The 72,089-nt window shown below is 37.8% G+C and overlaps 1 protein-coding gene across 2 annotated transcripts; it reads left to right on the top strand.

Annotated features, from left to right (window-relative positions):
• Positions 1 to 14,332: 14,332 nt before the first annotated feature.
• On the top strand, positions 14,333 to 56,637 carry LOC139727476 (uncharacterized). Of its 2 annotated transcripts, XM_071638450.1 has the most exons (6): positions 14,333 to 14,523; positions 16,877 to 17,158; positions 48,519 to 48,800; positions 52,277 to 52,324; positions 54,618 to 54,720; positions 55,969 to 56,637. In XM_071638450.1, exons 1-6 carry the CDS (start codon positions 14,418 to 14,420, stop codon positions 56,438 to 56,440), a joined length of 1,293 nt encoding a protein of 430 aa, XP_071494551.1. In that variant the 5' UTR covers positions 14,333 to 14,417; the 3' UTR covers positions 56,441 to 56,637. The 2 variants fall into 2 exon arrangements, with proteins under 2 accessions (XP_071494551.1, XP_071494552.1); XM_071638451.1 differs by lacking the exons at positions 14,333 to 14,523; positions 16,877 to 17,158 and adding an exon at positions 45,057 to 45,470.
• The last annotated feature ends 15,452 nt before the right edge of the window (positions 56,638 to 72,089 follow it).

The following is a 72,089-nucleotide window of genomic DNA, read 5'->3' as shown; positions in this document are numbered from 1 at the left end:
CCGTGTGCTTTGCATTCTCTAATACCGTGTATACCGTGTGCTTTGAATTCTCTAAAAGGTCTTACGTTGTTTTTGCGATTTAAACAGCGTTCGTACGAAATTCCTAATCTCTACGAATTTCTACGAACTCCAGAATTCGTACGAACAGTGACATTCGTAGAACGCATCGTTCGTATGGAACTTCGTGACCATAGCTCAAGGCTCGGTCACAAATGCCTTTATGAACTGCTACGAACGCCTTAGGAACGATTTTTAGACAATTTCGTAAGCTCTTCTTAAGAAGGCCGTACGAAACCAGCGTTCGCAGACCGTTCGTATATAGACCGTTCGTAAGTTCGTAGCCTCTTTACGTCTTTCGTAAGAGTGCCTTACGAACGGAGATTCGTACGGCGTTCTTACGAACAACTCTTCGAATTTCTAAGGCGTTCGTAAGGGACTCGTAAGGCGTAGGGGCGTAGGTACACAATTTGTGCAACTGTTGAGTTTGAGGGGGTGTAAGGCCAAACGCGCGAAGTTCAAATCCTTAGTCTGTTCTATAAGTGTTCGACCAGCATGGGCGTAAATCCCGGGGATGGGGGGATTATATCCCCCCTGAAATGGAGGAGAGGGGATGGCCTGTACAATTTCATTCCCCCCCCCCCCCTGAAATTTGAGAAAAATGGAGGAAGCAGAAATGTGGTTGTCTCAATTTTGGCATATTGCATGACGTTCGTACGCCCGCCTTCAGACAGGTAACAAAGCTGAACAGTATTCTATCTTGTAGGATAATGTATACATAATTTTCTCAAGCGCTCGCTCGCTTCGCTCGCTCGCGAAAAAAGTAATATCGACATAAGGTATGGTCCAGACGTTGACAACGTCCAATAGCATAGGCTTACATGTAAATATGCTCTGACGCGAGCAACTCGGGACCATCTGCAAATTATGTACGAAAACAAGCAAACAATAACAAATACTATACCACCAACCCCCCTCCATTTCCTGAATCATTCCTGAAACGGTAATGGGGCAAAGGGGCATTTGCCCCGCCCCTACGGAAATGTTGGGGGCAGACAAATCATTTGTCCCCCAAGCAATTCCCGAGATGAGGACAAATCTCGAACTTTCTTTATGGAAAATTGTCCAGCTACCGCCACACCCAACATGCAAAAGCTCCGCTACTGGGTACCTTTCGATAGACTTTGTAAACTTTTGAGATTGACGTATTGTTATATTTTATCACAGAGTGTGCAGCAGATCTTTCACTTTCTAAAGCTCCCTCATATGCAGAGGCGTCGATGGAGGGTGAAGGGGATGGTTCCCCCATAAAAGTATTGGGGACAAACATATCATTTTGCTCCTCCTCGTAACATCCGAGATGTGGAAATGTTTTTATTATTATTTTTTTTTTTTGGGGGGGGGGGGTAGAAAACTGTCTAAATATTTCACCCAAAGAATTTCAATTCTGAAAATACAAAATCTCCCTCGCGTAAGAGGGGGATAGGCCTAACCCCTTCCATACTTCAGTCCTTTCCACTTAATAAACTTTAGATTGACAGATTTTAAAACGTTTCATCTAAAGTGTGCAACCATGTCTGCTACTTCAGTTTTAGAAAATGCAAATGTTCCGTGGGTGAAAGGAGATATCTAGATACTTTCAATTAACGGAGGGTCCCCCCCCCCCCCAAAAAAAAAGAAGAATAGTATACACTTCTGGGATTGAAATTTTCCCAGATTACATCATAAATATGTTTACGAGATATTTTCATCTGACTTTTTCTACAAATGCAAAAGTACCCTCGAATGCAGGGGCGTCGATCCTGGAGGACGGGGAGCGCGGACGGGGATGAGGGGAGGGGCAAAGATATCATTATGAACCTCAATGATTCCCGAAATGAGGAAAATTTTCTTGCGTTTTTTGATAGAAAACCGGAAAGATGGTGTTAGCACTCGCCCACGCCTTCTCCCTGCTCGCCAGTCCCCCCCCCCCATGCATACAAGTAGACTGTGGTTACTCTTTGAACATAGACAGTTTTCCAAATATGCCACAAAACGTGTGCACCAAAACGTTGATATGCAGTCAGAAAATACAGAATCTCCCTCGTGTAGGAAGGGGGAATATAATGATATAATAGGGTTTATCCCCTCCCACCTTCTCTGATTGACAAATTTTCAAATATTCCAACAAAAGTGTGCACCAGATTGTTGAATTTCACTTCTAAAACTGAATAAAAGCTCCCTCGAATATGGGAGAAGTATCTTGCCACCCCCCCCCCCCCCCCCCATTGCTTGGTCCCCTCTATAGTCTTAGTATACTTTGGGGAATGACAATTTCCGAATTTTCCCCCAAACACGTTGCCAAAAGTGTGCTTCAGATCCCTTTATCTCAATTCTAATAACGCAAAAGCGTGTTCCCCCTCCAACACCCTCCCCCTAAGCTCTACCTCATTAGACTTTCTACATATTACACAAAGATGGTGCACACTCGGAATAAGAGCTAAATTCCATGATTCTAACACTTCCCTGAAAAGCCCCTATTTATTTCTTCAATTATTTCTTTCTTTTTTTTGGGGGGGGGGTGGGTACTGGAAAAATTCCAAGTATTCCACCAAAAGTTTGCACCAGATCGCTGAATTTCAGGTCTGAAAATGCAAAATCACCTTCGTGTGGGAGGAGAAATGCCCCGTATCTACACCCTCGTGTGCTTGCTTTTTCTGTTTGAATTGCTTAACAGACAGCGTTCGTGATACTGCTATTATTCATCATAAAAACTAAAACAATGACATTATTCAAATAATACCATTTTATAGGCAAATTGTTTATTGTAATCTACATCAAAATATTCTGCTACCTCAAACAAGTGGGACTGTTTCAAGTCGATAAAACACACAAACATTGCACCATTTACAACATCAAAATGCAAAAACTTCTCAGCGTGGGGGGGGGGGGCACCCCTTCCCACACCCTCCCCCTTCCCCCTACCCCGCCCCTCGCTCCGCTCGCTCGGGCTCGGTCGCGTTCATGACATTCTGTGGAAGAATTAATACAAGAATTTTATTTCAATGAAATCATTTAAGGCAAATTGTTCAATAATAATCGACATTGAAATATTCTGCTATTATAAACAAGTGGGACTGTTTCAAGTCGATAAAACACGTAAACACATGCATCAAATTGCACCATTTACAACATCAAAATGCAACAAGTTCTCACCTTGGGAGTGGGAACAAACCCTCCCTCGCTCCCTCCGCTCGCTCGGGTTCGGTCGCGTTCGTGATATTCAGTGTTAGAATTAATACAAGAAGTTTATTTAAATAATACCATTTCATAGCCAAATTGTTTGATAATAATTGACATCGAAATATATCGCTACCTTAAACAAGTGGGACTGTTTGAAGTCGACAAAACGCGCAAAATCATGCATCAAATTGCACCATGTACAACATCAAAATGCAAAAAGTTCTCACCGTGGGGGGGGGGGGGGGGGGGGGGGTGGAACAACCCCCTCCCACCCCCTCCCCTCGCTCACTCCGCGTGCTCGGCCTCGGTCGCGTTCATGACACTCAGTGGAATAATTAATACAAGAATCTTATTTAAATAAAATCATTTAAGGCAAATTGTTCAATAATAATCGACATCGAAATATTCTGCTATCTCAAACAAGTGGGACTGTTTGAAGTCGACAAAACGCGCAAAATCATGCATCAAATTGCACCATGTACGACATCAAAATGCAAAAAGTTCTCACCGTGGGAGGGGGGGGGGGTTGAACAACCCCCTCCCCTCGCTCACTCCGCGTGCTCGGGCTCGGTCGCGTTCATGGCACTCAGTGGAAGAATTAATACAAGAATCTTATTTAAATAAAATCATTTAAGGCAAATTGTTCAATAATAATCGATAAATAAAAACATGCATCAATTTGCACCATTTAAAACATCAAAATGCAAAAAGTTCTCACCGTGGGAGGGGGGACATCCCTCTCCCCACACCCTCCCCCTACCTCGCTTCGCTTCATCGCATCTAACCGCTCCCCCTATTAAAGATCAAATCCTGGCTACGCCGGTGATAAGCCCCGCTATTTATAGGCCTTCACAGTGATATCGCACAGGCGGAGCAAGAGCTGAAATACTACGATGTAGTCATTCAATTATCTATGAATATTTCTTTTTTTAACTTTTTTTGATAGGAAAAAATCCCAAATTTCACCAAAAGCGTGCACCAGATCGCTGAATTTCAGGTCTTAAAATGCAAAATTTTCCTCATGTGCAAGGGGGGATACCCCCCTCTCACACCTCCCCCCCCCCCCCCGGTCGCTCCGCTCCCTCGCACCGATATTCCAACTCAAAGTCCCTCCCCCACCCACCATCATTGAAACGGAACGTTGCCCCTGGGATGATTGCTTTATTGACTTAAATCGAAAAAATTGAAGAATACAGTTAGTAGCTACAGGAAAATATCTACTACGTTATTACATACAAAGAAATGGATATCCATATTACCGCTTTATTGAATTTAATTGAACAACAACAGAAAAAGTCTTCATACTTCTAAGCACTTATTTTCCGCCGAAAGTTGTCTGACAAGCAAAAAAAAAAAACAACAACAAACAAACAAACAAACAAACAAACCAAAACAAGAACTAAAAGTTTTCATTTTTTTTTGCTCCCACTTCCATCCCACTTTGCATCTCCCTCCAACGGTGAGAACTTTATGAATTCTGTTGTAAATTATTATTGAACAATTTGGCTATAAAATGGTATCATTTAAATTAACTTCTTGTATCATACACTTAATATCATGTAAGCGAGGGGTTGGGATGGGAGGTGGGAGGGGGTGTCCCCCTGGGGGAACCATCCCCCCCCCCTCCCATCGACGCCTTTGCATATGAGGGAGCTTGTGTAAGTGAAAGATCTGCTGCACACTCTTCGATGAAATATCAGGAAATACGTCGATCTAAAAAGTGTACAAAGTCTATCGAACGGGACCCAGTGGTGGATTTTTTTTTTTTTAATTAGTGAATGGCTATTCAAGGAGAGAGGGCGTCTGGTTTGGGATGGATGTGATGAAAAGATGCCTGACATCATTTACAACAAAGTAATTACCGTTCATTTATCTATTTTTTTTTTTTTAGTATAAGGACATACCCACTAATAGGTGACTTTTTTGGGGGGGGGGCGGGGGAGGGGTTATTGCTGGAAATACCCATTCAGGGAGAAAAGTTAAGTGTGTCGTACAAAACATATCCCTTAGTGCATGCAATTTTCATATACGAAATAATGTTATTCCAAGTCCGGTGTCTGAGTATTTCAAGTTTTATATGCCAGTCTTTGGGATGAAAAACGCTTTCCTTTCAAATCAGTAAAACAAGAATTATATACACTACTATCACTGTTTAGGTTACGATTTCATATACTTCATCGATAGGTGCAACTTACCTCGGCTGCTTCGAGCCGCACTGTCTGATAGCGGATTTGAATGCAAACCTATCGGAGTATAATGGGTCTATAACTCCATGGAGCTGCGTGAAGTCCTGCAAGGCACTTGACCTCGTGCGTATGCGGCCATTCGAGGGTACGAATGCAACTGTTCCAGAATATTCAACTGCTCTGAGCAGATCCATTTGGATGACGCCTTGTGTGGACAGCCATGCTCTGGAGATATTAAAACGTTTTGTGGAGGAATGCCAAGGCTCGGTGTTTACAAAGGTATTTTTTTTTTAATTAGAACAATCCTTGTCTTGCGCATTCAAAGGTCAACTATACACAACAAAGGACGCGTTGTCTTTTTTAGAGATAGGCCTACTTTGTTTGTAATCTTTTTTGATGGTTTTGTTCGAATTTTCTCTCCTACCTCCATACAAATAAGGCTATAAATCAGTTGATTAATTACAGGACGTAAAGGACTATATGGGACTGGACAGTACTTGAATTTGTAATCTCTGTGCAGTCTGCTCTGAATGACGTCACGTGTGGACGGTCATGCATCGGAAGTTTACATGTTATGTTTAATGGAGGAAAACTATTAGTGTTTACAAAGTTAACTTGAGAGAATCCGTACCTGCGTATTCAAAGTTCAACTTTACACAATTATTATCATCATCATCACTATCATTATCATCATTTATTATTAGTCTCCCTTGGTAGGAGACATGACCATATATCTCCTGTACTCCGTTCACTCCATTGGCTACCGGTCCATTCCTGTGTTACTTTCAAGATCCTACTTTTGACGTACAAAATCACACGTAATCTTGCACCCACAGAATCTTCAAAACCTAGTCTCTCTTCGGTCCTCCTCTTCTGCCAGACCCCTCCGTTCATCCTCCTCACTCCAATTACTTCATGGCCCACGTACAAAAACCCGTTGTGGTGACCGAGCCTTCTCTTCCATTGCCCTCACTCTTTGGAATAAACTCCCTCTTTATATTCAGAATGCCCCATTTGTCGAATCATTTAAAATTCTTCTCAAAACTCACCTGTTTAATAAGTTGTAATGGTTTTTTTTTTCCTGGAGGCGCACACAGTCAGTTATTTACTATTTTTTCATTGTATGATATGCATTTTTTTCTTTTTCCTTTTGTTACTGTTAATATGCTGGTTTTGTTAATGTTATTGTGTTTTCTAGTTTTCTAGTCTTCTAGTCTTTTTGTATGCGCTTAGAAACGCCAGTATGAAGCGCCATATAAATGCAATTATTACTATTATTATCAATAATACCGTTGTTGCGACAGAAATTGTCGCCCTCTGAGAAAGGCGACAATTTACGATGAGGGCTGACGGCAAAAGTTGTCGCCCGCCCTCGAAGCACATTTTGGTCGGTGATATCATTCTTGGCATAGTCATTGAAATACCAAATCGTAACTTACATTGCTACATCCGTGCAAACAAGCCATGTAAAAAGTCACGGTAAGCTTTCAAGGAAGTGTGTATGTGCGCGCGCACATGGTAATTGAGTGTCCGTTCGTGCGTGTGTCTGTGTGTGTGTGTGTATGAGCGTATGTGTGTGTTATCGTATATTATAAAATGGGTTCAAGAATGTAGCCAATAGGAAGCGCTGAAATGAGACACACCTCCTTCCTTTACTTCAGTACAATTGCACTGCCTGTAATCCTATGGTAGATTGCCGATCGTCTGTGCGCGCGGCGGCTCCTTTGATGAATTGCATGCATACGCGTACGCGCTGTCAATCCTGTAAACAACTTCTAGTTCGGGCTGCCGGCCGGCCGGCCTGTCTTCCCTTGTGCATAACATATGTGGCGTACGTACGTATACTGTATACTATACGTACACTTTGTACAGTACAGTAGACCAAGCGTTATGGGACCGGACGCGTACATGGAGTCACTTTGAAGAGCAAATCCAACGATTTAGCAGGTTAATTCTCACGCCGTTTTCAGAGTATGTTGTCTAGTAGGCCTATATGAGGAGTCTATATCAAGTCTTTAAGGTAAAGGGTGCATATTCTATGTAAAATAAGTAAGTTTTCATGCGGGTGTCCGGAAACCCAACCCCCCATTATACTTATACTGTATGTGCGGGACTTCCGCGAGTGCGACGTGCGTAAAAGTTTGGGACGAACATCTTCGGACGTCTTGACCCACAAAGGTACGTGAAAAACGCTGAAAAATGATGTTAGTTTTCGAATTTTCGACCCATTTTATAAAACAAATGATGCACAGGATTATTTCGTGGCGTTAGTGTAGGCGTAGCTCACTCTCGGGTATTTACAATGTAGTGCAACATGCACTCGGCTTCGCCTCGTGCATGTTTCACAATTGTAAATACCCTCGAGTGCACTACGCCTACACTAACGCACTCTATCCTGTGCATCATTTGTATATTATGGAAGAATTTGTTTATTATGTGTTTTGGCTGCGCGTGGGGAGGGGTAAGCTGTTAGTGGCATTCAAGTTATATTGATTATTTATCAGCAGCTTTGAGTTTGATATGTTTGTTTGACGAATTTGTATTTGTATTCGGAGTGGTGCTTGCGTGCGGGCGGATGCGTACGGTCCATTATGACCTATTGTCTTGCGTATCAACATTGGGAAGTTGTTTCATCAGGAAGGAAGGTGGTATCGGTTCGGGTGTGTGTGTGGGTGTGTGTGTGATGTGGGTTGGTGAATGTGGATGTGGGATGATTTAGGTTTTGGTTAATCGGGGGTTGGTGGGATAAATGTTATGACAGATATTGGTATAGGTTTTAATATTCATGATAGATGTATATTTGTTTCGGTTGGCAGGGGAAGGGTTGGTCGGGTTTTTTATGAATGATTTCATCTTTAGATTTGTTTAGTATATTTGTTTTGTTTTTTGTTTTTTTGGTATGTGCCCTTGTAAGTGAGAAGGAGTTACATGATCCAATATATTCAAGGGATATAGGTTTGGTACATGTCAAAACTTTCTCGTGAAGAAATTGTTAGTAGGATTGATTCATAATCGAGTTATCTATGTTGAAGTGAGATTATTTGTAGTATAAATTGACAAATGGATTTGTTTGTGTTTTGAATTGCAATTGTACCGTTTTTGTTCACGGTACACCCACAATGGGTTGATTTATGAATGATTTGAATGAAATCAGTAAATATGAAGGAAAAAAATTGAGGTGGTTTACATGCATTATGAGGATTTGTTTGAGTGTTTGATGGTGTTTGGGTATAAATACGTATGTATTTGCGGTGTGCATATGACAGTTCAATTCATTTATTTTCATTCTTTTTTTTTCTTTTTCAACAAAAACATAACACAAGATAGATCAGGTTTTACATCATAAACAAAGAACATTTGTCCTTGCAATTAATTAATGGTATCAATAAACATAGGAGCGCATACTGGCAAAAAAAAAAGTAATACAAAGTCATGCTTCAGTTGAAAAAAAAGGAAGAAAGAATAGAGAGGTCCACTAAAAAGCAAAGCTTGTAGATTGTGAACCACTCATAAAACCTATGAATTACTATATTTACAAACACTTGTGACGAATATAATATACGACAGGACGGGATAAAACAGAAGAAACACAACAACATTACACAACTTGCTAGAATAGATGAAAAGTATGGAAGGAAAGAAAGAAAAAAAAAGAGAATGAGAGAATACCTACACGCTGAACAAGGGAAATGGAACAGAGGATGGTAGAGAATGTGCTTCATAGAGTTGGTGCTGCATGCAGCTGAGCAAGGATTGTAATGGCTACTTCTTTACGTAATAATGAATTCAGTGATTGAATAATTGGTGGGTGGATGATGAACCCTGGGGTTAACAAAAACTATAGCTATTAATGAAAAAAGAAAACATATCAGAGAGGATTTAGTAAAAAAAGTTTCAACTTGCGCTTAAAAGAATACAAAGATGGGAAATTTTTTATTTCACAGCTCAGTGAGTTCCAAAATCTAGGACCGGTATATATAAATGTATTCTGAGCCAATAAAATTCTCAGGAGGGGTAAATGACACTCATTAGATTGTCTAGTGGAATAATCATGAAAAGACTGGTTCCGTGGGAACATTGAATTGAAAATACTGGGAAGTGCACTTACATTGTAATTAAACATAAACTGACCAAGTTGAAAAAAAAAATACAAATCTTTAATTTTCAAAATCTCATGTTTAGTAAATAATGGCTCTGTATGAGAACGTGGCGGGACGCCACGTTCGTGCTAAAATGTTTGTGCTAAAATCAACTAACGATTGAGAAGTTATTTACGGCGAGTCGAAATCATTCGTTCATGCATAAAGCATGCCAAACTTATTCTGTGGCAAAGAACACTGATATGGAAGTTGAAGTTACGACTTATGTAAGAATGTGACAGCAGTGAAAAAATAAACAAAGACAGATAACATTTAGGGAGGGTACCGCCCTCGTATGCCTTTTCTCTCGGTCTCTCTCTCCTAGCCCGCCTCACCGCTGAAATTGACACACCCATAATATTTTGAAATCAACGCCGCTGTGAACTCCATAAAACACGTGCTCATACACGCTGAAGACATTTTCATTGCCACAGTAGTGCCTGCTGCTCGTTCGTTCGCATAAACATCAAAACACAAACACAACCAGACACACGTGCGCATACAGGCACACGTATACACACAGACAAACAAACCACTACCACTATAGAACCAACTTACTGCAGAGTTTCCACATATCATATCATTATACTCCAAACACACACACGCGCGCACACACGCACGCACACAGCTATGCGCAAACGCATACCCAAGTCACATAATACGCACCTACAAATCATGAGCACATACCATGCAGCCCCCCCCCCCCCCCACACACACACATACGCTTAACTTAACAGTCATACCCACCCCCACCAAAGCATAACACCGGAGCAACCACTGCAACAACCCAATTCACAGTGCATTGCTGGCGACAATTTGTGCAGCTACATTTCATTTTGCAATCACAAATTGTCGCCATCGGAGGTCAAAAATTTGGAACTGCACAAGCATCACATATTGTCGTCAGACGACAAATTGTGACGGGCGACATTTTGTACCGCCAACTCCGTCACAATTTGTCGCCCTTAGCTGGGGGCGACAATTTGTGCAGCTACGTTTCATTTTGCCATCACAAATTGTCGCCATCGAGGCCAAAAATTGGGAACTGCACAAGCATCACGTATTGTCGCCAGACGACAAATTGTGACGGGGCGACAATTTGTGCCGCCAACTCTGTCACAAATTGTCGCCCCGAGCCGGGGGCGACAATTTATGTCTCAACAATTGTTTTTGCCATCACAAATTGTCACCATCGAGGTCAAAAATTGTGAACTGCACAAGCATCACGTATTGTCGCCAGACGACAGTGGGGGGGGGGGGGGGGGGGGGGGGGGGCGACAATTTATGTCGCCAACTCCGTCACAAAATACAAATTGTCGCCCCGAGCCGGGGACGACAATTTTTGACTGGGCGACAATTTATGTCGCAACAACCGTTCTTGTGTAGCGCATAATGCATTTGGAAGAACCCTAAGCATTTTAAGGGAAATTAAGAGAAAAATAGACAAAAATAATAATTACAGAGACAAGAGAGTGCTGCATAGGTCACTGTGTGGCAATCGTTATGTAACTTTTTAAGAAGGTAAGTTTTTAACATGTTTGAACTTTTTCACTGCAATTGCATGTCGTGAATAATTACCTGTGCCCAAAACTACGTAGTTGAAAATGAGGCTATCACCCATGTGACCGTGCGTCACAAAACCGACAAAAATTCGCAACCCTTGATTTTACGTGGGGACTTAAAAAATATGAAACAGATGAACCAAGTCAATTTTGAATTTTCCATATTATTATTTTCTAAAGGAATCATTCTTTTTCTTCGTTGTTCTTGACTTTGTAATTGTGAAGTGAATGAGAAAGTGTATTTTTTGCAGTTTTTCTGCAACCATTTTTTGTAAAGTAATGAGATCATGTATGTCTTAGAGGCACCTTTTCATTTCTTGGAAAAAAAAAATAAATATTTGCACACCCTTCATTTCCAAATCTTTTTGTAACTTTTGGAAGTTTAATGCGACTGCTCTGAAAGTTTACATCAATCATGGACAGAATGTGTTGAAATACCATGCCGAATTTCAGCCTAATCTGATAACCCCTTCATTGTTGCTGCTCCTGTGGTTTACCTCCTGCTTTTTGTCCCATTCATTGTACAGCTAGCATGGTTTGGTAAAAACTAAGCGCTTGAATAGACCCTGTACTTCAAAGCTTTTTTCCTCAGTTCACACTTTTTGAAGTGTGCGCTTTCTTTCCAATATTTAGGGAGGTTAAGGGATTCCATTTGTGACCCTGCACCTCAAAACAAACAAAAAGTCGCTAGATATGAATTTTTAGTTAAGACCATATTCTGAAAGAGCAGACTTTAAGCTTTGAAATGATGTATAATTCAAACCAAATGGACTCTCCTAACCTATCTAAATATTGGAAGAAAGCACAAACTCAGGAAAAGTGGGAACTGAGAAAAGAGGCTCTATAGTACAGTGTCTATTCAAGCGTTTAATCTTTAGCAATCCGTGCTGGCTGTGCGATGAATGGGACAAAAAACAGGAAGTAAACCACCAGAGTAACAACAATGAAGGGATTATCAAATTAAACGGAAATTAAACATGCCTCATTAACACATTCTGTCCATAATCAATGCCAACTTTCAATGAAGTAGCACTATCTTTTCAAAAGCTATTAGAGTTGAAAGTGAAAAGTGTGGACAAGGTTTTTCAGAAATGAAAAAGAGATTCTTAAGACACACCTAATCACACTATTCTACCAAAAATGTTCGAGATAAACTGCTGAAAAAACACACTTTCCTGCCCGTTTTATGATACCAAATTTTAGCATAATGTAAAAGAAGACCCGCTCTTTCAGAAAATATGAACAAGTCCAGTTCGGCTGGGTTGACCCATTTCACTTATTTTCAGTCCTCACGCAAAATCAGTGTGTGCGACTTTATGTTCGTTTTGAGGTGCACGGTCACCTTTGAATTGAGTTGAAGATCATTTTAAAGCTTAGAGACTGCTCTTTCAGAATCTGCCCTGAACTTAAGATCTGTGTCTTACGAGTTTCTGTTGGATTTGTGATGCAGGGTTACAAATACGATGCACTCATAATACAAAAAAAAAAAATGTTTTGATTTTTTTTTCTGCACTTTTCTCTTTCTCTCCATTATACAAATAATGGTGCCAGGAAGCAATTTGGTCAAGAAACATACAGAAAAAAAAAAATCCCCCAAAATAGGGAGTCTTCAATGTCATACATTTCTTTTTCAAAGTCGTCATGGTCAGCAGGAGCAGTTAGGAGAGGTGTTCATGACATTTGCTCCTCCGACAGTGGCCCTCATAAAACATCTGCACGCTGAGCCAAACATATATTCTTCCCACAAAGATTACCCTAAATGTGATCATGCGTTTTCATAAAAAATCGTGAAAAATTAGTCTCAATTTGAAACTACGGAGACCAATTTATCATAAGCCTATTCATTGTATAGCACCAAATTCTACAGCTTGTCCCTTCTGATTCTGGAGAAAAGAAAATAATCGTAAATATTCATATGGGATATTCCGGGGTAGGGGTGGGGGGCGCAGGGCATATTCTAGTCAACTAGGGCGTCCAATCGGGAATGGCGCCCATTTATATGGATATGAATACTATCAGGCTATCAACAGTACCCCCAGATTCGTGAAAATATTAGCATGAGTTTTGAAGAAGACAAATATCTTAACATTGGGCAAAAATGTAGATACAGAATTGATAATTTTCAAGAAGAAATTCTAGACTTTTGAACTATTGAAAACAATAGATAGGACTTATAAAGTAAACGTTTATACCTTCCTGACAAAGATGCGCTGTTATAATTGGATTCAGCAGATTTTTTTTCTTTTGCATGTAAGTCAATATGATGAAGACAATTAATAAACAGTATAGGCCTAAGCGAAAGAGAAAAATAAAAATCGGTGTTCTAATGAAACACCTTTATAATGTCCTAAAGCCAAAATCAATCGGGTCCGTCATTATGATTTCATCGGACTTTACATCAATCGTTTAAAAATACATGTGAGTTGAATGAAATGTTTACATAAAATTGAACGTGTAGAGCGCTAATCAACTTTACTTTCAATGTACTTGATGCGTGCGACTCGTTGAGACTGATGGGGTCTCCACACGTTCACTTTTGATCATATTGCACATTCCTCACTCGAGCTGGACTGCCGCCTTTAATTGATAGTGACAACTTTCGAAACTCATCATAGCATTATATTGAGGAAGAAGAATGAGACAAGCCATTTGGCTATTACGTCGTAACAACTGCTGCTTCGAAGAGCTTTGTAAGGAATAGTAAGCAAATAATCAACGTTGGTGAAGGTGATGGGACAAACTATCACGTCCGAGGCGATCTGGATGTAGCTATCTTTCCGAAGCGCAGCTGAGGAAAGATAGCGTACACATTCAGATCGCCGAGGAAGTGATAGTTTGTCTCATTGCCTGAAACTAAAAGTTGATTATTTGCTTTATATTCCACGTCTAGGGTCCTTGAAATTCCCATTTTATTCCACATCTGAAACCATTTTAGCTGTCTTTAGGTATCCTTAGGGCTTAGGCTACGTGTGCGCGTAGATGACAAAACAATGACTTTGCTGCGCGCACCGCGCGGCACCGAAGTGAAAGTGCGTTGCACTGTGTACTATCAAATGACCTAGGTCACAATCAGCGTGTTCGTTTGCGTGTGTTCAAGGAAAGCAGGCCTAACGGGTTCCGCGTCGAATGTGGATTGTCGCCGCGAAAGGAGGGCTAGCTACTTACAGACGGTGTGCACAATGCTGACCTAGGGTATGCCATGTTGCTGGATGTATCAGTTCAAAAAAGTTGTTTTCATCCTGGAAGGTGTGGACTCAGTTATGGGCACTGCTCAAATTTGATAGTGGCAACCACAGCAAACGGTCTACAGTATGATATATTTGTCGATGCTCATCGGAATCGCCCTCTCCTCTGTGGAAACACAGGTCTTTGCGAATGGGAGTTCCCTGTACATCCCAAGAGAAAACTATGTAGAAGGTGAGCAAGTGAACTTGACTCCAGGAATAATTATCTACCAACCATATCCTACGGGCATTTCGAATCTTTGGAAAAATTTCCTTAAACGGAGCAATTCGTGTTATTCTTTGAAGTCAGCCTTTGCTGAAGAAAAATGATTTTGGGAAGGGGATTGCAATTCCCAAATATTGCCGGTCTTTTAAGAAATTAAACTAATGGGCGCGTATTGTTTCTCGGGGAGGCCATAATTTTTTCGGGATGGAATTAACGAGATGATTATTGATGTCATTCTCAAGAACTAATTGTCATTGAAAATGTGCATATTTTGTTACCAACTTCCCAGCATGATTCCCGACGTAGGAGTGAATGCAATAATATTAGTAGAACACATCAGTGAAAGTTTGAGGAAAATCCGGCAATCCGTTAAAAAAATTATAAATTTTTTAAGTATCTGCGCAATTACTGCTGGATGAGAAGACTACTACCGTGTGTGATGTCACATGCGTACAACGATATAATAAAAATAAAAAGAGAATTTCACAAAATTTTACTTTTTGAACAAAGTGCATATTTCTTGGACTTGTTACTGATGTATGTTGAGGATATTATTCCCCTTGCCTTCTGAAAGAGAGAAGTTGAGTGTCCCTTTGTTATGCGAGAAAAGTGAAAATAAGGTGAATTTTCTTTATACTTTCTTTATACCGTTGTACTCGTGTGACATCACAAGCTATGGTAGTTTTCTCATCCAGCCATGACTGAGAAAAAACTTTAAAAATTCATAACTTTTGAACGGATTGTCGGATTTTCCTCAAACTCTCACTGATGTGTTCTATTAATATTCCTGCATTCACTCAACCCACATGTCTATGAAGGTGAACTTGTCCTTTAAAATTCATGAAATTCTTCCGTCGAGATGTTTTTCATTGCAACTGATTGACAAATTGCCCTACATCAACGTCAATAAGTACTGAATTGATCAGTGTTTTGAAGTAGTAGCCATGATCAAAGGATGGAGTATGTACGCCCGTGATTTTTTTTTTTTTATCATGGCTACTACTAAAGCAACGATCAATACATTCCGTGCTTATTTTACGTCGATGTAGGGCGATTTGTCAATCAGTTGCAATGAAAAACATTTCGACGGAAGAATGTCATGAATTTGAATGAAATGAAATTCGTGGATTTTTTAAACCGTTGAAAAAATGCCATCTAACATTCTTTTTTTCTGGGGGTGGAAAATTCGATTAATGAGAGAAGCTATGTCTTGTGAATTATATGTGACAGGGAGTCACAAAACCAACAAAAAGTCGCACCCCTCGATTTTACGCGAGGGCTCAAAAAAGGTAAAATGGGTGAACGGAGTCAATCTTGAGGTTTTTTTTTTTCATACATGTAGTTTCTAAAATAGCTATCCTTTTTCCACATCATTCTTAACTCTTGGATAATAACATGAATGGAAAAGTGTGTTTTTAGCATTTGTTTCTACATTTTTTTTTTGAGAGTAGAATGATCAGGTATATATCAGACGTCCCTTTTCATTTCTTGAAACCCTTTGCAAACTCTCCACCTTCAAGTATAATAACTTTTGAAAGGATAATGCTACTGCTTTGAAAGTTGCCATCAATCATGGACAAAATGTGCTGATAGAACATTTTCAATTTCAGCTTAATTTGATAGCCCCTTTATTGTTGTTGCTCCGGTGGTCTACATCCTGTGTTTTGTCCCTATCAACGCGCAGCTGGCACGGTTTGGTAAAGATTAAGCGTTTGAATAGACCCTTTAGTTCAGAGCCTCTTTTCTCAGTTCACACTCTTCCAGAGTGTCTGCATTCTTTGTAGTATTTAGATAGATTAGGAGAGTCCATTTGAATTGAGTTATACAGCATTTTAAAGCTTAGAGTCTGTTATTTCACAATCTGCCCTTAACTAAAAATCCATGTCTGGCGACTTTTTGTTGGTTTTGATGTGATGCAGAGTCATATATATTTTCATTCACATAATAAACAAAGTAATTTATTCTCAGTAACATATCCAACTACAGTGCACTCCCGTTATAACGATCACGGTTATAACGAAATTCCGGTTATAACGGAGTAAAAATGTGGGCTGAAATGTCATCCACTCTATGTGTTTCTATTGTTTATTTGTTCGGTTACAACGAAATTCCGATATAACGAAAGAAAACTGCCGGTCCCGAGGATTTCGTTATAACTGGAGTCCCCTGTATTTTCAATTGTTTTGGTTTTTTGCCTTTGAGAAGGCAAAAGCACTTATCTTTAGTTTCGCTGAAAATCAGTCGAAAGAAATCGATTGAAAGGAGAGAAATATTGTCAAGTGTGGTTATTACGACAGTAATAATGTTTTAATTCACGTAGGTGCAACTTATCACGGCTGCTTCGAGACATACTGTCAAACAGAGGAAACGATTGCAAACCTATCTGGGTACAATAGTAACGAGTCGATCTACACAAACTGCGTCAACTCCTGCAGTGATAAGGACCTCGTGTATATCGCCGTCCGAGGCAACGAGTGCAACTGCTCCAGGACATTCAGTTGCTCTATGCAGTCTACTCTGGATGACAGCAAGTGCGGATGGCCGTGTACTAGCAATATATTTATGTTTTGTGGAGGAGGATCGGCAATCAGTGTTTATAAAGGTAAGTTAAGAATATCCCCATACCTGAGTATTCAAGCAGAAACGATAAACGATAGACCCACGCATACACACTCATAATACTCACTGAAATTTTTGTTGGAAGCATTTTTGTCTTTTCTACACTTTTCTTTCTTCACTCCGGTACAAACTAAGCTGCAAGGGAGCACAATCCATTAAGGAACATAAAGTGAAATAAACGACTGGTGATTTTTCGCTTAAAATTTTTGTTAAATATATACTTCCTCAAAATATCTTAAGATTACTTTAAAATGTATCTTCTAATATTACCCATTTTTCATAGTGGAAGGCTGTATGGGGTAATTCATACTTGTCTCATTTATTGGAACTTGTAACGCTTCAAAAAAGAGGCATTCGAATAACAACGTACTCTATTCTTTATAATCCAATACTCAAGTTATTTAAAGAAAATAAGATTCTACCAATTCAGGAATTGATTACATTTAATACTTTAATATTTATGTACAATTTTCATATTGATAATACTACTATTTTACTTATAATAGAAGGCGGAAATATTTAACAAAAATATAAATTTGGGAAGTGACGCTTTTGTTTTCCAGTCATGTCGCTGATGTTTATCCATTTTACTACATTCTTAAATATAATCTGTTCATCCGTGATATTCGTAGAGCTGTAAACTGTGCCTGTAAACTGTGAGAGGGTGGGTATGTCTGTGTAAAATTTGTAAAATGTTTGTATAATATGAGGTTTGATTTGTGTCAGAATAAGATTTGTTACTGGGCCCCATCGATACAAGCCGTTCTTCACAAGGGTCCATGACATTTCAATTTCTTTTATATGTGATTCTGCATCACAAAATCACCGAAACGTCGCCAGGCATGGACTTTTAGTTTAAAGGGCAGATTCTAAAAGAGTAGACTTTACGCTCTAAAATGATACATAACTTAATTGAAATGGGCGCTCTGAAATACAGGGAGTATTCAAGTGCGATCTTTACCAAGCCGTGCTAGCTATGCAATGAAAGGAACAAAACACAGGTTGTAAACCATCGGAGCAGCAACAATGGAGAGACCATCAAATTGAAGCGAAATTAAGCATGTTCTATATCACATTCTGTCCATGAGTAATAAATTGTAAAATTTTCAAAACAGAAGTGTTATCCTATCCAAAATTATTAGACTTGAAAGTGAAGAGTGTGCAAAGGATTTTAAGAAATGAAAAGGGGCCTCTAAGACAAACATGATCATTCTACCCCCCCCCCAAAAAAAGGGGGGGGGTGCAGAAAAACTGTGAAAACACACTTTCCCATTCATGTTATGATTTTGATAACTAAAGAATATAGCAAAAGAAGGATAACTCTTTCAGATAATATGAAAATCTTGGTTGACCCGTTTCACTTTTTTGATTCCCCACATTAATTCAAGGGGTGCGACTGGTTTTGTTGGTTTTTTGATGCACGGTCAAGTATGCCATTTTCTGACATAAGATTTAATTATTGCACGCATATTTTTTGCTTGCATGTGGTTGTAATTGTATATATATATATATATATATATATATATATATATATATATGACCCTGCATCACAAAACCCATTGACCCATTTCACCTATTTTCAGTAGTCACACAAAATCAGTGTGTGCGACGTTTTGTTCGTTTTGTGATGTACGGTCAGATATATATGTTTTGACTGTATAATGGTTGAAGAAATGGTTTTGAAAACAGAATGATCATTTAAGTTTTTAAAGTAGTCATGTGTCAGCGTGATCACTGTGAGCAAATGGGAGAGGGGTATCACTAGAAACTAACATGACAGGGAGAGCATAGATTACGATGGCGTCACGTAAACCTTCTATTGTGAGTGACAGCAACAATTGTGTTTCTATTCCTTGATTACATGCGATTGCCGGTTATCTTGTTATTTCAAAGTTCCATTCTTATCTCCTTTTTTTTCAAGTGTCCCACTTTACAACCTTGAAAGTTAGACTCCTTTCACAAGCTTGTATATTTTAAAGAGATAGGTATTTAAGACATTTATGTTTGTCACAATGACAAAACTGGATATTTCATTATATCAAAAGAAAAAAATAAATACTACAGATTCGAAAAAAAGAAAGAAACCAAAGACAGAATCCAACCGGTATTTTTGTTAAAATGGAGCGGATCATAGAGTGACGCAAGGGGTTACTTTTCGTGTGTGTTTCGGTGTGTGTGTGTGTGTGTGTGTGTGTGTGTGTGTGTGCTTAAATCTGAGGTGTAAACCGTGTATTACCCAATGTTTTCATAAAGTACGTTGTCTGGAAACATTGTTTTTTTAACGATGAAGAAATTTGTTACTTCTGTTAAAGGGGTATAAAGTGATGTTATGACGTTTAAAATGGAGGAACTCCAGCAGAAGTGTCAGAAGTTTTGCTTGATAACTAAATGACCCCATGCGATTCTTTCCTTGCTTCTTTACTTTGTCCGCTTTGTCAGTTTCTTTATCTTGTCTCATTCTTGGTACTTGAGTCGCGTGAGAGCGTTTGTGTGTATGTGTGTGAGAGTGTGTGTACGTGTGTGTGTGCGTGTGTGTGTTTGCCTGAATATTTGTGTCTGAGTAGAATGTGTTTTGGGTTTGAGATAATTCTTTTCTAAGCTGCAAACGAAACAATCTCTTTTTACACGTCTTTATGAAATAATGCATACATATCTGAAAATTATCAAAAAATCCAAATGTAGTGAGAAAGTTCCTCCCCCCCCCCCCCGTTTTGCTTTTCCACCTCCTCATCTTCCCCCAACCCCACCCTCCATACCAAAAGGAGGACTTGTGGTTAAGGGTAAATTTTCTTTCAATACTCTGTGATAGACATGGTGAATGATAAAGTCTCATTGTCGTTAACATGTTTTAATCTTCCAAAGATTCGTCCCTGGAATGTCCAAAATCTAATGTTACGACGAGGAAATATTATGCAAATAACACAAGTGACTGAATAAAGTAAAACCTCCAAACAAGGCAGCTGAAAGGTCTGTAAACTCTTCTCCCCCCTCGGACGATCCCCTGACAAATTGACAACGAGTACCGTTTTGAATCATGTTTTCTTTTTCTTTTTGGATGATGGAATTAAACAAACAATAATAAATTTCATCTATTATATATATATATATATATATATATATATATATATATATAATTTATATATATGTATATATATATATATATATATATATATATACATCTTGTATATATATGCAATTATATTATATAGTTTCAAATTCTTAATACATTGTACGTAATTGCTTTCAAAGCTTCCAAGAAAAAAAAATGTACCAAAATATTGTGTTTCTTGATTGACAAGACGCTTCGTTTGGACCATTGCATCTGCTACTATTTGTACGACTTATGGATAAAGAGACCTAGATTTCACTTAAGATGTCTTGTTCATTTTGCTGCAGTTTAGAACACATTTCTGTTCAGGCTGTGCACTATATAGCACACATGTAACTTCAGCTCTACCAAAACAAACAAACAAACACACAAATTAACAAACAAACCAAATGTAATATGTTCAAACAAATTATGTATAAATATCAATGTAAAATGAGGAGAATGTGCTGATATTTCCATTACCTTCGATTGCCGTCTTCACTCGTTGACGTCACTTTAACTTCAGGTTTGTGAGTGTTTGTATATGTTTTTGTGTACGCAGGTATACCATGTGCGTGTGTGTTCCATACAGTTTCTGACTTTAGCCGGAAGTTGTTTTCCTTATATTTCATGGAGATACATGCCTAAGAAGCTATTTTTCATACGCCTTCTCTACCTAGACATACAGATTTACTTCTTTATAACTTTGTTGTGTTATAAAACATACTGCAAGGAGATGCAAAATTAGTTTTCACAGGACGCATGGAACTCCTGGGAAACCCTGAAAACTTTTTTTTTTCTCCTTTCAACTCTAATAACTTTTGAAAGGATGATGCTTTCATACTGACACCATGCTTGAATAACGTTGATGTACTTCATGATTGTAAAAACTTTCAGTTTCATAGTCAATTAATCCGTAGCGGTTACTATGGTGTTTTGTGTTTCCTCTTTGTTCCATTATTGCAATGAACCCGCTGAGTGAAAATGAACACTTGAAAAGACAAAACATCTTTTGTCTCTTTGTCTTTTGTCTTAGGGTTGTCTTTTCATTTTTTTGAGAGTGTACTTTCTGTCCATTGTTAAAATGGGTAATGAATGAAAGTTCCTTTCATTCATTTTATATTACATCTTAGATTACATTTTAGATTCATTCGTTTTAGATTACATCGTATGTGTAATTTCAAAGCTTTTTTTTTGTATGAGAGTGTGTATTTTTCGCGTATGTATGTGTGTATGTGTCTGTGTGTCTGTGTTTTGCAAATTAGCAGGTCAAATGAGTTCAGCGTTCGGTGTTGGTTGTTGCTGTGGGCAGATGGCTATTCCCAAACTATAAGCACAATGCTAATCTACAGTATGTAGTGCTGTTTGAAATATTACTTGAGAATCTTCATCTCATCCGGGAAACTACTGTCACAAAGCAAACTTGCTGGTGGTAGATACAGCCAACGCTCTGCACTATGACCTATTTGTTGATGCTCCTGGGAATATTCCTCTTCTCTGTGGAAACTCAGGGCTTCAAGAATTTGAGTTCACTGTACATCCAAAACGAAAACTATGAAGAAGGTGAGCTAGCAACCATATTTCACCGGCGTTATTTCTGGAAATTCTTCTTTGAGGTAGCATTTCATGTTTCCCTTGCATGTGGGCTTTCAAACGTTTGAGTAATAACCCTGACAGGCTTGTAATATACCATTTCTTCTAATTCACTGGTAAAGTATGTCTCTTTTCGAACAGCCTTTCGAAACGAAAGATTTCATCCACCTTAGTCGATGGGCCAGGCCGGATATTGGTACCACCTGAGGTGGCAAAACCTTGGTGGTGTTATTTTGTTTATTGGGCATAAATTTGTGTATCACGGTAAGATATCATTTCCAAATGAGCAAATTACTCACGACTATGGTCTTTAGTCAATGCGGTTGAGCCTTAGATATCCATCTCTTCGTCTGAATAGAGACTAACCGTGCTGTGCAAGTAGTAATACAGTGTATGCTGCATCCTCGTAGATCACTGTTAGAAACGCATTACGAGTGGCGTACTTAGCCTTTACTCAAGGCAGTGAAGAACGAACTAGAATTGTCTTACGTCTTCCGTAAGAATGCCTTACGAACGGAGATTCGTACGGCGTTCTTACAAACAACTCTTCGAGTTTGAAAGGCGTTCGTAAGGGACTCGTAAGGCGTAGGTATACAATTTGGGCAACTTTTGAGTTTTAGGGGGTATAAGGCCAAACGCGCGAAGTTCAAATCCATAGTCTGTTCTATAAGTGTTCGATCAGAAAGTATTTCTGCTAAATATGGGACCAAAAGGGAAGGCAATCAAAGGGAAAGACGGAAAGAGGAAGAAAAGAAAGGAGGGAGATGAGGAGGAAGGAGCGAGAGGGGAGAGTTGGAGCAACAACCTCCTCCTTCTCCTCTACTTGCAGATGCAGCTGTAGTTGTAGTCTCCTTTGCACTACTGCCATCTTGAAATATTAAACTTTAATCTGTTACAGAATTTTCGACAGGACACGGCAGCGTCTTTTTAACAACCCTAAAACTCCAAAGTCTGACGAAAGAATAACTCAAGGCATTCTTACGAAAAACATACGAATTCTAATGCCATTGTATAACTCAAAATCATTTCGTTTCTCAATTCAATTCAATTCAATTCAATCAGGTTTATTCATGATACTGCCTTGGCAGCCAAATGGCTGAATTGCGGAGTAGTACAACTGTATACACAATGAAATATTAGAAGTCATTATTGCATGAGAACAATACATAATGATCATATACACTCGTAAATATTATATTCATAGATAAAACTGTAAGGAAATAATAATTTTACCTCACGCTGTAAGAATACATACTTAAATGGCAACAATCAACATGAATAAAAATATCAGTCACTTATTTATCATTGACCATATCAAAAGTATAAAGATTATCGCATCACTTATGAGTATCGGGTACATGGGTTGCTATTACATTGTGTACTAAAATATAACCTGAACCAAGTGATAAATATTAGCGCTCCTGTTATTCTCTATACCGTGTGCTTTGCTTTCTCTAATACCGTGTATACCGTGTGCTTTGAATTCTCTAAAAGGTCTTAAGTTGTTATTGCGATTTAAACAGCGTTCGTACGAAATTCCTAATCTCTACGAATCTCTACGAACTCCAGAATTCGTACGAACAGTGACATTCGTAGAACGCATCGTTCGTATGGAACTTTGTGACCATAGCTCAAGGCTCGGTCACAAATGCCTTTGTGAACTGCTACGAACGCCTTAGGAACGATTTTCAGACAATTTCGTAAGCTCTTCTTAAGAAGGCCGTACGAAACCAGCGTTCGCAGACCGTTCGTATAAAGTTAAATAGACCGTTCGTAAGTTCGTAGCCTCTTTACGTCTTTCGTAAGAGTGCCTTACGAACGGAGATTCGTACGGCGTTCTTACGAACAACTCTTCGAATTTCTAAGGCGTTCGTAAGGGACTCGTAAGGCGTAGGGCGTAGGTACACAATTTGTCCAACTGTTGAGTTTGAGGGGGTGTAAGGCCAAACGCGCGAAGTTCAAATCCTTAGTCTGTTCTATAAGTGTTCGACCAATCCCGGGGATGGGGGGATTATATCCCCCCTGAAATGGAGGAGAGGGGATGGCCTGTACAATTTCATTTCCCCCCCCCCCCCTGAAATTTGAGAAAAATGGAGGAAGCAGAAATGTGGTTGTATCAATTTTGGCATATTGCATGACGTTCGTATAACGCCCGCCTTCAGACAGGTAACGAAGCTGAACAGTATTCTATCTTGTAGGATAATGTATACATAATTTTCTCAAGCGCTCGCTCGCTTCGCTCGCTCGCGAAGAAAGTAATATCGACATAAGGTATGGTCCAGACGTTGACAACGTCCAATAGCATAGGCTTACATGTAAACATGCTCTGACGCGAGCAACTCGGGACCATCTGCAAATTATGTACGAAAACAAACAAACAATAACAAAAACTATACCACCATAATTGAACCCCCCTCCATTTCCTGAATCATTCCTGAAACGGTAATGGGGCAAAGGGGCATTTGCCCCGCCCCTACGGAAATGTTGGGGGCAGACAAATCATTTGTCCCCCAAGCAATTCCCGAGATGAGGACAAATCTCGAACTTTCTTTATGGAAAATTGTCCAGCTACCGCCACAACTAATATGCAAAAGCTCCGCTACTGGGTACCTTTCGATAGACTTTGTAAACTTTTGATATTGACGTATTGTTATATTTTATCACAGAGTGTGCAGCAGATCTTTCACTTTCTAAAGCTCCCTCATATGCAGAGGCGTCGATGGAGGGTGAAGGGGATGGTTCCCCCATAAAAGTATTGGGGACAAACATATCATTTTGCTCCTCCTCGTAACATCCGAGATGTGGAAATGTTTTTATTTTTTTATTTATTTTTTTTTTTGGGGGGGGGATAGAAAACTGTCTAAATATTTCACCCAAAGATGGCTGAATTTCAATTCTGAAAATACAAAATCTCCCTCGCGTAAGAGGGGGATAGGCCTAACCCCTTCCATACTTCAGTCCTTTCCACTTAATAAACTTTAGATTGACAGATTTTAAAACGTTTCATCTAAAGTGTGCAACCATGTCTGTTACTTCAGTTTTAGAAAATGCAAATGTTCCGTGGGTGAAAGGAGATATCTAGATACTTTCAATTAATGGAGGGTTCCCCCCCCCCCAAAAAAAAAAAGAGAAGAATAGTATACACTTCTGGGATTGAAATTTTCCCAGATTACATGTTTACGAGATATTTTCATCTGACTTTTTCTAAAAATGCAAAAGTACCCTCGAATGCAGGGGCGTCGATCCTGGAGGACGGGGAGCGCGGACGGGGATGAGGGGAGGGGCAAAGATATCATTATGAACCTCAATGATTCCCGAAATGAGGAAAATTTTCTTGCGGTTTTTGATAGAAAACTGGAAAGATGGTGTTAGCACTCGCCCACGCCTTCTCCCTGCTCGCCCGTCCCCCCCCCCCCCCATGCATACAAGTAGACTGTGGTTACACTTTGAACATAGACAGTTTTCCAAATATGCCACAAACCGTGTGCACCAAAACGTTGATATGCAGTCAGAAAATACAGAATCTCCCTCGTGTAGGAAGGGGGAATATAATAGGGCTTATCCCCTCCCACCTTCTCTGATTGACAAATTTTCAAATATTCCAACAAAAGTGTGCACCAGATTGTTGAATTTCACTTCTAAAACTGAATAAAAGCTCCCTCGAATATGGGAGAAGTATCTTGCCAGCCCCCCCCCCCCCCATTGCTTGGTCCCCTCTATAGTCTTAGTATACTTTGGGGAATGACAATTTCCGAATTTTCCCCCAAACACGTTGCCAAAAGTGTGCTTCAGATCCCTTTATTTCAATTCTAATAACGCAAAAGCGTGTTCCCCCTCCAACACCCTCCCCCTAAGCTCTACCTCATTAGACTTTCTACATATTACACAAAGATGGTGCACACTCGGAATAAGAGCTAAATTCCATGATTCTAACACTTCCCTGAAAAAGCCCTATTTATTTCTTCAATTATTTCTTCTTCTTTTTTTTGTGGGGGGGGGGGGGGGGGGGTGCTGGAACAAATTCCAAGTATTCCACGAAAAGTTTGCACCAGATCGCTGAATTTCAGGTCTGAAAATGCAAAATCACCTTCGTGTGGGAGGAGAAATGCCCCGTATCTACATCCTCGTGTGCTTGCTTTTTCTGTTTGAATTGCTTAACAGACAGCGTTCGTGATAATGCTATTATTCATCATAAAAACTAAAACAATGAAATTATTCAAATAACACCATTTTGTAGGCAAATTGTTTATTGTAATCTACATCAACATATTCTGCTACCTTAAACAAGTGGGACTGTTTCAAGTCGATAAAACACACAAACATTGCACCATTTACAACATCAAAATGCAAAAACTTCTCAGTGTGGGAGGGGGGACACCCCTTCCCCTCCCCTACCCCGCCGCTCGCTCCGCTCGCTCGGGCTCGGTCGCGTCCATGACATTCAGTGGAAGAATTAATACAAGAATTTTATTTAAATGAAATCATTTAAGGCAAATTGTTCAAAAAATAATCGACATTAAAATATTCTGCTATTATAAACAAGTGGGACTGTTTCAAGTCGATAAAACACGTAAAAACATGCATCAATTTGCACCATTTACGACATCATAATGCAACAAGTTTTCACCTTGTGAGGGGGAACACACCCTCCCTCGCTCCCTCCGCTCGCTCGGGTTCGGTCGCGTTTGTGATATTCAGTGTAAGATTTAATACAAGAAGTTTATTTGAATAATACTATTTCATAGCCAAATTGTTTAATAATAATCGACATCGAAATAGATTGCTACCTTAAACAAGTGGGACTGTTTGAAGTCGACAAAACTCGCAAAATCATGCATCAAATAGCACCATGTACAACATCAAAATGCAAAAAGTTCTCACCGTGGGAGGGGGGGGGGGTGGAAAAACCCCGTCCCACCCCCTCCCCTCGCTCACTCCGCGTGCTCGGGCTCGGTCGCGTTCATGACACTCAGTGGAAGAATTAATACAAGAATTGTATTTAAATGAAATCATTTAAGGCAAATTGTTCAATAATAATCGACATCGAAATATTCTGCTATCTCAAACAAGTGGGACTGTTTGAAGTCGACAAAACGCGCAAAATCATGCATCAAATTGCACCATGTACAATATCAAAATGCAAAAAGTTCTCACCGTGGGGGGGGGGGGCATACTCAGTGGAAGAATTAATACAAGAATTTTATTTAAGTGAAATCATTTAAGGCAAATTGTTCAATACTAATCGACATTGAAATATTCTGCTATCTCAAACAAGTGGGACTGTTTCAAGTCGATAAAACACATAAAACATGCATCAATTTGCACCATTTAAAACATCAAAATTCAAAAAGCTCTAACCGTGGGAGGGGGGACATCCCCCTCCCCACACCCTCCCCCTACCTCGCTTCGCTTCCTCGCATGTATCCACTCCCCCTATTAAAGATCAAATCCTGGCTACGCCCGTGATAAGCCCCACTATTTATAGGCCTTCACAGTGATGTCGCACAGGCGGAGCAAGAGCTGAAATACCACGATGTAGTCATTCAATTATCTATGAATATGTCTTTTTTTTTACTTTTTTTGATAGGAAAAAATCCCAAATTTCACCAAAAGCGTGCACCAGATCGCTGAATTTCAGGTCTTAAAATGCAAAATTTTCCTCGTGTGCAAGGGGGGATACCCCCCTCCCACACCTCCCCCCCCCCCCGGTCGCTCCGCTCCCTCGCACCGATATTCCAACTCAAAGTCCCTTCCCCACCCACCATCATTGAAACGGAACGATGCCCCTGGGATGATTGCTTTATTGACTTAAATCGAAAAAAATTGAAGAATACAGTTAGTAGCTACAGGAAAATATCTACTACGTTATTACATACAAAGAAATGGATATCCATATTACCGCTTTATTGAATTTAATTGAACAACAACAAAAAAATTCTTCATACTTTTAAGCACTTATTTTCCGCCGAAAGTTGTCTGACAAGCAAAAAAACAAAAAAATAAACAAACAAACAAACAAACAAACAAACAAACAAACCAAAACAAGAACTAAAAGTTTTCATTTTTTTGCTCCCACTTCCATCCCACTTTGCATCTCCCTCCAACGGTGAGAACTTTATGAATTCTGTTGTTGTAAATTATTATTGAACAATTTGGCTATAAAATGGTATCATTTAAATTAACTTCTTGTATCATACACTTAATATCATGTAAGCGAGGGGATGGGATGGGAGGTGGGAGGGGGTGTCCCCCTGGGGGAACCATCCCCCCCCCCCTCCCATCGACGTCTTTGCATATGAGGGAGCTTGTGTAAGTGACAGATCTGCTGCACACTCTTTGATAAAATATCAGGAAATACGTCGATCTAAAAAGTGTACAAAGTCTATCGAACGGGACCCAGTAGTGGATTTTTTTTTTAATTAGTGAATGGCTCTTCAAGGAGAGAGGGCGTCTGGTTTGGGATGGATGTGATGAAAAGATGCCTGACATCATTTGCAACAAAGTAATTACCGTTCATTTATCTGTTTTTGTTTTTAGTATATGGACATACCCACTAATAGGTGACTTTTTTTTTGGGGGGGGGGGGAGGGGTTATTGCTGGAAATACCCATTCAGGGAGAAAAGTTAAGTGCGTCGTACAAAACATATCCCTTTATAATAGTGCATGCAATTTTCATATACGAAATAATGTTATTCCAAGTCCGGTGTCTGAATATTTCAAGTTTTATGATGCCAGTCTTTGGATGAAAAACGCTTTCCTTTCAAATCAGTAAAACAAGAATTATATACACTACTATCACTGTTTAGGTTACGATTTCATATACCTCATCGATAGGTGCAACTTAACTCGGCTGCTTCGAGCCGCACTGTCTGATAGCGGATTTGAATGCAAACCTATCGGAGTATAATGGGTCTATAACTCCATGGAGCTGCATGAAGTCCTGCAAGGCACTTGACCTCGTGTATGCGTCCATTCGAGGGGACGAATGCAACTGTTCCAGAATGTTCAACTGCTCTGAGCAGACCCCTTTGGATGACGCCTTGTGTGGAAAGCCATGCTCTGGAGATATTAAATAGTTTTGTGGAGGAATGCTAAGGCTCGGTGTTTACAAAGGTATGTTTTTTATTTTTTAAATTAGAACAATCCTTGTTTTGCGCATTCAAAGGTCAACTATACACAACAAAGGACGCGTTGTCTTTTTTAGAGATAGGCCTACTTTGTAGTCTTTTTTGATTGTTTTTGTTCGGATTTTCTCTCCCACCTCCATACAAATAAGGCTATAAATCAGTTGATTTATTACAGGACGTAAAGGACTATATGGGACTGGACAGTACTTGAATTTGTAATCTCTATGCAGTCTGCTCTGAATGACGTCACGTGTGGACGGTCATGCATCGGAAATTTACATGTTATGTTTAATGGAGGAAAGCTATTAGTTTTCACAAAGTTAACTTGAGAGAATCCGTACCTGCGTATTCAAAGTTCAACTTAACACATTATTATTATCATCATCATTATCATTATCATCATTTATTATTAGTCTCCCTTGGTAGGAGACATGACCATATATCTCCTGTACTCCGTTCACTCCATTGGCTACCGGTCCATTCCTGTGTTACTTTCAAGATCCTACTTTTGACGTACAAAATCACACGTAATCTTGCACCCACAGAATCTTCAAAACCTAGTCTCTCTTCGCTCCTCCTCTTCTGCCAGACCCCTCCGTTCATCCTCCTCACTCCAATTACTTCATGGCCCACGTACAAAAACCCGTTGTGGTGACCGAGCCTTCTCTTCCATTGCCCCCACTCTTTGGAATAAACTCCCTCTTTATATTCAGAATGCCCCATTTGTCGAATCATTTAAAATTCTTCTCAAAACTCACCTGTTTAATAAGTTGTAATGATTTTTTTTTTCCTGGAGGCGCACGCAGTCAGTTATTTATTATTGTATCATTGTATGATATGCATTTTTTTTCTTTTTCCTTTTGTTACTGTTAATATGCTGGTTTTGTTAATGTTATTGTGTTTTTCTAGTTTTCTAGTCTTCTAGTCTTTTTGTATGCGCTTAGAAACGCCAGTATGAAGCGCCATATAAATGCAATTATTACTATTATTATCAATAATACCGTTGTTGCGACAGAAATTGTCGCCCCCTGACAAAGGCGACAATTTACGATGAGGGCTGACGGCAAAAGTTGTCGCCCGCCCTCGAAGCACATTTTGGTCGGTGATATCATTCTTGGCATAGTCATTGAAACACCAAATCGTAACTTACATTGCTACATCCGTGCAAACAAGCCATGTAAAAAGTCACGGTAAGCTTTCAAGGAAGTGTGTATGTGCGCGCGCACATGGTAATTGAGTGTCCGTTCGTGTGTGTGTGTGTGTGTGTATGAGCGTATGTGTGTGTTATCGTATATTATGAAAGAATGTGTTTATTATGTGTTTTGGCTGCGCGTGGGGAGGGGTAAGCTGTTGCTGGCATTCCAGTTATATTGATTATTTATCAGCAGCTTTGAGTTTGATAAGTTTGTTTAACGAATTTGTATTTGTATTCGGAGTGGTGCTTGCGTGCGGGCGGATGCGTACGGTCCATTATGACCTATTGTCTTAAGTATCAACATTGGGAAGTTGTTTCATCAGGAAGGAAGGTGGTATCGGTTCGGGTGTGTGTGTGGGTGTGTGTATGTGTGTGTGATGTGGGTTGGTGAATGTGGATGTGGGATGATTTAGGTTTTGGTTAATCGGGGGTTGGTGGGATAAATGTTATGACAGATATCGGTAGGTTTTAATATTCATGATAGATGTATATTTGTTTCGGTTGGCAGGGGAAGGGTTGGTCGGGTTTTTTATGAATGATTTCATCTTTAGATTTGTTTAGTATATTTGTTTTGTTTTTTGTTTTGTTTTTTGTATATGCCCTTGTAAGTGAGAAGGAGTTACATGATCCAATTTATTCAAGGGATATAGGTTTGGTACATGTCAAAACTTTCTCGTGAAGAAATTGTTAGTAGGATTGATTCATAATCGAGTTATCTATGTTGAAGTGAGATTATTTGTAGTATAAATTGACAAATGGATTTGTTTGTGTTTTGAATTGCAATTGTACCGTTTTTGTTCACGTTACACCCAGAATGGGTTGATTTATGAATGATTTGAATGAAATCAGTAAATATGAAGGAAAAAATTGAGGTGGTTTACATGCATTATGAGGATTTGTTTGAGTGTTTGATGGTGTTTGTGTATAAATACGTATGTATTTGCGGTGTGCATATGACAGTTCAATTCATTTATTTTCATTCTTCTTTTTTTTTCTTTTTCAACAGAAACATAACACAAGATAGATCAGGTTTTACATCATAAACAAAGAACATTTGTCCTTGCAATTAATTAATGGTATCAATAAACATAGGAGCGCATACTGGCAAAAAAAAAGTCAAAGTCAAAGTCATGCTTCAGTTGAAAAAAGAGGAAGAAAGAATAGAGAGGTCCACTAAAAAGCAAAGCTTGTAGATTGTGAACCACTCATAAAACCTATGAATTACTACAAACACTTGTGACGAATATAATATACGACAGGACGGGATAAAACAGAAGAAACACAACAACATTACACAACTTGCTAGAATAGATGAAAAGTATGGAAGGAAAGAAAGAAAAAAAAAAGAGAATGAGAGAATACCTACACGCTGAACAAGGGAAATGGAACAGAGGATGGTAGAGAATGTGCTTCATAGAGTTGGTGCTGCATGCAGCTGAGCAAGGATTGTAATGGCTACTTCTTTACGTAATAATGAATTCAGTGATTGAATAATTGGTGGGTGGATGATGAACCCTGAGGCTAACAAAAACTATAGCTATTAATGAAAAAAGAAAACATATCAGGGAGGATTTAATAAAAAAAGTTTCAACTTGCGCTTAAAAGAATACAAAGATGGGGAATTTTTTATTTCACAGCTCAGTGAGTTCCAAAATCTAGGACCGGTATATATAAATGTATTCTGAGCCAATAAAATTCTCAGGAGGGGTAAATGAAACTCATTAGATTGTCTAGTGGAATAATCATGAAAAGACTGGTTCCGTGGGAACATTGAATTGAAAATACTGGGAAGTGCACTTACATTGTAATTAAACATAAACTGACCAAGTTGAAAAAAAAAATACAAATCTTTAATTTTCAAAATCTCATGTTTAGTAAATAATGGCTCTGTATGAGAACGTGGCGGGACGCCACGTTCGTGCTAAAATGTTTGTGCTAAAATCAACTAACGATTGAGAAGTTATTTACGGCGAGTCGAAATCATTCGTTCATGCATAAAGCATGCCAAACTTATTCCGTGGCAAAGAACACTGATATGGAAGTTGAAGTTACGACTTATGTAAGAATGTGACAGCAGTGAAAAAATAAACAAAGACAGATAACATTTAGGGAGGGTACCGCCCTCGTATGCCTTTTCTCTCGGTCTCTCTCTCCTAGCCCGCCTCACCGCTGAAATTGACACACCCATAATATTTTGAAATCAACGCCGCTGTGAACTCCATAAAACACGTGCTCATACACGCTGAAGACAGTTTCATTGCCACAGTAGTGCCTGCTGCTCGTTCGTTCGCATAAACATCAAAACACAAACACAACCAGACACACGTGCGCATACAGGCACACGTATACACACAGACAAACAAACCACTACCACTATACAACCAACTTACTGCAGAGTTTCCACATATCATATCATTATACTCCAAACACACACACGCGCGCACACACGCACGCACACAGCTATGCAGCTATGCAGCCCCCCCCCCCCCCCACACACACACACATACGCTTAACTTAACAGTCATACCCACCCCACCAAAGCATAACACCGGAGCAACCACTGCAACAACGCAATTCACAGTGCACTGCTGGCGACAATTTGTGCAGCTACATTTCATTTTGCAATCACAAATTGTCGCCATCGAGGTCAAAAATTTGGAACTGCACAAGCATCACATATTGCCGTCAGACGACAAATTGTGACGGGCGACATTTTGTACCGCCAACTCCGTCACAATTTGTCGCCCTTACCTGGGGGCGACAATTTGTGCAGCTACGTTTCATTTTGCCATCACAAATTGTCGCCATCGAGGCCAAAAATTGGGAACTGCACAAGCATCACGTATTGTCGCCAGACGACAAATTGTGACGGGCGACAATTTGTGCCGCCAACTCTGTCACAAATTGTCGCCCCGAGCCGGGGGCGACAATTTATGTCTCAACAATTGTTTTTGCCATCACAAATTGTCACCATCGAGGTCAAAAATTGTGAACTGCACAAGCATCAAAAATTGTCGCCAGACGACAATTTGTGAGGGGGCGACAATTTATGTCGCCAACTCCGTCACAAAATACAAATTGTCGCCCCGAGCCGGGGACGACAATTTTTGACTGGGCGACAATTTATGTCGCAACAACCGTTCTTGTGTAGCGCATAATGCATTTGGAAGAACCCTAAGCATTTTAAGGGAAATTAAGAGAAAAATAGACAAAAATAATAATTACAGAGACAAGAGAGTGCTGCATAGGTCACTGTCTGGATCGTTTTGTAACTTTTTAAGAAGGTAAGTTTTTAAAATGTTTGAACTTTTTCACTGCATTTGCATGTCGTGAATAATTACCTGTGCCCAAAACTACGTAGTTGAAAATGAGGCTATCACCCATGTGACCGTGCGTCACAAAACCGACAAAAATTCGCAACCCTTGATTTTACGTGGGGACTTAAAAAATATGAAACAGATGAACCAAGTCAATTTTGAATTTTCCATATTATTATTTTCTAAAGGAATCATTCTTTTTCTTCGTTGTTCTTGACTTTGTAATTGTGAAGTGAATGAGAAAGTGTATTTTTTTGCAGTTTTTCTGCAACCATTTTTTGTAAAGTAATGAGATCATGTATGTCTTAGAGGCACCTTTTCATTTCTTGGAAAAAAAATAAATCTTTGCACACCCTTCATTTCCAACTCTTTTTTTAACTTTTGGAAGTTTAATGCGACTGCTCTGAAAGTTTACATCAATCATGGACAGAATGTGTTGAAATACCATGCCGAATTTCAGCCTAATCTGATAACCCCTTCATTGTTGCTGCTCCTGTGGTTTACCTCCTGCTTTTTGTCCCATTCATTGTACAGCTAGCATGGTTTGGTAAAAAATTAAGCGCTTGAATAGACCCTGTACTTCAAAGCTTTTTTCCTCAGTTCACACTTTTTGAAGTGTGCGCTTTCTTTCCAATATTTAGGGAGGTTAAGGGAGTCCATTTGTGACCCTGCACCTCAAAACAAACAAAAAGTCGCCAGACATGAATTTTTAGTTAAGACCATATTCTGAAAGAGCAGACTTTAAGCTTTAAAATGATGTATAATTCAAACCAAATGGACTCTCCTAACCTATCTAAATATTGGAAAGAAAGCACAAACTCAGGAAAAGTGGGAACTGAGAAAAGAGGCTCTATAGTACAGTGTCTATTCAAGCGTTTAATCTTTAGCAAACCGTGCTGGCTGTGCGATGAATGGGACAAAAAACAGGAAGTAAACCACCAGAGTAACAACAATGAAGGGATTATCAAATTAAACGGAAATTAAAGATGCCTCATTAACACATTCTGTCCATAATTAATGCCAACTTTCAATGAAGTAGCACTATCTTTTCAAAAGTTATTAGAGTTGAAAGTGAAGAGTGTGGACAAGGTTTTTCAGAAATGAAAAAGGGATTCTTAAGACACACCTAATCACACTATTCCACCAAAAATGTTCGAGATAAACTGCTGAAAAAACAAACTTTCCTGCCTGTTTTATGATACTAAATTTTAGCATAACGTAAAAGAAGACCCGCTCTTTCAGAAAATATGAACAAGTCCAGTTCGGCTGGGTTGACCCATTTCACTTATTTTCAGTCCTCACGCAAAATCAGTGTGTGCGACTTTATGTTCGTTTTGAGGTGCACGGTCACATTTTAATTGAGTTGAAGATCATTTTAAAGCTTAGAGACTGCTCTTTCAGAATCTGCCCTGAACTTAAGATCTGTGTCTGACGAGTTTCTGTTGGATTTGTGATGCAGGGTTACAAATACGATGCACTCATAATACCAAAAAAAAAAATGTTTTGATTTTTTTTCTGCACTTTTCTCTTTCTCTCCATTATACAAATAATGGTGCCAGGAAGCAATTTGGTCAAGAAAGAATACAGAAAAAAAAATCCCCAAAAATAGGGAGTCTTCAATGTCATACATTTCTTTTTCAAAGTCATGGTCAGCAGGAGCAGTTAGGAGAGGTGTTCATGACATTTGCTCCTCCGACAGTGGCCCTCATAAAACATCTGCACGCTGAGCCAAACATATATTCTTCCCACAAAGATTACCCTAACTCTTATTCTACCCCTCACGCCAAACTAAACTTAAAAACCTACCAAAACCTAGACCTTAACCTATGTCCGTAGAGAAAAATAAAAACAAGAAACAGAGCAAACGTCGCAGCTGCAAATGTCTTGTCAGTGGGAGGATAACATTTCTGGAAACCACCGTGGTAAACAAATCATAGATTATAATGGCCCCACGTAAATATTTCGTTGCTTGTGACAGGAAATACGGTTTTACACTTGAGGATTGATAGTAAAAAGTCAAACTTGGTGTTCTTGCAAGTTTCAAGATTTTGTGAAAGCATACAGTTTTTAAAGAATTACGTATCACACGCATACACTATGACTTCAACATCAAAATTAAAATGTACACATCAAATGGAGTAAACCAAATTGAGACAAAAGGAATGTCTATAAAATAGGAACAATTCAATATCTTTGATATCCATATTGATACGATACAAGGTCACAACTAATGCTTTGGAAACATTACAGAACAGATAAGATATCAGACACAATAAGTCACTATTATGAAAGAAACGAAACTGTTCATTACACATTGATGCAATGAAAAATAAATTGAGTTATCCTAAATTGAACAGAAATGTCGATTTACAACTGTTCAAAATTTTACCGAACATGCTCGCTTCGTTGACACACACAACATACACACACACACACACACACACACACACACACACAAAATATTGCTGAATTATGTCAACACATGCATACGTAATAAAAAATATGGAATGATTAACTCGCTTTATCTGTTTCTGTCCATATGATGTCTTACAGTATCAGTAGAGTGCTCCGGAAGCTGTCAAGACAGAACTACCACCGGTGAGTATTTTGTCGGAGAGTGATAGTAATACGTGTTTCGTTATCAGATGTCTTGGTGGGCGTTAATTATGAAGACAAAGCACTTGTCTGTTAATCATTCTATAGTTTCGAATTCAGTGATCGTTATTAAACCAGGGATTCATCGCTGTATCAAGTTTTTTTTTTTCAGTAATGGAAATAACCGATGCAGATGCAGACAAGTGCATTTTTCAGCACTTCATGACTTAGACCAGCTTTGAATTGTTTTTTTTTTTTATTTCATACTGCAATATCACAGTCAAATACTGTATTATACAGTACCTCCAGCAATGCGGATTAAGATTCACTGTTTACTATTGGGAGCACTAATTAAAAAAAAAAGAAAGTGAAAATCGAATTTCCACATTTAATTTATAATCATAGGTAGGTCAGTTTTATCACGAAACATCCTACAACCACTGAACCATAAAATTCCGCAATAAAGCCCATGGTATAAGGAGATATCTTTTGATTTTGCTAAATGTATAACTATAGACAGTTTATTCACTATTGTTCACATTTGTATATTAAACAATACTCAGCATTGATTACACTGATAAACATCTTTATATTGGTTGTTTCTATCCCTAACTCACATTTTAGAATCATTTTGAAGCATTTAAGCTTTGTTTTTGTTTCATCTGCAAATGTTAAATTAAACCTTTGATACTACTTTAACTCAAGACAGGAAACAAGGGAAACAGAACAACACTCGATCAGCATGTCTACGTGGTTAAAAGACTGTCTAATTTGTGCCTTCCTTGGAACTGCATCAAGGCAATACAAAATATATTATTGCTAGTTGATTCAATTCACTTGAAACCGTTTAATTTTCTTGTGACAGACCTGACGACAGAAATCAAGATACAAAGTGACTTGATCCAAACATCTAGTTCCTCTGCAATCTTAACCTTGACAACATCTCTTTCAAAATCGGAAAAGCCCGTCAGTAATGTCAACGAGAAGACTGGCAACCCATCTGTCATCGCACTCACCGTTGCTGTCGTATTGTTATTCGTCCTGCTTCTGCTGTTCGTGATAAGACATGAGTGGCTGAGGAACCGGGGAAGCCTGGGTAACTCAGTCAGTAGAGGCGAGGCAGTGGGTACTGAGAGTGTTTATGTCCAAATGACTGCTCATACGTACCAGGCCCTCCACGCAGCGGCTAAGCTGCCTGCAGAAACAAACGCCACCCAAAGCCCAGAAAGCGTAGCGCCATCTGTGAAGATCCTCACGCCCTGCAGACAACCAGAGGAAATCGCCAATTCCACCTTACTCTTCCAGAACGCGGATCAAGAATACGAGGAAATGCAATTTGTGTCTATGGTTGATCCGGGGTGCCCAGAGTCGGAGCCCGAAGCCTATGACACCTCCTGGTGCCCACCCGATGTTGAAGACACTTATTTCACTACCTGTCCTCAATTGGAACACAATGAAAAAACCTACCAGAATTGTGGTAGTGACGTTATGTTTTAAGCGTCTCAAACACATACCGCGCAGAATATCTCGAAATGTTTTAATAATATGAACACTCACTGAATGCCTAGGGAATTACTATTATAAACCTGAAGAATGAATGAATGAATGAATGAATGAATGAATGAATGAATGAATGAATGAATGAATGTGTCAATCACTATTATTAGGTTATCAGTGAGCAATTAGCATTGGCTGTAATCTTGGCAATGTACACATTTCCTGCTTTCGGTTCATGAAGCCACAATTAGACAATGTCATATCCTTTATATCCTGTAGTCACAATGTATATAACTTCTTTTACAACCTGTCTCTTGAATCAAATGTCTACTATTATATAGATAAGCGAATGTTCTTAAAGAACATTCACTTATCTCTATTAAACAGCTTGTACAATATTTTGTTTTCAAGGGATCGTCAAGTTTTAGTTGAGACCTATCTTTGGGCGTCTAATATTATTGGTGTGATAATGAGAAACATCTTATGAAATATAAAAGAGCATGTAATTCCAACATATCCAAAACAGAACGATCCTGATATGGTGGGACACACCTTTCATTAGGATTGTTGTTTTTTCTTTACTTCTTTTTTTTTAATTTCTCAATTCCCAAAGCCGATTTTCATCAAATAAACTTTGAATTCCTCTTAGAATAGTTATATACGCTCTGAACGTTTCTTAAGTGGTGTCTTGGTATCTCGCAAAATCTTGGTATCTTGGTAAAAGCCCAATCCTCATCTCCATCACTACTTTACCATCCATTTGATAATTATAATGATATGAAATGAAGATCATAAAACATACATTTCTTTCATTTCATTTCGTTTCATTAATTTCAATTTCAACTTTCAATTTTCAATTTAATTTTTATTTTCGTATTTCTTGATGGAAAATGCATAATTCTATAACAAAATATGATAACACAGAATGTCCAGCTTGGATATACATGTATACATAAAGAAATAGCAATACAAAACACAATACATAGTGGTTGATGTGTCATTTTCAATCAAAGTAAAGGATGCAAAGAGAAATACGATGGAACCTACTAAAAACAAAGCTTGTTGAGTGTAGGTCCCAACAAAAGCCTGTCCAACAAAAGCCTATGTTTACCTGCTTGACAGAACATATTTGGAAATAATAGTAAGTGTGTATAATGGACTACTTTCAAATCAATTGGTTGTTTGGTTTCGGTTTTTGTTTCATTATATATTGTTATTATCTTCTTACAATAGTAATTTATATTAATGCAAACAGCTATTGTAATTTCACGTAAAATCCTGATTTCAACTGCTACTACGCTCTTTTCTTAACACTTTCTCACCTAGAGACATTCTACATCGCTATAATTTTATATACTTTCTATGCCAGTGAGCATCCAGAGCATACGTAATAAAGTTGTATTTACGTTTCAATATAAGTTTCTTCTCCAGTTTGGCACGTGTACACACTCCTCAGATGCATGAAAACATTCTGTCTAATCGTCAAAGCTCTTCGTGTTGAGGTACGAAAAGACTACAGAAAGTCGAGCACTAAGGGTATTCAATAATCAACATCACTGGCAGTGGGCAACATTATTATAACTATAATCAGATCACAGTTGATGTAGACATAACCATGATCACTATCATATTTACCTCATAAACACCTATATTTCTCAGAAACTTTAACAAATGACTTCGAATATTTTGAGAAGATAACATTGATCGTCATTTACAAGGAGATTTGAGAATCAGTAAAAATTACTATTGTTTGTAATTTCTTTCAACTTTACTTTGTTCAGTTTGTATTTCATTATGATATTATATCAATGCCATATCTTCTAAAAATACTATATACATAGTGATCAAGTTTCTGTGGAGGAATGATACTGTAGATAAATTAACAAATTGAATGATACTAGAGCAGAGAGTGTTATCGGTCGTGATCATTATTTCATCACACAAGAACGAACACGGAGCGTAAATTAGAAACATATTGACATTGTGATATACGTCATTTTAGAAAGACAATATCAAAACACGTGATATCTCAAAATAATGTCTCACACCGAGAAATATTCTTGAAGTCATGATTATAATATTTTGATTATCAAAATAATAGCTTAATTACGTACAAGGATTGCTCTTTCAGAATATATAATATATATATATATATATATATATATATATATATGAATACATGAATAAATAAATGAATAAATAAATATATATATATATATATACATAAATATATATACATATATATATATATATATATATATACATATATATACATATATATATATATATATATATATATAATGCGACTTTGCTCTTGTGATGAATGGTGTCATTCATAATGATTCTTTGTTTATATTAACCCGATGTCTAGCTTGGAGCTGACAATTCATATCCAAGTAATGTTTAACTCATCTGGCCCAGAAAGGCCTCAATCTTTTTTTTTTTTTTCCAGTGAAATAGACCCCATGCAGGTGTTTTCCTAATAAGCAAAAACATACTCTTTGCAGAACAAAAAGGCATGTGTACATATGTGGTAACCAGTCCTGTCATGACAATGCTCAAACAACCCTTCGAAACGTTTCAGGGAAATCATATTGCCATAACATAAATGGAACGAAGTTCAGTCCCCATACTATACAGTAATGTAAAGTCACTATTAACAGAACTGCATATTGTACTAAGATATAGGTGGAGGAAGGTGTTTCTACAGGCACCTGCCCTCTATCTGCCAATGTTGTCAACCATTGCTCATTCTTTAGTAAGTTAAACATAAAAAATGACAAAGAATGACCTGGAAACTAAGTTTGCTGCAGATATTTTGCTTATTCCTAACGCAAGGCTTCATTAGTGTCAAAATTGCCCAGGAACTGTCACCATCCTGCCTCTAACAACATGAGGACGACCATCTCCCGGCCGATAAGGAGACAATAATAGATAACAGATTTGCCTGTCTTTGATGGACTCTTAGGGCGATCAAACATCTACGGTTGAGAGCTAAGAAGGCCGGGGAAAAAGACGTCATCATGGAAGGTAGTGCAAGATGGCAGACGAGGGGTGACTTTTGTGAGGGAGGATGGAAAGAGAAAAGGAAAGAAGATACAATAGGAATACACAGAGAAAAGGGTGAAGGAAAAGAAAACAAAGAAGAAGTAGGAAGAGATAAAACCAAAAAGATCAATTGTTTCCTAACGTGGGGAATAATGGAAAGAAACATTAAATCTATTGGTTTGCATGCATCCAAGGCGATGGTAAGCTGTTCCTCGCGAACTTAGCGGATTTTGTCCGTGATTCTGTGACAGGTCATGATCACGCAGATCTTGACGTTGTTGATGATGTGTCCCAGCAAGTTAACACCCCTGTATACACGTAAGGTTGTAAACTAAGAGAGCTAATTTTTGCACGTCTTGATACACTTTTTGTAGGCTAATTATTCCTTCTTGGTGTAAAAGTTTGCGATTTTGTATCAGCTATGCCATTAATATGTTTAGGTTTGTGACATAGTGTCTGAATTATGTATCCTGTTGCAAATAAGAAAGGATACTTTGTGAACATTATATTTTGAAAAAAAAAATATGTATGGCATAAGTAATCAGTTATGAAACATACATGCTTATCTATATCCCATACCAAAGTGTGAAAAAAAAAAATATTCAGAGGCACTAAAGCGTATAAAATTTTTCCCCTTTGTCACTGTTAATTACCAAAGTCATGAATGAAACAGATCCTGGAAATAAAGAGAGGATGTAAATGATATCCTACTAATATCATTTCAGAGATTACCTCTTTATGTTGCGTTGTACAAAGAAGAAATATGGATACACACATCAGCTGGAAGTGTAAAAGAAAATCAATAACAAGCATGATATACATAATCAAATAACGAAAAATCGGAAGAACAACCTACTTTGATAGCGAAGCCTGCTTGTAGACTTGTTGCTTTCCTACTTGGACCAAGACCGACTGCAGAGAGGGGACAACATTGACGACTCAGTACGAGCATGAAGATGCCGTGGAGTGGAAACGATGGCCGGGCTCTGTCTGATAAACTCAAAAATCCCAATGTGGGGGTGTTGAGGCATAGCGAATTTTATAAGACACCCGACTCCCAACTGGGGGACACAAGTTCGATTCCTGTCCAGTTCTTACACACTTGGACAAGGTATTTTTGCCCACTTTGCCCTTCTTGACCCAGGTGTATAAGGTACCTGGCGACGCTGGGGTAATAATAATGGCAGGGCCCTCTGGTTTAGAGCAGTTGGCAACACTGAAGAGGCTATCCTGGATAAGATAATTATTGTTATTATCATTATCATTATTGCTGTTATTACTTTTGTTATTGTTTTTAACATTATTATTGTTATTATTACTTTTATTATTACTATTGTTACTGTTATTATCATTATTATTATCATTATTATTATTATCATTATTATTATTATTATTATCATTATTATTATTATCATTATCATCATCATTATTGTTGTTATTATTATCATTAACATTATGATTATTAGTTGCTGTAGTAGTAGTAGATCATAATCAAATGCTTGACTGCCGCATAACACACTCTTGTTATTGGAATTGTGGTAGTTGTTTATATTTCCGTATTCTTATGTGCAATACACAAAATGATGCAAACACGTGAAAGCGATGGGACGAGATGTGAGTCCCTAATTGCAATCCAGTGAAATGTACAAAACACAACAGCTCTCTCCACACATACACACATACACACACACACTCACGCACACACACACATACTCGCACACTCACACACGCACACATATGTATGTATGTGTATATATATATATATATATATATATATACGCATATATATATATATATATGTATATGTGTGACCGTGCACCACAAAACAAACAAAAAGTCGCACCCTTTGATTTTAAGTGAGGGCTCAAAACAGGTGAAATGGTTCAACCAAGTCAATCTTGAGATTTTCATATTTTCTGAAAGACCTATCCTTCTTCTACATTACTCTTCATTTTGGTATCTTAACATGAAATGGAAGGTGCTTTTTTAGCAGTTTTTCTACAACCTTTTCTAGGGGAAGAGTAAAATGATCAGGTGTGACTTAGACGCACGTTAGAGGCCGTTTTTCATGTCTTGAAATCCTTTGCACACTCTTCACCTTTAAGTCTTATATCTTTTGAAAGGATGACGCTACTGCTTTGGAAGTTAGCATTAATCATGGGCATAATGTGCTAATAGAACATGTTTAATTTCCGCTTAATTATATGATAATCCCTTCATTGTTGTTGCTCCAATGGTTTACATCCTGTGTTTTTTCCCTTTCATGGCACAGCAAGCATGGCTTGGTAAAGATTAAGCGTTTGAATAGACCATGTGAGCCGCTTTTCTCAGTTCAAATTTTTCCAGATTGTGTGCTTTCTTTCGAGTATTTAGGTAGGTTAGGGGAGTCCATTTGAATTGAGTTATGCATCATTTTAATGCTTAGAGTGTGTTCTTTCAGAATATGCCCTTAACTAAAAATCCCGGTTTGGTGACTTTTTGTTTTGTGGTGCAGGGTCATATATATATATATATATATATATATATATATATGTGTGTGTGTGTGTGTGTGTGTGTGTGTGTGTGTATGTGAATAAGAAGAGACAAACATATATATAAAAAATACAATGAAAAAAGAAGGAAAGAAAAAGAAAGCGAAATAAGTGAAAAGTCTAGTTGAAGTAATTGAAACCTTAACCCATCATTACCATAAAATTGCTCACAGAGGCAATAAAGACGATGGCTAATTACAGCATCTATTGATATCGGATCCTAGCTGACAGTACAATCAAGTTATTTCTACTTATTGCTTATCTTTCAGATGTTTAGCTTTTCTGGCCTTTAATTAACTGTGATTGAAACCATAACCTATCATTACCATAATAATTACCCAAGGAAACTACAAGAATCATGGCTCTTTCGAACATCCATTGTTTGTTGACTCTGCAGATTGTAACTGACAGTATCATAATGTTATTTTTGTACTTTTTGCATTTGAGTTATATTCAAATGCCCCTGTCGTTCCTGGAATGTCTAAAACCTAATGTTACGACGAGGAAATAATATCATTATTATGCAAATAGTACTGAATAAAGTAAAACCTCCTTACAAGACAGTTGAAAGGTCTGTCAAATCTTCTCCACCTCGGACGATCCCCTGGCATGTTATTATTCTAGAAAGATAAGCATTGATTATATACAAGAAAAATGGATAGAAAGGTATATGAAATAAATAAATGCATAAATGACAATTACTAAATGTTTTTACAAGCCGGATTGAAGAGGGCCACTGTGCCCAAGATAGGGCTACATGTTGATTGATTGTTTATGTCAATGATGCCCTCTTGTAGGAATTCATTTTATATTCTAGCGATCATTAAATGTCAAGTTCAGTGAAGTATTAATGTGATCATGCGTTTTCATAAAAAATTGTGAAAAATTAGTCTCAATTTGAAACTACGGAGACCAATTTATCATAAGCCTATTCATTGTATAGCACCAAATTCTACAGCTTGTCCCTTCTGATTCTGGAGAAAAGAAAATAATCGTAAATATTCATATGGGATATTCCGGGGTAGGGGTGGGGGGCGCAGGGCATTAGTCAACTAGGGCGTCCAAATCGGGAATGGCGCCCATTTATATGGATATGAATACTATCAGGCTATCAACAGTACCCCCAGATTCGTGAAAATATTAGCATGAGTTTTGAAGAAGACAAATATCTTAACATTGGGCAAAAATGTAGTTACAGAATTGATAATTTTCAAGAAGAAATTCTAGACTTTTGAACTATTGAAAACAATAGATAGGACTTATAAAGTAAACGTTTATACCTTCCTGACAAAGATGCGCTGTTATAATTGGATTCAGCAGATTTTTTTTTTCTTTTACATGTAAGTCAATATGATGAAGACAATTAATAAACAGTATAGGCCTAAGCGAAAGAGAAAAATAAAAATCGGTGTTCTAATGAAACACCTTTATAATGTCCTAAAGCCAAAATCAATCGGGTCCGTCATTATGATTTCATCGGACTTTAGATCAATCGTTTAAAAATACATGTGAGTTGAATGAAATGTTTACATAAAATTGAACGTGTAGAGCGCTAATCAACTTTACTTTCAATGTACTTGATGCGTGCGACTCGTTGAGACTGATGGGGTCTCCACACGTTCACTTTTGATCATATTGCACATTCCTCACTCGAGCTGGACTGCCGCCTTTAATTGATAGTGACAACTTTCGAAACTCATCATAGCATTATATTGAGGAAGAAGAATGAGACAAGCCATTTGGCTATTACGTCGTAACAACTGCTGCTTCGAAGAGCTTTGTAAGGAATAGTATTTAATATGTAAGGGGTTTTCCAGGGATTGTTCAGGTTCTGCACTGATCGTATTTCATCTACTCAACCGTCAAACACGCGACAATATTCCTACCCTCTCATTCAATCTGAGGAAAAGGATTGAAATCTCAATGCTTGATGGCAGAATTTCTTTTTGATTTGATCAGCGTGTTCGTTTGCGTGTGTTCAAGGAAAGCAGACCTAACGGGTTCCGCGTCGAATGTGGATTGTCGCCGCGAAAGGAGGGCTGGCTACTTACAGACTGTATGCACAATGCTGACCTAGGGTATGCCATGCTGCTGGATGTATCAGTTCAAAAAAGTTGTTTTCATCCTGGAAGGTGTGGACTCAGTTATGGGCACTGCTCAAATTTGATAGTGGCAACCACAGCAAACGGTCTACAGTATGATATATTTGTCGATGCTCATCGGAATCGCCCTCTCCTCTGTGGAAACACAGGTCTTTGCGAATGGGAGTTCCCTGTACATCCCAAGAGAAAACTATGTAGAAGGTGAGCAAGTGAACTTGACTCCAGGAATAATTATCTACCAACCATATCCTACGGGCATTTCGAATCTTTGGAAAGATTTCCTTAAACGGAGCAATTCGTGTTATTCTTTGAAGTCAGCCTTTGCTGAAGAAAAATAATTTTGGGAAGGGGATTGCAATTCCCAAATATTGCCGGTCTTTTAAGAAATTAAACTAATGGGCACGTATTGTTTCTCGGGGAGGCCATAATTTTTCGGGATGGAATTAACGAGATGATTATTGATGTCATTCTCAAGAACTAATTGTCATTGAAAATGTGCATATTTTGTTACCAACTTCCCAGCATGATTCCCGACGTAGGAGTGAATGCAATGATATTAGTAGAACACATCAGTGAAAGTTTGAGGAAAATCCGGCAATCCGTTAAAAAAATTATAAATTTTTTAAGTATCTGCGCAATTACTGCTGGATGAGAAGACTACTACCGTGTGTGATGTCACATGCGTACAAAGATATAATAAAAATAAAAAGAGAATTTCACAAAATTTTACTTTTTGAACAAAGTGCATATTTCTTGGACTTGTTACTGATGTATGTTGAGGATATTATTCCCCTTGCCTTCTGAAAGAGAGAAGTTGAGTGTCCCTTTGTTATGCGAGAAAAGTGAAAATAAGGTGAATTTTCTTTATACTTTCTTTATACCGTTGTACTCGTGTGACATCACAAGCTATGGTAGTTTTCTCATCCAGCCATGACTGAGAAAAAACTTTAAAAATTCATAACTTTTGAACGGATTGTCGGATTTTCCTCAAACTCTCACTGATGTGTTCTATTAATATTCCTGCATTCACTCAACCCACATGTCTATGAAGGTGAACTTGTCCTTTAAAATTCATGAAATTCTTCCGTCGAGATGTTTTTCATTGCAACTGATTGACAAATTGCCCTACATCAACGTCAATAAGTACTGAATTGATCAGTGTTTTGAAGTAGTAGCCATGATCAAAGGATGGAGTATGTACGCCCGTGATTTTTTTTTTTTTTTATCATGGCTACTATTAAAGCAACGATCAATACATTCCGTGCTTATTTTACGTCGATGTAGGGCGATTTGTCAATCAGTTGCAATGAAAAACATTTCGACGGAAGAATGTCATAAATTTGAATGAAATGAAATTCGTGGATTTTTTAAACAGTTGAAAAAATGCCATCTAACATTCTTTTTTTCTGGGGGTGGAAAATTCGATTAATGAGAGAAGCTATGTCTAGTGAATTATATGTGACAGGGAGTCACAAAACCAACAAAAAGTCGCACCCCTCGATTTTACGCGAGGGCTCAAAAAAGGTAAAATGGGTGAACGGAGTCAATCTTGAGGTTTTTTTTTTCATACATGTAGTTTCTAAAATAGCTATCCTTTTTCCACATCATTCTTAACTCTTGGATAATAACATGAATGGAAAAGTGTGTTTTTAGCATTTGCTTTTACATTTTTTTTTGAGAGTAGAATGATCAGGTATATATCAGACGTCCCTTTTCATTTCTTGAAACCCTTTGCAAACTCTCCACCTTCAAGTATAATAACTTTTGAAAGGATAATGCTACTGCTTTGAAAGTTGCCATCAATCATGGACAAAATGTGCTGATAGAACATTTTCAATTTCAGCTTAATTTGATAGCCCCTTTATTGTTGTTGCTCCGGTGGTCTACACCCTGTGTTTTGTCCCTATCAACGCGCAGCTGGCACGGTTTGGTAAAGATTAAGCGTTTGAATAGACCCTTTAGTTCAGAGCCTCCTTTCTCAGTTCACACTCTTCCAGAGTGTCTGCATTCTTTGTAGTATTTAGATAGATTAGGAGAGTCCATTTGAATTGAGTTATACAGCATTTTAAAGCTTAGAGTCTGTTATTTCACAATCTGCCCTTAACTAAAAATCCATGTCTGGCGACTTTTTGTTGGTTTTGATGTGATGCAGAGTCATATATATTTTCATTCACATAATAAACAAAGTAATTTATTCTCAGTAACATATCCAACTACAGTGCACTCCCGTTATAACGATCACGGTTATAACGAAATTCCGGTTATAACGAAGTAAAAATGTGGGCTGAAATGTCATCCACTCTATGTGTTTCTATTGTTTATTTGTGACTGTGCACCTCAAAACGAACATAAAGTCGCACACACTGATTTTGTCTGAGGACTGAAAATAAGTGAAATGGGTCAACCTAGCCGAACTTGACTTTTTCATATTTTCTGAAAGAGCGGGTCTTCTTTTACATTATGCTAAAATTTGGTGTCATAAAACGGGCAGGAAAGTGTGTTTTTTTTTTAGCAGTTTATCTTGAACATTTTTGGTAGAATAGTGTGATTAGGTGTGTCTTTAGAATCCCTTTTTCATTTCTGAAAAACCTTGTCCACACTCTTCACTTTCAACTCTAATAACTTTTGAAGGGATGGGACTACTGCTTTGAAGGTTGGCATTAATTATGGACAGAATGTGTTAATAAGGCATGCGTAATTTCAGTTTAATCTGATAATCCCTTCATTGTTGTTACTCTGGTGGTTTACTTCCTGTTTTTTGTCCCATTCATCGCACAGCCAGCACGGTTTGGTAAAGATTAAGCGCTTGAATAGACACTGCACTTCAGAGCCTCTTTTCTCAGTTCACACTTTTCCTGAGTTTGTGCTTACTTTCCAATATTTAGATAGGTTAGGAGAGTCCATTTGATTTGAGTTATACATCATTTTAAAGCTTAAAGTCTGCTCTTTCAGAATATGGTCTTAAATAAAAATTCATGTCTGGCGACTTTTTGTTTGTTTTGAGGTGCAGGGTCACATTTGTTCGGTTACAACGAAATTCCGATATAACGAAAGAAAACTGCCGGTCCCGAGGATTTCGTTATAACTGGAGTCCCCTGTATTTTCAATTGTTTTGGTTTTTTGCCTTTGAGAAGGCAAAAGCACTTATCTTTAGTTTCGCTGAAAATCAGTCGAAAAAAATCGATTGAAAGGAGAGAAATATTGTCAAGTGTGGTTATTACGACAGTAATAATGTTTTAATTCACGTAGGTGCAACTTATCACGGCTGCTTCGAGACATACTGTCAAACAGAGGAAACGATTGCAAACCTATCTGGGTACAATAGTAACGAGTCGATCTACACAAACTGCGTCAACTCCTGCAGTGATAAGGACCTCGTGTATATCGCCGTCCGAGGCAACGAGTGCAACTGCTCCAGGACATTCAGTTGCTCTATGCAGTCTACTCTGGATGACAGCAAGTGCGGACGGCCGTGTACTAGCAATATATTTATGTTTTGTGGAGGAGGATCGGCAATCAGTGTTTATAAAGGTAAGTTAAGAACATCCCCTTACCTGCGTATTCAGGCAGGAACATGCACAATACGCGAGCACACAAAGAAAAATAAAATGTAAGACTTGATTTCAAGTCTTGTTATTATTTAACTTTTTAGAGTGTAAGGATTGCATGAGTGCATAACTTTCAACGTAGGATAGTTAAGGAAATTTATCAGAGATGTAACGTGGTACGCAAAGAAAATACATTGCAGGAGCCGTATTCCAGCAGGAGCCACTGAAACAGGTCCTACAATGTAATCCCTTTAGGTTGAATAAATTCCGTGTACTTCCCGACACCGTGAGAGAATGCAAATAAGATATCCTCATTATGATTACCATTCAATCTACTGCCCTCCTTTCGACCTGTCGTAAGAACAATGATAGTGAAATTGTTACTCAATATCGATTTCGCATGTTTTTACTGTATTCCAGGCAGTAAACATGTCAAGCAGTAAATACGTTATATTCTTTTTGTTTCTTCCTGTCTGGGTATAAACACAATCGTTTACGGAGATATGCGTGTAATGGACTATATAATCCGATGACAAATATTGAATTTCTTTCACGGAGCTAACCATCAATTTTCAGGATTTTTTTTTTAAAAATAGCGGGGTTACAAACAGTTTTTAACATTTTAGGCACTATTCAGAGTGCAATATTAACATACCATTTGTGACCGTGCACCTCAAAACAAACAAAAAGTCGCCAGACATGAATTTTTAGTTAAGGCCATATTCTGAAAAAGGACACTTTAAGCTTTAAAGTGATATATAACTCAAATCAAATGGACTCTCCTAACCTATCTAAATATTGGAAAGAAAGCACAAACTCAGGAAAAGTGTAAACTGAGAAAAGAGGCTCTAAAGTACAGTGTCTATTCAAGCGCTTAATCTTTACCAAACCGTGCTGGCTGTGCGATGAATGGGACAAAAAACAGGAAGTAAACCACCAGAGTAACAACAATGAAGAGATTACCAAATTAAACTGAAATTAAAATGCCTCATTAACACATTCTGTCCATAATCAATGCCCACTTTCAAAGCAGTAGCACTATCCTTTCAAAAGTTATTAGAGTTGAAAGTGAAGAGTGTGGACAAGGTTTTTCAGAAATGAAAAAGGGATTCTAAAGACACACCAAATCACACTATTCTATCAAAAATGTTCGAGATAAACTGCTAAAAAACACACTTTTCTGCCCGTTTTATGATACCAAATTTTAGCATAATGTAAAAGAAGACCCGTTCTTTCTGAAAATATGAACAAGTCAAGTTCGGCTAGGTTGACCCATTTCACTTATTTTCAGTCCTCACGCAAAATCAGTGTGTGCGACTTTATGTTCGTTTTGAGGTGCACGGTCACATATGTTCAAATTAGTAAATTTCTTTCGTCAAGATATTTTCATTGCAACTGATTTACAAATTGCCCTACATCGACGTAAGTAAGCACTAATTTGATATGTGATTTAGTAGTAGCCATAATAAAAAAAAAATCATAGGCGTACGAACTCGAGCAGGATCAATTCAGTGCATATTTAAGTCGATGTAGGGCAATTTGTCAATCAGTTGTAATACACATGTAGGTTTAATGCCGAATTATCTATTTCAACGTCGATATGATTTTATTTTTGTATATATATATATATATATATATATGAAGAGTTTGTTTGCAAAAACTGAAGATTTTGAAGTACGGTTTCTGTCTTTAAGTACAAAATAATACCTTTTAAATGATATATTGGTCACTACATAATAAAGATACATTTTTGAAGTTATAGTCAAAAGAAGCAAACATTTTCTTATTATTCTCTTTATTTTTCTTTACCTTTAATCGCAAATATCTCCATTTGACAAATATGGACTTATCGGTATTTGCAAACAAACTCTATCTTCATACATATATATGAAGGATTTGTTCGCAAAAACCGATAAGTCCATTTTTGAAGATTTTGAAGTACGGTCTCTGTCATAAAGTACAAAATGACTTTTAAATGATATATTGGTCACTACATATAAAGGTACAGTTTTGCGAACAAACTCTTCATATATATATATATATATATATATATATATATATATATATATTGATTGATTGATTGATTGATTTTTTTTTAGTTCAGAGGATAACGTGACGAATTATCAACTTTTCACAATTGTTCTTAGTTTTAACCTCTGGTGTGGTAGAAGCACCCCTATAAGCTAAGATATTATATCCTAATTGCTTACTTTATGTACGCCACTTCCTCTGGACACTCTTTGACATTGTCGTCTGTTGTGTAACTTAAGTCGGATAAGTCAGTCATTTCGCATAGAAAGTCCTCAGGTCAGTACTCTCTCTACCAAGTAACGGAAACGAAACAAAAACAACCAAAAACACACCCCCACACACACACGACTGCACACACAAGAAGAAAAGTGAAAAATGATTAAGAGAAGTGATATGTCACTGAATCTTAACAACACCTAGTGAAACGACAATCTCCGTTTCTTTGTTTATTTGCCAGACTTCTCGACGTGATGAAATTCAAAACGAGCTTAGGGCGTCATTGATTAGGGTTAAGTCACATGTATGTCGTGTTTACGTTGCCGTAAATGTATATATATATATATATATGAATACAATACATCGACAAGCTTAATAAGAGAAATAATCATGAAAACCGATGATGATGAAAGTGATATAAAGTAAATATCCCTTTTTGAAGTAAATCAAAGTAACAATGCGAAACCCTTAAAGTATTATGCCCATTGAGTAGTTACTAGTATAGCCTGTCATGATGATATCGAAGGAGGGGATCTAGATTTCTTGAAAATCATTATCGGGTAATTCTATATCTCCTTTTCATCTCAGGTAATTGTGTGACTTTTGTTGTTTTGGTTAAGACCATGTCAATGTTCCGGGAAGAAGAGATGCTTGTTAAGTCACGCAATCATCAAATATTTAATAGCCTTTTTGATATCCACGTTCTAGTCATTATCACGTCAACGTGTGGAAGTCTTGAAAGATTCTGAAGGAATGCACATACGTGACTACATTTACATTCGGTTACCTCAAAGATGAAAAAAAGTGTAAACCAAATTAAGACAAATGCAGTTTGACTACAAAAATGGTTTTAGAGGACTCTCTACACCTTCTTCCACGCTTCAAATCTCAAACATGTTTAAATTGTCATTAAAAAGGTTACAAAGCCACAGGATTCTTTTTTTTTCAGCTTCATTACAACTGACAATATTCACAGAAAGAGTCAACTATTGCTGCACCTTGAATAATCAAATCAAAGGTAATTAGCGCTATATCTAAAAGGAACAAGTCTATACTAATTATATATTCCATGATTTTCCCCATTGACCTCTTTTTCGTAACCAAAGTTATTGCTAATGAATTGTGTATAAACATGGATACGCATGAGGACATGTAGATTTTAATGTGTAATCTTAACATTCCACCTCCTTCTATCCTTCTCATTTCTTACAGTGAACATGGAGGAGTGCAGTGGTAGTTGTGAAGGCAGAAATGATACTAGTAAGTATTTTGCCAGATAGCTGTAACGGTGTTACACGTTTCCTTGTCAGGTGTCTTGGTGCTGCTCAAGTTGATAAATCACTGTCTTGTCACATTTATATTCTGTCGATTTGAACCAATTGGTTATGAGTGTCACTTATGGATTTTGTATACCTCGTTGTATGAGGTTTTGTGTATTTTTTAAAGTAAGTAGATATGCTTCCAGGTCCTCAGTAGCTTGTTCTTGTACACACAGGTCTATCATGAAAGAACGATAAAGTTTGTTCTCACTCTGACGTTACCAAGAACAATTTTTGAAAAACAAGTTGTGATGTTTTCCAAAGCATTCTACGCATTTTTTCTGGTTAGCTAGTACAATTGTAGCTGTGATATAAGTAATAAGTAGTCGCGTACCATAGTTTTTGCTTTTTGTTTCTTGTGTTGGGTTTTTATTTTATGTCCATTCTTCCAACTGCAAATAAAAAAGAAAGACAGTTAGAAATATTATCTTTATTCACACTTAAGATATCACGTGGAGGAATACCTCTTTCGGACCTTCCCTCCTTGTTTGTTGTGTATTCCAAACGAGTATATTCGGAATGAATTAGAGTATACCACATGTAAAGAAACCCCCCCCCCCCCAAAAAAAAAGGTAAAATATATGAAATATTCCGAAATTGTCTATGTTATTAATATAATCGTAGAAATCATGTCCACAATTTCATTTGACATTAGAGGTGGCATGGTGGCCTGATGGAGCCACTATGAATTTATGTTGGGACACCACATTTCGAAAAGAGCGACTTTTTCAACGCTCGATCGGGCATCTAAGATTTAAAAAGGATTGTTGCAATAGTTCTTATTTCTGGCCACTCAACTTTTTTATAACGGTCACCAAAATTGCAGATTGCATGATTTTAGTGGCCAGAACCCCCCCCCCCCCCCCCCCCCCAAAAAAAAAAAAAAAAAAAAAAAAAAATTGGCGAGCCCTGATATGAACACACGTCCAAATACACACATTTATATTTGTGACCCTGTATCTCCGAAAGAACGGATTCTAAGCTTTAAAATGATGTATAAACCGATACATAATAACACAAATTCGCGAAGGTATAGTACAACCTTGTCCATGGTTTAAGCCATGGACAAAGACCGTAATTTTTCATGGGGCGCCAAGTGTTGAATGGCCTATTTCGTTACGAAATCAGTCATTTCGTCGACGAAAATACCATTTCCGTTACGTGAATTTCGTGAATTCGGGCCATGGAGTTTCTTAAAGGGGATGGCTAGTAACTGATAAGTGGGAATCAGTGGGAATGCTGGGGAAAGATTGTTTCAATCCTTGTGGGATTCATTTAAGAACACACTATGTATCTATTGTTGTGTAAAAATTATCTGCTTCAGAATGGTCTAATATTCAAGTAATATGCAGTTTAATGTTTCTTTATGTTTCCAGGTTGCATGCCTGTACAGTGACAGGGCGATTAAACCGCACATTACTTGACTATGAGACCATTCTGAAGCAAATAATTTTCACACAACAATATTTATATAATAATGATTTTACTCTTAAATGAATCCCACAAGGAGAGTAAGAATTATCCCCCAGCATTCCCACTGATTCCCACTGACCAGCTACTAGCCATCCCCTTTAACCTATGTAAAAAAAAATGGGGAAAAGTGCACACTATAGCAAAGTGTTTACTATTGAAGGAAAGGGGCTTTGAAGTTGAAGGTACATTCAAGCGCTTCCTCCTTTTCAAGCCATATTCTGTGCAATGAATGGGACACAAACAGGCTGTAAAACTCCATAGTAATCACATGGAAGGAATTATGAAATTGACGTTAACTTTTACACACTGTACAGCTACTACAAAATATCAAAGCAGTAGCAAGATGCTTTTAAAAGTTATTGGAGTAAGTGAATGGTGTGTACAGGGTTTGTAAGAAATATAAAGGGGACAGTAAAACATACATTCAATCATACATGCTCTACCATAAAGTGTTGTAGGAAAACAACGAAATCAACAATTTCCCAGTCACTTTATGATCCAAACTTTACAATTATGTAGAAGAGAAATTGTTCTTTCAGAAAGTGAACAAAAAAAAAAAAACAACAACAACGAAAGATCGACCACGTTAACTCATTTTACTTTAGAGTCCGCCTGTAAAATCGGGTCTTGCGACGTTTTGATGGTGTTGTAATGTACGGTCACATGTATAGTATACAGGTTATCCTGAGAGAAACTATTCATAACGACACAGAATCGCGATGACTTTAAATCTAATCATTATTTGCACCTTTCTTTAGCAGATGACGGAGGAGGTTTTCCCAGTTCCTTGATCCACTATGTTGCAGTCAGCGTGGCGGGAGGCTCTCTAATCTTCGCTGTTTCCGGTTGTATCATGTGCGCCAGGTAATATTCAGCTTGCAGTTTACTAAGCGTACAGTAGTCCAGTGGGTAAGCTTTTTGGGCATATAGTAGGGGAACCCGAGTTCGAATCCAGTCTGGTGCGAAAGACCAATGTAACTATTGACCTCGACATTAAGCACACCTATCTGACAGCTTAGGAGAAGATAGGAGAACACGTTTACCTACGTATGCCGACACCTTTCGAATGTGGAGCGGAGTGACTTGAATTTATCTGCGTAAAGACAATAGGGGGTCATCAGGGGTCAGTGGCACCTCCACCACCACCAACCCGTTCTCTTGCCTTGTTTAAATACTATGCTCATCATAGACATCAATCACAAATTTTCTCTGCAATATTGTTTACACATTTAAAGGTATATTATTATAAATAAAAAATGTGTGTGGGCTTTATCTCTATTATTTATCGTAGGAAAAGTAGAAAAAAGAGTCAGTTGAAAATCAACAGACTGCCATAGAGGACATTCCTCTTCGGCAGTCAGTGATACGCTAGAGTGCTGACATGAGTAATTTATTTACAAAATCATGTGATTTAATATTCACTAAAACACTTTGTTAATTATTACACTCTCACGTGATTAGGTTTAATGGGAACCGTTAAAAGGCTTGCCTATCACTTTTCTTGAGTTAAATTTCTGAAGTTTCAATTTTTTAGGAGATTGCAATTCATGCGTCATCAACATTTTGCTTGACTTCACAGTCATTAAAGTCAGAGATCGTTGCGATTAATTGCTCAAAGAAATCATTTCCTTTAGATTTACATTTAAATGTAATTGTGTGATTTTTCCAATCTCCTATAGTCATGAAATTATCAGGGCATTCCACCCAATGCATCTTTTCTATCTTCACATCGAAAAGTGATTGGCGGTCTGAGTGAAATTTGTATGATTTGAATTTCAATGATTAACTTTAAAAAATCAATGAAAATTTCCTCTTTTTCCTCTTCTTCTTGTTTTTATGATGATGATGATGATGATTACTACCACTACTACTACTACTACTACTACCACTACTATCAAAAGAATATCATCATAGCGCTGATGAAGATGATGATAATAAACGTCATAACAGTAACAATAATAACAATACTGAAACACTAATAATGTGAATAGTTATAGTTAATAACAGTTATATATTATAAATAGTATATACTTCGAATGATAACAATGATAACCATTTCAATGACATAAACTATTTCTGTTCCAACTTCTCAATGTTGTCCTTTTATTACAGCAAATTGAGGAGGAAGTCTGAACGTCGTTCAGGTGAAGTACAGAGTAACGCAAACTTAGACAGAGACAATCGCGACCAATCTCCAAATGAGCCCTCTACGACAGCGAGTGGTTCAGTGGTAGTGGCACCGAGCACGTCGACTCCGCCTGCATCCAATTACAACAGGATTAGTCGTCTTAGTCTCCCTCCGAACGCCTACATATTTAGTCAAGAAGACTACTATGAGATTGGCGAGGCGACCAATGACGAGTCGCCTTCGTTGTACCATGTCCTCGAGGAAGAAAGGGACAGCGATTCAAAAGTGGGCAGATTTCAGTCTCCCAAACGCCTTGATCGTAGCCGTAAAGAAGAGAAAGGATACGTAGACTGCCGTGTGCATCGTGGAACGTCCGAAAGGAAGACGGCCCCGTTATGTCTGAACGCGTACGGTGGCGCTGGCTCCGCTGCATCGTACAGTGTAGTAACAAAATAAGAGGCTATTCGAACATGTAAATGCTTTACCTCAAGATTCTCATTGTATATACAGTTGTTTATCTTTTTATGAACCATTGTAGCCAATAATCCATCTGGCACACCCGGGTACTTTCTATTTTATTACACGTAGAAACTTCAAACAAAGCCAGTGAAAACATTAAGAAAATATATAGTGGAGAATGTGAAGGAAGAAGGAAGGAGAAAATGACTTTGAATAATGTGAATATCAATGATAAAAAAATAATATACCATTAATTGTCTACATGCATAAATTAGCAATAATGCTAGTATGATTCATTTGTTGCAAGTGTACTAACAAGAATCAATTTCTCTTTTTTTTTTCTGAAAAGCACCCACACTGAAACATGTAACAAGGCGCCATTTTTACCTACGTATAGGAGGGATAACGAACAGCGAACATGTTTGTTTGTGTGTGTGTGTGTGTTTGCGTGTGTGTGTGTGTGTGTGTGTGTGTGTGTGTTTGTGTGTGTGTGTGTGTGTGTGTGTGTGGTTTTTTTTCAGACAATTCATCACGTAACTAGTCTACAGTACTGATGTAGTATAGAAAAAAAAAAAATGTCATTGCTGAAAGGTAGATCCGCCGGTCGGTCTTGCCTGGAACTATTCAATGAATGTAACATTTTGTTGTGCTGTCGTGTTTTTACTATACATGAGTTAATTGAGACCCTGCATCACAAAGGCAACAAAAAGTCACCAGATATGGATAGTTTAAGGCAGATTCTAGAAGAGCAGGCTCTAAGCTTTAAAATGATGTATAACTCAATCAAAATGGCCTCTCCTAATCGATCTAAATATTGGGAAGAAAGCGCACAATCTGGAAAAGTGTGAACTGAGAAAAGAGGTTCTGAAGTGCAGGGTCTATTCAAGCGCTTTAATCTTCCTACACCAAATCGCGCTAGCTTTGCGATGAATGAAAAAAAAAAAACAGGATTTAAACCACGCGAGCAACAACAACTGGGGATTATCAGATTGAGCTGAAATTGAGCGTGCCTTATCAACACATTCTGTCCATGATTAATGCCAACTTTTTATGCAGTAGCATCGCTCTTTCAAAAGTTATTAGGATTGAAAGGGAAAAAGTGTGCTAAAGATTTTCAAGAAATGAAAAGGGGTCACGTACCTCATTTCAGTACTCTGAAAAAAAGAAGGTTGTACGAAAACTGCTGAAACCACACTTTCACATTCAATTTATGATCCCAAACTTAGGAATAACAGATGTAACGTAGAAGAAGAATAGTTCTTTCAGAAAATATGAGAAACTCAAGATTGACCTGGTTGACCTGTTTTACCATTTCTGAGTCAATTCAATGAGTGTGACTTTTTATTGGTTGTGTGATGCACGGTCACAATAGTCGATAGTTAATTGTGTGTAGACATATAATCGGTATTAACGTGAAAAAGATTGGAGTTCAGTTTTATTATCAACTGGGAGAGTTTTGTCTATGTTTGAATGTACAGTATTGTTCAATCACATTAGAATACCCATCCGACTTGCATCAGAATTATCATTACTGCCCATTTCATTAACATCTTAGTCAAACAATGTCCATTTTGTCCGGCAGAATGCTACGCACCACTGAAACAATAAGGTTACAAATTGAAACAATACTCTACTTTGCAACCGTCCAAAGCTTGGTTAAAGAGATACTTCATCAAGGATTGTTATATGTATGTGACCCTGCACCACAAAACCAACAAAAGGTGGCAAAACGTGTATTTAAAGGTAGATTCTAATACAGCAGATTTTAAGCTTCAAAATTCTGTAAAACTCAATATAAAAAATGGACTCCGATCTAAATATTCGAAAGAAAGCACACATTCTGGAAAAAGTGTGTGTAACGTCTAGCAAGCCATTAATCTCTGCCAAGCCATGTTCTGTGCAATGAACAGGACAGAACAGGATGTAAACCTCCAGAGCAACAACAATGAAGGGATAATCAGACTTGGCCGAAACCGAGCATGGCTCATTAACACATTCTATCACTGACTAATACTAAGTTTCAAAGTAATAGTATATCTTTTCAAAGGTCATTATAATTGAAAGTGAAAAAACATGTAAAAGGAGTATCTGAGAAATGAAGAGGGGCCAATGAGCCGTAAATTATGACATTATTCAAAAGAAATGTGCTGAAAAACGGTTGAAAATTTCCCTTTTATTTGTTCTAATCCTAAACTTTATGATAATGTGGAAGAGGAATAGCGTTTTTCAGAAAATTATATGCAAAACTCAAAATTAACTTTGTTTAACCGTTTCACCTTTTTTTTCTCTTTCCTTCAGTAGAATTAAATTCAATTTTGATTTGATTCAGAATTTATGTCATATGACTGAAGATTTTGAAAGCATATTTATTGAAATCGACGTACCAGCTGGAAAGAATATTTTGATTGGTGAGATTTATAGACCACCAAACTGTAATCATACTGCTTTTTTTGATGTACTGAATTCCGTATTGAATTCTGAGTCTTTGCATAATAAACATTGTTTTTTAATGGGGGATTTCAATCTTGATTTACTGCAGTATCACGAAAAGCCCTGTTGCCTGGATTTTGTGGACACTATGTTTTCATATGCTTTTACGCCGTGTATAACTAAACCTACCAGAATATTTGATTCAGCGTATACAATTATTGATAATATATTCACTAATATTCATTATCCAGCTGATCAAGGTATAATAGTTTCGGATGTGTCTGATCATTTCCCAGTGTTTTTCTTCCAGTCCATTTATACTAAATCGCTTTAAGCCTGCAACTTGGGAAATGAATTCTACAGCTCGTGTTATGTCTGAACAAAATATTATAAGATTTAAGGAAAGCCTGTTAAATATTGATTGGTCAGTGGTTCTCAATGCGAATGAGCCTAATGATGCATATGATAAGTTTGTTGATCTGATCGCTCCTCTTTTCTCTGTTCATTTTCCGATAAGATCACAATTTAGATCAAATTATAAAAAGATACCACGATCCCCCTGGATATCGAAATCTTTGTTGAGGTCTATCAATAAGAAAAATAAGCTCTTTTATATATTCAAGTCTCAAAAAACTGATGCTGCAAAAAGCAAATATACTAGTTATCGTAATGTTCTTACTTCTGTGTTGCGTGAGGCAAAAAAGAAATATTTTTCTTCACTGTTTCTTCTCCATGAGAAGGACATTAAATCCACGTGGAAAGTTATTAATGATGTTCTTCAGAAGAAACGAAATAAATCGGATATCCATAAGATTTGTGTAAATGACATCGAGTTAAGAGATGATAATGAAATCTCTGAAGCGTTTAATTCATATTTTGTGAAGGTTGGATCTAATTTAGCTGATGTTATTCCGGAAACGGATATACCTTTTTCTACGTATTTAAGTCATCGCAATAATCAATCTTTGTTTTTTATGCCTGTATTAGAATCCGAAATTGTTGACATTGTAAATAATCTTAAAGCCAAAAAAAGTACTGGTTATGATGGAATTTCTAATTATCTTCTGAAATATGTTATACATGAGGTTGTTGTACCTCTCGCCCATATATTCAATTTGTCATTGCTGAACGGTATAGTGCCTACTAGGATGAAAATCACTAAAGTTATCCCGATATATAAAAAGGGCCGAGAGGACGAACTGGGAAATTATCGACCAATATCGTTATTAACCTCTTTTTCTAAATTACTTGAAAAGATTGTGTACACACGTGTATTCCGATTCTTAAATGACTGTAATGTAATAGATGAAAATCAATTTGGATTTCGTAAAAAGCATTCCACAATTCATGCTATTTTACTCATGATAGAGAAAATTATCAAAGCGATCGATGCCAAGTGTCATACAGTAGGTATCTTTCTTGACTACTCCAAGGCCTTTGACACAATCAACCATGAAATATTATCATACAAATTACAACACTATGGGATTCGTGGGAGGGCCTTGGAGTGGTTTGGAAGTTACCTTACTGGAAGAACTCAATTTGTTAGTTTGAATGGCCATGTGTCCAGTTCACAGCCTATAACTTGTGGGGTACCGCAAGGATCCCTTTTAGGTCCTTTATTGTTTATTCTTTATATGAATGACTTTCGCAGTTCGTCCTCTGCTCTATTTTCTACTTTTTGCCGATGACACCAGTATTTTTTATTCAAATCGAAACCCTCATGTTTTACTGAATACCGTAAATACTGAATTAAAATCAGTATCTAAGTGGATTCAGGCTAATAAATTGTCATTGAATTTGACCAAGACAAAATTTATGGTTTTTAGCAATATAATCAATATTTTACTGGGTAAGTTGGTTGTAAACGACGTAGAATTGAACCAGGTGGAACATATAAAATTCCTTGGTCTCTATATTGATTGTAAGTTGACATGGAAAGTTCATGTTGATTCTTTGCGTAAATTATTATCAAAAAATGTAGGTGTTATGTATAAGTTAAAACAGTTTTTTCCTAAACATGTTCTGCATTCATTGTATTCTACTCTATTTTTGCCTTATATAGGTTATGGAATCCTGGCATGGGGAAACTGCTGTACAACTAGACTTAATTCTTTATTATTGATACAGAAAAGAGCTATACGGATAATTAACTTCGCCACATTTTTCGAACACACTAATGTCTTATTCTTTTCCAGTAGAACACTTAAGATCCAGGATTTATATCATTTTAATATCGGGTCATTTATGTATCAATTAAACTCAGGTGGTCTCCCTGATGTGTTTTCTTCGATGTTTGTCAAAAATACTGAAGTTCATTCTTACCCTAATAGACAAAAAGATTCTTTTCATCTTTCTCCTGTACGAACCGTATCTGCTTTAAAAACAATAACCCACTACAGGACCTAAATTTTGGAATGAGTTGGATAGAGAAATAATCCAATCTCAGTCTCTTTATTCATTTAAACATAAACTTAAACTAGTTTTTCTGAATTCATATCTATAGCTATTCTTCAATCCTCCTCGATATTCTCTGTTCATACTTCACATTACTGACATTATCGATTATGTAACATGTGCCTCGCTCGTGATTTCTGTATTATCTCCTGAACTTCCTTTGTACACATTTGGTATCTCTGCTATTGTACACTGCATCTGACTTGTACCTCGCTCGGGTGATCACGCAACACTCAAGAAGTCTGTGCCGCGGACATTGTTTTCATTGTTTTCTTTTTTCTTTTTCTTTTTACTTTTTGGCGTTTATATTTCTCCAATTCAGAAATTGTCATTCCTTTAATTACATACCCAAGTAAGAAATAATCTCACATCCGCATCTGGGAATCTACACCCTACAAGCAATGCTTCTATGTAGATTCCTCATATTTCACATGTTTTATTGTCTTATAAGCTGTACGTGACAATTCATCCAGGCTTTTGTATCGTGATGTCTATGTTTTATGTATTTGTTGAAATGTGGAATATGGAACAATAAAAAACAAAAACAAACAATTAAAATAGAAGTTTTGCTGGTTTTGTGATACACGGTCTCACAATTCTTACACATTATGGTATGACTACTTGCTTTTTGTTTAATCTCTAGGTGTATACTCATGTGTGTATGTGTATAGGCATTTTCTACGTAATGTATAAAAAAAGGTCACACGATTCTTGCATGTGGTATGACTACTTGTTTTCCTTTCTCTCTTTTCTTTTTTAGTCTTGCGATTCACCATGAAACACCTGTTGGAAATCATGACTGTGTCATGTCACTTTGCATGATTGTTTCTAAAAACCCACAAAGATTTGAATAAATTGATATTCATTTTTTACTAAACTACATTGTTGCTGTCTTCTACCGTAACTTTGGTTAATAGTCAGTGGTTTCAATTAACGATCAAACAAACATAGCGGTGTGATAGGGAGTAATTTGATCAAAGAGAAGATCAGCATCCCTTTGTTTGTTTGTTTGGCGATTATATTCTGTCAAGTAATGTGGAACTGGTTTTAGAACATTCAGAATAATGAGGTTTTGTGTCTGAATTCCTGTTGCTTTCTTATTGCAACTTATTGACAAACTGCCCTACATCTACGTGAATTATACCGATTATCCACTATAACTGGCGGCACCTAAAAAAAAAAAAAACCCAAACTGATATATTAATCAATCAGTTGCAACAAATACAAATATTTTTATTCTATCATGGATTCCTCACTGTCCCAGAAAGGTTAAACAGGATGACAAAGTTCGAGATCGATATCCTGCATGATTTTAAGTGTATTGTGCTGTATTGAGTTATTGTGCTGCATTCAGCTGTGATTTGGATGTGACGCTAGCAACATTCTAACTGTCAACTAACATCGTACCAGGAAGAGGAAAGATCGTGTCCTTTAAATGTTCGCATATGTCAGTTTTGCAAAGGGATCACGGAAGTATCAGAGCTGTCTCGGCAGGATATACGATACTGGTCTATGGACGACTCTCGGTTTTACAGGCTCATGAGAGGTAGCCTGACCCTGAGTCAGCTATATAATGTGCTACAACGAAGGTTGTTATATTCCTTTTGAATGATAGCACGGAATATGGTTTTCGAAGTATTACTTTGCAATCATCACCACCACCACCACCAACAACAACAACAAAAGTTGCCAACAAGATGTAGTAATCCGATTGCTAGGTGAAGTTCCGGGGCTCCCTTTGTTACGAGTCATCGGCATTTCTGGGGTTGGTTTCCGTGTTGGTTTCTCAGGTTCCATATAACGATTTCATTCCAGAATTTGTCGAAATATGTCACCGATGATCGTAGAATTGTTCTATGTTCAAACAGTGCGATATGGAATGTGCACTCACGAAACAAACCACGAAAATATAGCAAAGTTCCGGGGCTTCCAAGCAGCTCTCTCACACACTCACCGGCCACACTCACGGGGCAGATTTAGCTCATCATTCCCTCCGTCAACTGCACTGGCTCCCCCACCAGGACCACTAGGTCTTGTCAATTTCAAATTTAAAGTTCAAAGTTCAAATCTATTTTCACTTTCATGAAATAAGCGTAAAATTATATTATATACAATGTAAACACAGAACACATGTGCAATAATTACAAAGACGTTAATTAACAAAATGCATGTGAATGGGTCATAAAATGAAGAAAACATACATGCTCTAGAATCTTTAAATACATACATAATATCATAGTATAAATGTGATTAGAAAAGGATGGGAATGGAAATGGAGGGTTCCCCGTTTGTACGATAGGGGACCCTAAAAAATACGTGAGAAAACGAATAATGATATAATGAAACTACAAAGGGATATGAAACAAAATCAAAGGAACCGATGTCAACTGACATGATATCAAATTAGAAGGGGAGAAAAAAGAAGAAAAAAAGGAAGCACACAGAAAAAAAAGAAAGTAAAAATGCATAAACAGCCTCTCCCCTTCTTACTTAAAAAAGGGAAGATAAACCCCAAGAGCAATGTGGATTGAGTGAAAGCAGCAACATTAGTAGAACACATCAGTGAAAGTTTGAAGAAAATCGGACAATCGATGCAAAAGTTATGAATTTTTAAAGTTTTGGTGTTGGAACCGCTGGACGAGGAGACTACTAGAGGTTATGACGTATGAGTGGACAACAATACCAAGAAAATATAAAGAAAATTCTACAAAAATCAATTTTTCATGAAAATTACTAATTCCATCAGCTTGATATTGACATATATTAAGGGTAGCAATTATTCCCCCTGCTTTCTGAAAGAGGTTGGTCCATTGCTCTTTCATAATTCTAGAAAAGTGAATTTTTGTTGAATTTCCTTTATATTTTCTTTGTATTGTTGTCCACTCATACGTCATATCCTCTAGTAGTCTCCTCATCCAGCGGTTCCAACACCAAAACTTTATAAATTCATAACTTTTGCATCGATTATCCGATTTTCCTCAAACTTTCACTGATGTGTTCTACTAATGTTGCTGCTTTCACTCAATCCACATTGCTTTTTGGGTTTACCTTCCCTTTAATATCTGAAATAGCAACTCGCTGTTAACCATCCCAGTACACCGTCCGCTCCTCGCAAGATATCACACTGAAACATCCCACTTCACGGATGATGGCCACACCCATCAGTGATGGATAATTATTATCAGCAGCTGCTCCCAAACTGTGGAATCAACTCCCCCAATCTTCTCGCAACCAGCAATCCCTCATGCATCGTCTTCGCCAATTCAGTTGTTTCAAAAACAATTCCATTGTTAAGCATATTTTGAGCATTTTCATAGATAGAAAAATAATTCGCTTCTTAAATACATTATTATTACTACTACAACAACTATTATTGTTATTATCATTTTAACTCAAATTATTCTCATCATTATGATAAGTATACAGTATAATAAAATAATAATGATATTAGAATTGTAAGAATAATGACAGTGATTATGATAATAATTATGATTAATAATAATGGTATCATTACTGTCATCATTATTACAATCTTCGTGATTATGATAAAAAATTGTTTCGCGGCAGCTGGTACAATTTACACCAGCCAACACACGTACACATAAATACGACCTCACACTCATCACTACACGTAAACATATTGAGCAATTTCCGATTCATCTTGCCCCAGATGTTCAACAAGCACAAGGTATCCTCCGTGCTATGACTTCTGTTGATTTTACTTGATTGCTGTGAAGTGTGTGCACAGTGTGAGTATGCCATCGTGTTTCCTTCCTTCATTAGTCACATCAGAATCCTCTCACTGTGTACTAGAGGACGATGTCATTTTACAGACTCGAGGATTGGAAGCGAACGCTAAACAATCGGGGATTCGCGTTTAATGAGCTTGTTTTACCGTGTAATCTCCTTTCGCACGCTTCCAAATCGTGAATACACCTGCGATCTCTGCGCCATTATCCGGCAACTTTACCTCCCTCTTCCCTTTTTTTTTTCTCTCGCTCCCTCTCTCTCTCTCTCTCTCTCTCTCTCTGGGATAAACCAATGACGGATGAAGCTTGTCTATCGTTATGAGCCATAGCGCGCAGAAGACAGCTGACATCTCTTTCGCTTCCCTTCCTCCAATGGCGGTTCACCTTGCATTCGTGTCAAGCGCTCCCCCGACTATTCGCGTACGTTTAGTTTCGATAAAGAGCGGGATGCCTAGAAATCGAATTAATCGCACATCGAGCGAAAACCAAACCGGGAAACGGGGAATTAACGCATCGTTACTATCACCTGTCCGCGCGGTATTTCTGGCCAATGTTGTATTGATTTTCGTCGATATTGCGTAGCATTTCTTTCCGGGGATTCACCTTGAGAGTTCCCTGTGAAATGTCGCAGAGTTGTCTTATTGTACACTAAGCTCCCATCCCTCTTTCCTTTCCCCTTCCCTCCTCCATTCTCACATTGATGCAAGTATGTCGTGCGTATCATGATACAACTTTTTTTTAAAACAAAACAAAAACATCTGTAGCAAAATTCATGAAAATTGCGTGTGTTTTTTTCTCTGTCTCTCTCTAATCATTATAGTAAGCTGAGGGGTTCTTTGTTCGTTCGGAGTTATAACCCTTTATCTTATACTTCCTTCTGGCCTATAGATGCAGTGGCAGCATAAACGTTGAATTATAAACCAGCGATGTTCCCCACGCTGGCAGCGGATCTATAACGTCTCCACCATGTTGAAGAATGTGCTTCGATTTGCATTCTTCGGCAAAACATTTCAAAATGCAACCTTACGGGAACACAGAACACAATCAAACATGACACTACTTTGGATCACATGAATATCATCATGTCATAAATCCAAAGCATGCGACAGGGCTGCAGAGCCTGCGCTTGTGATAGACTGGAAAAGTGTGAAGGGCAAACCGCGTACGGGGTATCTACCGTAGATTCAGTTGTACCGTCCACACGTGTACTGTGCGAATATAATGCACAATACATACACACACACACACACACACACACACACACACACACACACATACACACACGCACACACAAACACACACAACGTAGAAACAATGTCAAATACTACTAGTAGTAGCCACCGACGTCTTCATGCATCCGGGTAACTAGGGAGCGTACAGATAACGAGCAGAACACGGCTGGGAAGAGTTGTGCCTCGGTGACGTCTGACTCTCCGCCAGGACTTGTTCATTAGCATATTCACCCAGTGGCGTATCTAGGGGGGGGGGGGGGGCAAGGGGGGCATGTGCCCCGGGCGCCACTCCCCGGGGGCGCAAAAAAAAACGAAGAAGAAGAAGAAGAAAATAGGAAAAAAAAAACGAAGAAGAAGAAAAAAAAAAGAAAAGAAAAAAAAAGAGAAGAAGAAGAAGAAGAAGAAAAAAAAAACTCGCCCGGAAAAGGGGGGGGGGGGCAGAAAACCAAATCAAACGAGACCAAAAAAAAAAAATGATGCCGCCGACAAAATGACAATGTTTATTGTGTTCACACAAGAATTCCATGTTCTGTAAGTAAGCTGAAGTACAAAAATTTTCGGCTCGCTCGATGCGCTCGCTCGCCAAAATTTATATAAAAAAGAAGGTAAGAACAAAACGTGATGATGACATGGACAAAATGACAATGTCTATTGTGTTCACACATGTCACTTTATATTTAGCAGGCAAATGTTTCACGGAGCAGCGGCTGCCATTTCTTTCGTTCTGAAGCGATCGCCAATTGGATCAAAAGAAGGCGCCAACGGTTTCGAACATACGGGGGGGGGGGGGTTGGGGGCGCAAAAAAACCCCCCAAACAACCCAAAACAAGCAAGATAAGAACAAAACGTAATGATGACGCGGATATATACAAATTTCGGCTCACTCGCTCGTACTAATTTAGAGTATTTTTTAAAGTCTTCAGTTTGGGTCGTCACTATATCTCGTAAGAATTGTAAGATTTAATAAGCAAAAAATGACAAGAATTTCATGTTTTGTAAGCTGAAATACAAAGTTTTTCGGCTCGCTCGCTGCGCTCGCTCGCGCCAAAATTTATCCCCAAAAAAGAGATAAGAACAAAACGTGATGATGACGCAGAAATATACAAATTTCGACTCACTCGCGCGTACTAATTTAGAGTATTTTTTAAAGTCCTCAGTTTGTTGGTATAGATCGTTATCGTCGTCACTATATCTTGATTAGAATAGTAAGATTTGATAAGCAAAAAATGACAAGAATTCCATGTTTTGTTAGCTGAAATACAAAAATTTTCGGCTCGCTCGCTGCGCTCACTCGCCAAAATTTATTCAAAAAAGAGATAAGAACAAATCGTGATGATGCCGCGGAAATATACACATTTCGGCTCACTCGCGCGTACTAATTTAGAGTAGTTTTTCTAAGTCCTCGGTTTGTTGGTATTAATCGTTATCTATAAGGCCGTCACTATATCTTTATTAGAATTGTAAAATTTGATAAGCAAAAAATGACAAGAATTCCATGTTTTGTTAGCTGAAATACAAATTTTTCGGCTCGCTCGCTGCGCTCGCTCGCCAAAATGTATAAAAAAAGAGTTGAGAACAAATCGTGATGATGCCGCGGAAATATACAAATTTCAGCTCACTCGCGCTTACTAATTTAGAGTATTTTTTAAAGTCCTCAGTTTGTTGGTATAAATCGTTATCGTCGTCACTATATCTTGATTAGAATTGTAAGATTTAATAAGCAAAAAATGACAAGAATTCCATGTTTTGTTAGCTGAAATACAACAATTTTCGGCTCGCTCGCTGCGCTCGCCAAAATTTATCAACGTTCATTACATTTAAATCACCCTCAAAAAGACCCCTTTTAAGTGCTTGAAAAAGTACATCATGTGGACTGTGTTTAAAGTCCCTACTGGGATGGGGTTGGGGTGGAACACTTTTTCAGAAATTAGGGGCGCAAGTTTCGCGCTTGCCCCGGGCGCCGTTTTCCCTAGATACGCCACTGTATTCACCATGCAGATTCACACCTTTTCAACCAAAAATTACGAGCTTATTTGTAGATTTGAAAGTTTGTTTTCGGTGAAGGTAGTTCATTGGAGGTACCAACAACAACATATATATTTTTTAATTTCGTGAGGACTGCCTCCTTTTGAGATCGTAGTGGCGGTTGCATATAATAACAGAACTACCTGCCCAAAATAAAGGCAATTTGTCAAATCGGAATCACCATTGAAAGGCTAAATACGTCCAATGACATACAATTATTTAAAATGAGAAGGAGTCTGCACAGTCAGAACAAGATTGTACTTCAATGGTGCAAGGGGTACTTCTCGGAGGGTGGTATTTGTTTCGTCACTTGTTTCTTACCAGTACCTCAGTTCATAAGAAAAAAAAAATGCACCAAAAACACATTCATAAGACTTCAATGAGTTCAATGCACAATCTTTCAATGAGTTTCTAACTTCCAAATGTTTACATTACCTCGTTTGATATTCAAAAAAGCTATGAATTAATACTGAAAGGAATGACAATTAATGACCACATGCATTCATATACGATAAAAGAGTCAATTTACGCTGATTCATAATGCGTCATCATACACCACTCAGCAATACCTCAAAACATTTTCACCTCCTTCTTGATAGACAGTGTGTTCCTTCTTTCGATGGGAATCAAGACGGGTAAATACAAGTCCAGTTTCCATCTTCCTTGCTCCCCCGTCATTCATTTATTTGATAATTCTCAGATATACTTTATTTTTCGAGCGTCAAATCGTCTTTGTGAAAGACATTCTCAAAAGAAGATAAAGGAAGAAAATAATTATTTGTAAAGAAACGCCCCTCAAAAAACGAAGAAAGAAACCGACAAGTGTTTCAAGGTATAGGCAACCTGAAAGGTGTGCAACCTCGTCAAGAGGTAAATGACAGCTTGGACGTCTAAATGACGTCACATTAACCGGCATTCGTTAATCGTAGAGACGCATGGGTGTGGTTGCACAATTGGTATTTATTTGCAAGTGACATACCCTTCTATAAACTGTTGAGACGAAACCGAATCCTGCGTTAATTAATGGTAATAAGTCAAGGCTCTGTACACTGCGAGCAACGTGAGCCACGGCGTGTACTGCTTTTCGATCACAGAGCTGCGCAAACTGCGAAGGGGGTAGATGGAGTGTATTGTACGTATGGCGCTTGACATTCAAGCAATAAGTCTCTGCGATTTATTCCGAGGTGTGGTTTTGCTCGCGTACGTCAACACCTCGTCCTACCCCTATTTTGTTCTTGTCACCACCATCGGTTATGCGATTGTGGAGGGTCATAGAAATTCCTATAAGCAGGGATGAGCTCGAGGAGGAGGTGGTAAGGCGGATCTGCGGATTTTTTTTTTTTTTTTTTCAAGTGAAACTCAAAGCATCGACTCGAGATCATTTACAAACACAATGTCTTTTTTTTTCAATCGCGGATCGCTTTTGTTACAGAATTAAAAGTAGGAGTACAATACATTCTATGTTTACAGAAGTAATCTGTTCCTTAGCTTTCCTCCGTTGTATAGTCAAGAGGGGAGGATGTGTGTACTTATAACATGGAAACTATGCAAATGTTGTGTGTGTATAGATAAAGAAAGAAAACATCTGGATATGGTTCAGGAATAGGAGGGAAACTTTCAAAGATTGAATAGATAGCGATCAGCATTACATTACCATTCCATTTAGATTACACTATGCTGGTCCATCATTTTTCTAATTAAATTCCCGATAAAACACACACACACACACACACACACACACACACGCACGCACACACACACACACACATCATCATCACACGTGAACTTGATTCCCGAACTTTTCAAAGCCAAGTATTCACTTAACAGTGAGTCTTACACAATTAAATTTGTTAATAACAAAGTCTGTTCAGCAAGTGTTCAGTATCACAAAAATACATGCCCTAGTATTGCAATACTTTTACTACTATTAAATTGTGATCATTTTACCGGTTCATATTGTGTGTTAGTGAAGGGTATTTTTACCCCCTCAACAAGAATCACTGTAAATGATATACCTTTCTGCGAGCCAGGATGCCCTTTGAGGCATTAGTACCAACATCAACACCTCATCCAATCTGCAAAAGTGAGCAATATCTGTTTGATGTCACTATTTTTTTAGAACAATTCAAAATGTTGAGCAGAATTTGCGCCTGATTTTTTTATATATGAAGAATTCACCGTGCTGTGTATATTGAACTTTAATCTACACATCACGGCACATGACAGTGAACACGAAGTGACATCTCTCTCCATTTCTCACAACCTGCGACCTTTTAGACCTGTACACAGTTTAGGCTTCAATGCATTTCTTTCGTCCTTCATTATCACGGAGCAAAAGTGAGAAGGAGCAATGTAAAAGATCCATACATTGTCAATCGTACTTTACTCACTGTATTCTTCTAATCTGTCGTGTTTTTTATGTTTAATGGAATCGATATCGCGCTGTCTGCTTATTTTGTACCGTACAAGTAAAATTTGCCGTTTACGCATGGCTTGAAGTTCCTCTCTATTTACGCGTCTCTTTGTTACGCATCACAGTCATGTGAATGCCCTCGTGACGATTACACTTTCATCTACCTCTTTATAAGCCCCTTTGATCGATGGTCATGCTCAATCGCGACGATCGATTCTCAGAAGAAAAAAAAATGATGATGAATATTCATCGAAGCCGACCGGAAGGTATCGAAAGGTTGATATGCGATAATGTGCATTGTTAGTGAGCAAAGTAAAGTGTCATTTTCTCAAAGAATATTCTTTATTGCCGTCTTGATCTGCTGAATTCCTGGCTGGCGAATTCACATAGGCAAATACGAGTCAGTTTGTTTTCATGATTTGATCCTGGCATAACAAATATGCTTTAATGCAAATATGAGAATTCTTGGCTGTTATTCCCGTTGTTTGTTACTTTAAATTTTCAATACATTCGTAGTCTTGTTTGGTAGATGACAAGCATGAATCAAGTAATGCGAGATATAGTCATTACAGAGCAATTATCCTTCACTAATTTCCGAAGACACTTGCACACATTTTTTTTAATTATTCTTTATTCGAATTTCGTTCAGTTTCATATCAGAAAGATCAGAAACGTTCACAGAAAAAAAACAAGACGTCATACAAAAACAGACTGCATTATACACAAACACAATACCAAATAACATCTACTTACACTATATAAGGACAAAATGCAGTAATACCAACATTCTACAAAACTAATATCAAACTCACATTATAACTCTTTTAACCCCCCCCCCCCCGAATAAAAACCCAATGAAATCCTCTTTTTGTTTTTTGTTTTTTTTTCACACATGCACACATGCACACAAACACACCCACCTAACACCAACGTGCCCCTCTTCCCGACATGCTTTAGATACTCTCACACATACACACACACTCACACACACACACACACAGACACACACACATTTTAACATATGTGTGTGTCTGTGTGTGTGTATGCATGTACTTTATTGAACTGTCATCATAAGTAACCAAGAAATGAACGAATATTCATTGATTTTACCAAGATCCTAAGCTTTACCATCTCGACTATATTATTTGCCGTGACGAGCAAATGGTTGACTTGTACACTTCATAAGAGACTACTTGTATCATATTTGACCAATCTTATTGAAAAGTGCACATACAGAATTACGCACAAAATAGAAATAGTCAAATAGTTGAAAACATAAATAGATAAATTATCAAGACTTAAGATTCGGTCATTAAAATGCAAGAGGTAATCAAACACAC

Source organism: Diadema antillarum, unplaced genomic scaffold (genome assembly GCF_040938485.1).
Source record: "Diadema antillarum isolate AM-2024a unplaced genomic scaffold, OU_Dant_1.0 seq00000133_RagTag, whole genome shotgun sequence".
Classification (NCBI taxonomy): Eukaryota; Metazoa; Echinodermata; class Echinoidea; order Diadematoida; family Diadematidae; genus Diadema; species Diadema antillarum.
Note: the sequence above shows the minus strand (reverse complement) of the source record. Positions and strands in the feature narration are given on the sequence as shown.

Bases quoted from the DNA above. Each gene is read 5' to 3' on its own strand.
- LOC139727476 (XM_071638450.1), top strand. From the start codon at position 14,418: ATGATATATTTGTCGATGCTCATCGGAATCGCCCTCTCCTCTGTGGAA. The intron at 17,159-48,518 runs GTAAGTTAAGAA...TAATTCACGTAG, and splicing joins GGCAATCAGTGTTTATAAAG to GTGCAACTTATCACGGCTGC. The intron at 54,721-55,968 runs GTAATATTCAGC...CTTTTATTACAG, and splicing joins GGTTGTATCATGTGCGCCAG to CAAATTGAGGAGGAAGTCTG.